At 38.1% G+C, this 72,089-nt stretch overlaps 1 protein-coding gene across 1 annotated transcript; it reads left to right on the top strand.

The window, feature by feature from the left end:
* The first annotated feature begins 38,995 nt into the window (after positions 1 to 38,995).
* CLDN16 (claudin 16) lies at positions 38,996 to 63,995 on the top strand. Its single transcript, XM_008266651.4, has 5 exons — positions 38,996 to 39,563; positions 55,055 to 55,157; positions 57,780 to 57,944; positions 61,409 to 61,600; positions 63,045 to 63,995. Exons 1-5 carry the CDS (start codon positions 39,393 to 39,395, stop codon positions 63,176 to 63,178), a joined length of 765 nt encoding a protein of 254 aa, XP_008264873.2. The 5' UTR covers positions 38,996 to 39,392; the 3' UTR covers positions 63,179 to 63,995.
* Positions 63,996 to 72,089: the final 8,094 nt, after the last annotated feature.

Below are 72,089 nucleotides of genomic sequence, written 5' to 3'. Positions count from 1 at the left end.
CTCTAGGGTATTAGTTATAATGTCTTCTATTTCATCTTTTATTTTATTTATTCTTCTTTCTTTTTTATCTTCAATTTTATTTATTGATTTAGAGATAACATTTTTAAATAATATTATGGTCAAAAGCTTAATGGCTCTACTAAATAAAGAAGTGAACATACAAAAAGTCAAAAAAACACCATAGTCCAATGGGAAAAATGACAAGGGCTAGAAACAATAGTCAAGTGAATTTTAAACAAAATCTATAAAATTAAAATAATGTATAATTCATGTCAATTTGACAAAGATTTAAAACAAAATTTAAGCAAACACTGTATTTGCAGCAAAACTAATACACATGGACTTTTTTTGGACATCTTTTAAAATTTATCTCCTACATATAAGAGAGAACATGCGGTATTTGTCTTTTTGTGTCTGTCTTATTTAATTCAAGATTATGCCCTCCAGTTCCATGCATTTTGCTGTAAATTATAAAATTTTATTCTTTTTTTATAGCTGATGATGTAACATTGTGTATTTATGCCATATTTTCTTTATCCATTCATCTGATGATGGACACCGTGGCTGATTCCATATTTTGGCTATTGTGAACAATGCTACCATAAATGTGGTGGATCAGGTCTTTCTTTGATACAATGAATTCATGCCTTTTGGGTATATAGCCAGTAGCAGCATTGTTGGATCATATAGCAAGTCTATTTCTAGCTTTTTAAAGAACTCTCCGTACTGTTTTCTTTTCCAGAGTGGCTGAACTAATTTACTTTCCCACCAACAGTGCATAAAAATTTTCCTTTCTCCACATCCTCACCAACATTTATTGTTCTCTGTCTTTTGGAAAATAGCCATTCTGAAAGAAGTGAGGTATGGTTTTGATTTGCATTTCCCTGATGGCTAGTGATATTGAGCATTTTTTCATATATTTGTTGGCTATTTCTATTTACTCTTTTGAAAATTATCGATTCAACTCCTTTGCCTATTTCTTAATTGTATTGTTGTTTTTGTTGTTGAGTTTTTGAGTTGTTGATATATTCTAGATAAAATCCTTTGTGGGATACATAGCATGAAAATATTTCCCCCCAATCTGTCAGGTGTTTCTTCACTGTATAAATTGTTTCCTTTGCAGAAGCTTTGGGTTTGATAAAATCCCATGTGACTAGCTCTGTGTTTGTTGCTTTAACTTTGAGGCTCATATCAGGAAATTGTTACATATATCAATGTCTTGAGTTGTTTTTTTCTATAATTTCTTCCAACAATTTCGTTTTCTCAGGCCTTAACATTGATCCATCCTGAATTGTTCTCTATATGGTGAGAGGTGGGAATATAATTTCATTCTACATGTATACATGTATACATTCATTTTTGCAAGAACCATTTATTGAAATAACTATACTTTCTCCAAAAGATCTGAGTGAGTTTTTGTTAAAAAAATCAGTTGGTTTTATGTATGTGGATTAACTTCTGGGATGTCTATTCTGTTACATACATTTACTTATGTGCTGGTTTTCAGGCCAGTAGCATGCTGGTTTTTTTGTTTGTTTGTTTGTTTGTTTGTTTGTTTGTTTGTTTTTGACAGGCAGGAAAGGCAGAGTGGACAGTGAGAGAGAGAGAGAAAGGTCTTCCTTTGCCGTTGGTTCACCCTCCAATGGCCACTGCGGCCGGCGCGCCGTGCTGATCCGAAGGCAGGAGCCAAGTGCTTCTCCTGGTCTGCCATGGGGTGCAGGGCCCAAGCACCTGGGCCATCCTCCACTGCAGAGAGCTGGCCTGGAAGAGGGGCAACCGGGACAAAATCCGGAGCTCCGACGGGGACTAGAACCCGGTGTGCCGGTGTCACAGGTAGAGGATTAACCAAGTGAGCGGCCGCGGCACCAGCCCATGCTGTTTTAATTACTACAGCTTTGCAGTACTCTTTGAAATCAAGTATTGGCCAGCGCCATGGCTCACTAGGCTAATCCTCCGCCTTGCAGTGCCGGCACGCCGGGTTCTAGTCCCGGTTGGGGCGCCGGATTCTGTCCCCGTTGCCCCTCTTCCAGACCAGCTCTCTGCTGTGGCCTGGGAGTGCAGTGGAGGATGGCCCAAGTGCTTGGGCCCTGCACCCCATGGAAGACCAGGATAAGGACCTGGCTCCTGCCATCGGATCAGCGCGGTGCCCCGGCCGCAGCGTGCCGGCCGTGGCGGCCATTGGAAGGTGAACCAATGGCAAAAGGAAGACCTTTCTCTCTGTCTCTCTCTCACTGTCCACTCTGCCTGTCAAAAAAAAAAAAAAAAAAAAAAAAAAAAAAAAAAAAAAAAAAAAAAGAGAGAGAGAAATCAAGTATTGTAATCCTTCTAGCTTGATTTTTTTTTTTTTTTTTGTGGATTCGCTTTGACTTTAATGAGTCTTTTTTGATTGCATATGCATTTTAGGATTCTTTTTCTTTTTAAAGGTGGTTTGTTTCATTTATTTAATAGGCAAAGTGGCAGAGAAAGGGAGCTCTTCCATCTGCTGGTTCACTTCCAAAATAGCCATGGCAGTTGACACTGGGTCAGGCTGAAAACAGTAGCCTAGAATCCTAACTGGGTCTCCCATATGGTGGCAAGGGCTCAAGTACTTGAGCCATCTTCTATTGCTTTCCCAGGCATGTTAGCAGGGAGCCAGATAAGAAGCTAAGTAGCCAGGACTCAAACCGGCATTCCTGCTACGGAATAGCAGAGTCAGAGTCACAGGCAACGGCTTAACCCACTGTGCTAATATTCTGCCATCTAAGATATTTTTCCCTAATTCTGTAAACAACTGCCACTGGTATTTTGATAGCAATGTGATTTTTTTAGGTAGTGCAGACATTTCAATAATATTAATTCTTTCAATCTATAAGCAAATAATAACTTCCATTTTTTGTTCTTGATGATTTCTTTCATCGATGTTTTTAAGATTTTCATTACAGTTATCTTTTTTATTTTATTTTTTTTATTTTTGACAGGCAGAGTGGACAGTGAGAGAGAGACGGACAGACAGAAAGGTCTTCCTTTTGCCGTTGGTTCACCCTCCAATGGTCACCGCGGCCAGCGCATCACGCTGATCCAAAACCAGGAGACAGGTGCTTCTCCTGGTCTTCCATGAGGGTGCAGGGCCCAAGGACTTGGGCCATCCTCCACTGCACTCCCGGGCCACAGCAGAGAGCTGGCCTGGAAGAGGGGCAACCGGGACAGAATCTGGTGCCCCAACTGGGACTAGAACCCGGTGTGCCGGCGCCTCAGGCAGAGGATAAACCTATTGAGCTGCAGCGCCGGCCTACAGTTATCTTTAACTTCTTTTGCTATATATTTTTCTCAATTATTTGTTTGTTTTTTGGTGACTACAATGAGTGTGATTTCTGTTTTGGTAAGTTCATTTTTGGTGTATAAAAATGCTACTGTGTTTTGTTTGCTGATTTTGTTACTTGCAATTTTACTTAATTGGTTATTTAATTAATCCCAATAGCCTTTTGGGGGAATATTTAGGTTATTCCATGTACGGCGTCATGGCATTTGCCATCATGGACATTTTAACTTCCCTGTTTCCAATTTTGAGGCCTTTTATTTCTTTCTACATCCCAGTTACTCTAGCTAATATTTACAATGCTGTAATGAATAAGAGTGGTAAAAGTGGGTGTTCTTGTTTTGTTCCAGATCTGAAGGGAAATGCTTTCAGCTTTTCCTACTCAAAATGATATCAAGTACTGGTTTATGATAGACAGTCTTCATAATTTTGAGGTATGCTCCTTCTATACCTAATTTGTGGAGGCTTTTTTTTATGAAGGAAATTTGCATCTTGTCAAATGCTGATTCTGCATCTAGTCAGATGATCACATGGACTTTGTCCTTCATTCTGTGTATGTGATTTATCAGATTTATTGTTTGTAAACATTGAACCACACTTGTATCCTGGGTGTAAATCCATGATGTATGATCCTTTTTTCTGTAGTGTTGGATATTTACTGTTACATTGTTGGGTACTTTTGCATCCATGTTCACCAGGATATTGGACTGTAGTTTTCGTTAGTGTGATGTCTTCATAAATATGGTTTGACAGAGTTCCAGCCTTTTTAATATTTTGAAATAATTTAAGAGTTAATGCCCACTTAAATATTTTGTAGAATTCAGCATAAAGCCATCAGGTCCTGGGATTTTCTTTGATGTAGACTTTTAATTACTACTTCAATCCCATTGCTTGTTTGGAATCAGCTTAGATTTTATATATATTCTCTTGATTTAATCTTGGTAAGTTACATGCCAATTTGTTGGCATATTACTGTTCAGAATAGTTTCTTATGATCTTTCATACTTCTGTGGTATTAATTGTACTCTCTAATTTTATATGTTTGTGTTTTGTTTTGTTTTGTATTTCTTGTTGGAGTCTGTAAAGTTTTGTTTATTTTATTTATCCTCCCCCAAACCTCAGGTTTTTGTCTTGTTGATCTGTATTTTTTTCATTTCAGTGTATTTTTGCTCGGATTCTTATTATTTCCCTCTTCCTATAATTTGAGGTTTCATTCGTTCTTGTTTTTTCTAAGTCCATGAGATGCATCACTTATCATTTGTTTGAGAGCCTTATACATTTATAATGGTCACACTTATTGCTGTAAACTCATGTCTTAATACTGCTTTCACTGTATTCCACAGGTTTTGATTTCAGTCTTTTTAAACATACTGAGACTTGAGTTTGTAGCTTAATATATGATTTGTATGACAAAATGTTCTATGTTCTGATGAAAAGAATGTATATTCTATAGCTATTGGGTGAAATATTCTGTAAATATCTGTTAGACCCATTTGTTCAATAATATTGTTTAACTCTGATGTTTCTTTGTTGATTTTCTGTCTGGATGATCTGTCCATTGATGACAGAGGGTTGTTGACATCACCCACTATTATTGTATTAGAATCTATCTCACAATTTAGGTCTAATAAAATCACTATATAAATATCTGTGTGGTCTTGTGTTAGATGTATATATATTTAGATGCATATATATTTATGATATTTATATATAGTGCTTCTCTTTGTTTCTGTTTACAGTTTATGTGCATTTTTAATTGTGAAGTAAGTTTCTTACAGGCAGCTTATCGTTCAGTCTTTGTTTTTTTTTTTTTTTGTTTTTTTTTGTTTTTTTTGTAATAGTCCATTCAGACAACCTGCATCTTTTGACTGGAAAATTTAATCCATTTACATTCAATGCTGGTATTGTTATGTAAGAACTAATCCCTATCATTTTTTTTTATTGGTTACTTATTAAAAGTGTGTTGTTACTGAATTTGGCAATTAATTTTTTTTTTTTTTACAGGCAGAGTTAGGCAGTGAGATAGAGAGAGACAGAGAGAAAGGTTTTCCTTTTTCCATTGGTTCACCCCCCAAGGTGGCCACTACGGCTGGTGCGTTGGAGCTGGAGCGCTGTGCCGATCCGAAGCCAGGAGCCAGGTGCTTCCTCCTGGTCTCCCATGCGGGTGCAGGGCCCAAGGACCTGGGCCATCCTCCTCTGCATTCCTGGGCTACAGCAGAGAGCTGGACTGGAAGAGGGGCAACCGGGACAGAATCTGGTGCCCCAACTGGGACTAGAACCCAGTGTGCTGGCACCGCAGGTGGAGGATTAGCCTAGTGAGCCATGGTGCAGGCAGGCAATGATTTTTCATGATGTTACTACCAATGTAGGACTCTATTCAAAATTTCTTATAAGGCTGCTCTGGTGGAAATTAATTTTCTGCTTTTGTTTGGGAAATAGTTTATTTCTCTTTCATTTCTAAAGCTAGTTTTCCTGGATAAGCTATTCTTGGCTGGAAGATTTTCTTTTTTTTCTCTTTCAAGATCTTCAGTGTGTCATCCCACCCTCTTCCAACCTGTAGGGTTGCTGCTAAGAAATCTGCTGTTGGTCTCATTGGTTTTCCTTTATATCTAATTTGGTATTTTATTTTACCATCTTTAAGATTCTCACCTTCTCAATAACTTTTGCAATTTGATTATAATGTACCTTAACGAATGCCTTTTTTTGAATGAATCTGTTTGGGGGTCCTTTGAGCTTCTTGTATCTGAATGCCTGTATCTCTTTCAAGACTTGGGATATTTTAAGCTATTATTTCATTTTGTAGATTCTCTCTGCCTTTTTCCTTCTCTTCTTCAGGAATCCCTACAATACAAATATTTGTTTACATATTGGTATCCCATATTTCAAGTATGTTTTCTACATTCTCTTAAATTACTTTCTATTTATATCTGCCTGACTCTATTATGTCAATAGTCTTATCCTCCAGATCAGATATTCTTTCCTCCCCTTGGTCTACTCTGCTATTGAAACTCTCAATCATATTTTTATTTTTATAATTGATGTTTTCAGTCCCCAGATTTCTGATTTTTAAAATGATTTCTATCTGCTTAGTGAAGTTTTTTTTTGTGATGGTATCTGTTTTTTCCTCATTTCTTTTGAACTATTTTTTCTGTATTCTCTTGTATCTCATTTAGTTTCCTTAGGATAATTATTTTGAACTTATTTCAGGCATTTCATATCTTTCCTTCAGTTCAGGATGTTTTTCTTGAGAATTATTATGTTCTTTTAGAAGTGCCATGCTTCACTGTTTCTTCATGTTTTCTGTTTTGCTACACTGATGTCTGCATGTCTAGTGTCAGAATCCCTTCTTCTTTGTGGATTACAGATTTCTGGAAAAAATACAGGGTGTCTTTTTGCTTGTGGGTTTGGGTTTGGTTCCAGGTGAGCCCACAAGTATAATCTCTGAGTGATTCCTTTAGCTTTAATCATTGTCAACAATGTCTGTAAGATGTCTAGTCTCTAGCAGTTCATGCAGGTAGAAGTATGATTGTGTAGCAGTTATGGGCGTGTGTATCTTCAGTTCCTGGAGAGTTGGCTGTCAGTCACACTAAGATTTGTGATAGCTGGAGCCACATTCTTGGTGCTGAGCACAGAGAAGGTTGTTGCTTTGTCTCACTGGGCAAGCCTGAGTGATGCTAGGACTTCTGGAACCGATAGCTACAGCTTTAGGACTGAGTGATGTGGTTGGACCTTTTACAGGTTCTGCTGGGAGAGTGTGGTTGGAGATCTTTTTAGCATTAAAAGCTCTAGTGCCAGAACTGGGGAATTTGAAGGGGAAACTGCTGTAGTCCTACAGTGTTACTCAAAGATATCCAGGGGATTTTACCCTGGTAGATGTGGCTCTGAAGAGGTGAAATGCAGGTGGGGTCTTCCCCAGGTCCCACAGGTTTGATTTTGGTAAGGCTGAGGAATCTAGTACTAAAGTCAAAGTCCTGGTGCTTCAGGATTTTGTGAAATCATTACTCAGGTCTCAGTGTGAGAGTCAATTATGTTAGGAATTATGAACTAGTTGTCACCACTCTGCATTAGAGAAATGAATATATAACTCTCCAGATATTACAAGTGAGTGTGAATTACTCCATCGATTATACCTTGGCCATCAACAGATCTGCAAGGCATAGGTGGAACTCTTCCCAGTTCTCACCCGCATGTAAGAGTGATGCTGGCATTTATGTCACAGACTCCCAGAACTGTGAGTAAGTAAGTATAGAGGTCTGATCCTCTTGGATTTTTTTAATTGACCATTTCTTGTACTAGCCCTAAGAAGCTGAGGGGAGCTTTCTTGAATCTTGCACAGTTGAGTAAGCATGGCTCTGAGGCTTATGACCTGAACTCTCATGGACATGGGGTATAGGGGTCCTGTCTCTGCCCTGGAAAGTGTCCTGTCTCTGCCGCTGTTTGCTTCTGGTAGCAGCAAGGCTGCCTGCTGGCCTTTGAGTCAGAACAGAGCTCAGCAGTGACTCTGGAGCCTGGCACTTTGTGGAGAGGGAGAAAATGTGTGTTCTTTTATGCAACAATGTAGCCATTCAGACCCCCCTCAGCTCTCTAGCCTGTACTAGAGGACTGTACGATTTTCCTAGTGAGGGTTGCTGGTCTGTATTGGTGGCAGGGGCTACTCTTTGTTATTCTTACCTTTTCCAGGCACGATGTCATCCCCAAGATGGAAGCCAGTAATGTAAAAGTTGTGGCAGCTGGTGGCAGCAGTGTATCTGTCTTCACTTTCTGCTGGCTTGTGGAGGCTCAGTGCTGTTCTGTCACTTCTTTACTAAAAATTTCCCTGAATCACTACCCTAGAAATAACGTCTTTCCTTTGATGGTCTTGTGTTTTTCTGTGACTCGGGTGAGTGCTGCTTTTAGCTATTCAAACGTCTTGGGTTCCTTCCATATGAACATTTTTTATGAATTAGTTAAAAATTTTTAAAAAATAGAGTACAATGAATGTAATCTGAAGTCCCAATCACTGCAGTTTGGTTTCTTTCCCATTTGTATTTCTTCCACAAATGAGAATTGATATAATTTACTTTGTGATTGGGGGAACTGTTTTCTTTTTGACTCAAATTCCTATTTTGTAAGTGATGGATATGACTCTGGAGTTTATGTCATAATGAGGGTCACTGAAAGGTACATAAAGATAAATTGGAAATAAATATACTTTATAAAGCAATTTTTATCTCACAGTATAAGACAGATATGCACTAATGCACTCATTTCCATAGTCAGCGACTTTTGAAGTAAAAATGCCACACAGGATTGAATACTTCGGTTCAAATAAAAATCTGTCTAATGCCTCCTGAATATAAATAACTGGATTGGCCAGATAGAGAAATCATTTTGTAAATTATCTACCACAGAGAACAGGTGGCCTGAAAACTAAAAGCACCTCTAAGGAGAAAGCAGCTGTAAGATGACAGCAAGTTGTGTGGAATTTTTCAGTGAGAGGACTGTTTATTCCCCAGGTGTAATAATTGGTTTTCATGTGGAACTTTTCCTGGAAAGCTCAACTATGGGTTCATTGCTTGAGATTTCAGTAAGGCAAAATTGTTACAGCAAATTGATGACGGTTTGACCAAGCTTATTGGCCTATCTAAATTGAAATTCAACAGACATCATTTTTTATTCAATCTGATTTGTACTCATGTTTCTTTCTTCCAATGGTCAATCTTGGAAGGACCCCTGTAGTTATGGGAATTGATAGTATAATTTAGGTAAATTTCCCTACATAAAAGTCTTTAGGGTCCTTCCTTTGGAAGTTATTAATAATATAAGACATCATTGGCTGGCGCCGTGGCTCAGTAGGCTAATCCTCCGCCTGCAGCGTGGGCACACTGGGTTCTAGACCCAGTTGGGGCGCCAGATTCTGTCCTGGTTGCCCCTCTTCCAGGCAGCTCTCTGCTGTGGCCCAGGAGTGCAGTGGAGGATGGCCCAAGTGCTTGGGCCCTGCACCCCATGGGAGACCAGGAGAAGCACCTGGCTCCTGCCTTGGGATCAGCACGGTGTGCCAGCCGCAGCACACCGGCTGCGGTGGCCATTGGAGGGTGAACCAACGGCAAAGGAAGACCTTTCTCTCTGTCTCTCTCTCTCCCTGTCCACTCTGCCTGTCAAAAAAAAAAAAAAAAAACCAATTTATTTTATTATAAAAATTTTATTTTTTTAATTTTAATTTTAATTAGTTTTTAACAGATTAAATGTGACTTGTAGATAAAATTCTAAGAACATAATGATATTCCTTCCTCCTTCCCTCTCTCCCTGCTCCACTCTCCTTTCCATCCTCTTTCCTTCTCCCTTTCTTTCCTTTGTTTAGTTTTGAGATAATGTTTTTTAAATTTACATTAGAGTAAATGGCCAAATACTTCACCTAATAAGAAGTTTAAGAATTAAAAAGCAAAAAGACCCTGGTTTTTGAAATACACAGGGACAGAGAGACAGGGTGGGAGAGGGAAAGACAGAGAGAAAGAGAGACAGAGAGAGAGAGACAGAGAGAGAGAGAAATTGTTTATTCTTCAATTTCAGCAACATCTGGGGCTGTGCCAGGCTGCAGTCAGAAGCCAGGAATTCAATCTGAGTCTCTCATTTGGGTGGCAAGGACCCAGACACTTGAAGTATCACCTGTTGCCTTCCAGAGTGAACAGAAACAAGAAGCTAGAATTGAGAGCAAAGCTGATTCTCAGCTCCAGGGACTCTAAAATGCAATGTGGGCACCTCAAACAGTGCCTTAACCACTGTGCCAGACACCTGCCCCTAATATTTTTAAACAATGCAATTTATCAAATTGTAGTGTTTCACTACTGCACCTCTGATATTTTTTTGTTTTCATGTATTTATTTACTCAGATTAGTAAATTATTACTGAAAAGAAACAGCTCAATGTTTAAATTCTTTATAAAATGTTCATTATGAATCTAGCATTTAAGCTTGGATTATCCTATTTAGTTTTTCATTAACCCACGTTGTTGAAGACTGTTTCCACTGGATGGAGACTAATAGATGTACTTTTTATTTAGCTGTTTAAAATTTTCATTTCTTTAATGTGTTCTGTTTTTATTAGACCTTGCATTATTTCTCATGAGAAATCAATCATTATTTACATCTCTGTTTTCCTTTACATTATGTATTTATTTATTTACTTATTGGTCTGTTGGTTTTTATTTTTTCTTTGTCTCTGGCTTCTTTTAAAATGATTGCTTTATTTTTGGGTTTTGGCAAAGAATTTAAGTGTATTTTTTATATTCTTCTTGGCTGAGTTTACTAGACTTGGATTTGTATATTGCTTTTATAAATCAAAGTTTAGCAAAACTTCTGAGCAATTATATTTAAAAAGTTTTCTCCTCAAATTTGTCTCTTATTTTCTTTTAAGACTCAATTTTAGTCATTTGATATTAATCTCCAGGACACTGCTTTTTTTCCCCCAAATGTACTTCTTTTTCTGATTCAGTTTAGGTGATTTTTAATGACTTTTCTTCTAGTTCAATGTTTTTTATCTTTTACTGACTGAATTGTTACTAAGCCAATTCAATAAATCTTTAAATTTCAGATGTTGTATTACTGAGTGTAGATTTTTTATTTGGTTCTTTTAGAACTTCTATTTCTCTCCTTAAAAGATCATCTGCTGACTCATTACAGTCATCCCTACCTGAAAACACTTTTACACAAAAATAATTATTATTTGAAAATATTTATCTGTTAATCCAATAAGTGCATCTGGCCACTTGTAGAAGTGCTTGTACAAACTTGTGATTATTGTTTATGTTTACATGTTTTTGCTTCACTGATTGCTTTTTTTATTATAATCCACATGTTACTAATAAAAGGACTGTAAAGGCCAAGTAAAATGTGGTTGGTTTCTTTTCTTTATTTGACAATTACAGATAAATACAGATCAATCAGGTTCCTGCAAGAGTTGAATTGGACTGACTACAGCCACAGACAGGTACTTTGTGATTAGCATCTATTTTATCTACTGGTTGTTTATTACTTCTTTCCTATTGGGTGTTCTCTGGTGGGCCTTTTAAAAGGAGTTAGTTATTTATTTGAAAGGGGAGGAAAGAATATGAATATGGGGGATTGATTTTCCATATGCTGACTTACTTTCCAAATGACCACAACAGCCAGGGCTGGGTCAGAGCCAGGAACTCCATCTGGGTCTCTCATGTAGGTGATAGGAATCAAAAACTTGTTTCATAATTTGCTACTTTTTCAAGTGCATTAGCAGGAAGCTGTATCAGAAGTGGGTCAGCCTGGACTCAGCCCAGCATTAAAAGGTGGAATGAAGGCATTGCAAATGTTAACTTATTCTACTGTTCCACAATGCAATGCCACTCCCTTGTATTGGGCATTAGCATGTGATTCAAAGTTCACAGTTTGTGGCCCAGCCTTATAGATCCATCCACATATTTGTTCTCAATACCTCATTTCCCCTACCACATCTAGTCTTCTATACTCTGTATCAACTATTTGCTGCTATCTTTGACTCTGTGTATGCCAATATACATTTCCCTTACCAAATAAGGTGAGGGATCAGTTATACTACTTGAATTATTACTAATGGAATTTTTCCTCACTGTTGCTTTTTAGTACTTCTCTGAATGAAGCCATAGTGTAGAATTGTTCTTTTTTTCTGGCTTGCAACATGTAAAAGGGAAACGTAACATACCTTATCCTTTTTACTCCTTCTTGAGACAGATATAAGGAAGACTTCATAGTAAGGTGAAGGAGATGAGCCAGTATGTTGTGCTGTGTGGTTTTGGAATCTGGGTCACTTATCTCTGTTGCTCTGGTCCCATTCACACCATACTGGATGTACGTCTTCTATCTAACAGCAAATTGCAATACACCTGTCAGATCTTATGACCCTGTGGTTCTGAGAAACTGTAGCTCAGAATGAGTTCATGATGATAACTCTGGCCAAATGGTATCTTATTGTCCTATGCAAAGATACTCAATCTCCACCAGGTCTCAGTAGTTTACTAGGAACTGTTTTTCAAGTGGTGTTTGCATTTCTGTTGCGGATTACATGAATGGCCTTGCTCTCTAGGGATTTATATTTGATTCTCCCTCTGGAACTTATCATACTTGTAGTGACATGAGAATCTGATTGGTTCAAGTGTTGAACGTGCTGTCATTATGGACTAGATCTACTGAATCCTTTATTATTCTGAGTCCACTTAAAACAGGCAGCAAGGAATTCAGCTAGTAAAGTCAAATAAATGTTTTCAAATATATAATATGTTGGCTCCAAAGAGGACTACTGAAAGTTGTGTTTTTTGAGGTGATGCCTCAGTGTGCCCCACATTGCAGAGTCCCTCAAAAGATCAGTGAGGTAGCAGCTAGTTCCAAATATTTTTAGGGTTTCTCTTTATTTTGCTTTTTCTCTCCTTTCTCTTCTTTAGTCAATAGGTTCTGGTCTTGAGTAATGGGTTAGGTCTGAAGAGTAGGATTTTACTTGGTTGGTTGCTCTTAGTCTCCTGTTTATCTGTGCTTAATTTGTTTTGGTTACATGAATGAAATAGCACTATTTTTGGTTGTCCATGTATCAGTGCCTCGGAAGACTGCTGTCTGTTAAATATCTTCATACATCTTCACCTCTCTCATATCTTCTGGCTGCCACTCTAAACTTTATAAAACTTGACAGTCAGAAAAGCAATGCTTTCTGGAACTCCTGGGTCCTAGGCCTGCTTTTATTGGCCAGACATCTGTGAGAGATGAGAGTTTTTTGTGTGCTGCCTCTGTTGTTTATTAAATTGTTCATTTACATTGATGTTATCATCTTCAGCTATTCATTTTATTTCTCCAAGTGTATCACACATTGCAACATCAAAGTAATCCTTTCCAACATTATGACATCTAGGTTAACCACCAATGAAAGTTCTAACAATGTCACCAACACAGAATGCCACTTACTACCAGTGACAGTCAGAAGGTGACCCAGCTTTAAAAATCTGATTTTTAAGACTGCCTCTTGATCAGTGGTCTTAAGTTTCCTGGGGAAAAAGGCACTGAAGTGGAGAAGAAAGCAGGAGATTTGATGAAGAGGACTCACGGGAGCACACCTATAAGAGGACAAAGAGGAAATACCAGACATCGTGAGAGAAGTTCACGTATAAGACAGTAACAAATTGGCCCCAGGCAATCCCATAGGAGCTCCGGATTTGGATTATCTTTCAAATTTGTTCCAAACTGGGACAGTGGACCATAACTTTGTTTCCCACATCCTGAGATGTGGCCTGTTTCTAATAGGGAGGGTAGCCTTCACTGAAAAGCTCCCTATAAAATACCAGTATCTGACAATGACCTAAGCTATATACTGCCAGGATCTAATACTCCTAGCATTCTGGGGACAGGGAGTGTCTCAGTCCTGTAGGGGGTTTTGGAGAGCATGCTGCAACTTCCACTACATTTGATGTGATGTGATCTGGGACCTCCAACACAGAATGTCTGAGAGTGACAAAGGAAATTAAATTTACAGCATCATAGGATATGAAAGTGTTCTCAAAAATGTAAACATTTGAAATATTAATTTCAGCACAAATTTTGGAAGAGTGGATAATTTTGAAGCTCTTTATTTTCGGTTATCTTTCATATCTTTCTTCCTCTAGAGTAGCTACATTAATCTGTAATTTTGAAAGAAAAAACTCTTTGCTTCTTTACTTTATGAAAGACAATACTGTCTTCTTTGATAATTACAAAAGTTTGTATTTGACAATAGATATAAAAATGCCTAGTAAGTTTTAAATATGATAGAAATCAAGATAACACATATCATTATTACTTCCATGAAACAATTTTCCTGTCCTGTGACACTTTGGAGGATTGATGCATTAGACTTGAAATTATGAGCATAAGCTATCTTGCCTCAGGAATTTACTCACATACTACACAAAACCCATCAAACAGAAATTTGTCCTATGAACCAATGACTGAATGCTATATCTCCAATGTGAATTTCTCCAGTGGATAGATTTTACATATGCATTCTGAATAAGCAAGGAGTATGAAATATATTAAGGTTATAAGGGTATCTTGGAGAAAACATTCACCAAATATATGAATTATTATCTGTCAAAGAGTATTTCACAGAAAACCAAGCTTGAAAAATATTTTATTTTGAAATGGATTTATTATCCAAAAAGAAATATGTTAATTTTGTTTCACTGACTGAATCAAATTGTGTAAACCTTTGAAATCCATTAGAATTAACAGATTATATTTTTATGTATTTCTTGCTCGATTTCATTTTTAAGACTCTTTGATGATTGTAGCAAGACTCAGAAACAATTACATTAATTAATATGAAACAAAATCTGGGTCCAGCATTGTGACACAATGTGTTAAGCAGTCACTTGGAATGCCAACATCCTATATCAGAGTGCCAATTAGAGTCCTTGCTGCTCTGCTCCCGATCCAGCTCCCTGTTAATGTGCCAGGGAAAAGCAGTGGAAGACGGCCCAAATACTTGGGTCCCTGCCATTCATGTGGGAGGGTCAGATGGAGTTCCAGGCTCCTGGCTTCTGCCCCAGCCCTGTGTTCTCTCTCTCTCTCTCTCTCTCTCTCTCTCTCTCTCTCTTTCTCTCCATACACACACACTCCCATTTCAATAAATAAAAATTGTTAAAAATATAGAATAGATACCTCCAATAAAGAATATCTATACTTCCAGGTATAGATACCTGTTGGTTACAATTCCAAAATCTTTACTCCACATTCTCATCCCAAAAGTTTTATGATACTTCGTGAATCATTTTATATCAGATTCTCTTGTAGTACTGTAGAAGCTGACCTGGCTCCTGGCTCTAGAGACATACACAAGTCTGTGACAGCCAGCTTCAAAATAGCTCCCAGTGATCTCTCTTCTTTTGGTATTCATAGCTGTGCAGTTCCCTCCCACATTTTACTGGGATTGTTCTGTGTGGCCAAAAGAATTCAGTAGAATTGATGACCTGTCATTTCTGAGATAAGGATGCAAAAAAGGCCACAGATTTTTTCTTGCTAATACTCTCTCTTTTTCTGCGCATTTCTAACCACTCCTGCCAAGGGAAGCCAGTTGTTATGTCTTGCGAGCACTCAGACAGCCTAGGAAAACTTCCTGTAACAGGGATCTGGAAATCACTGGAAATCAAAAAGCAATGAGGAACTGGGAAGCAAATCATCCGCCAGTAATACCCTCAGACAAGATGGTGGCACCAACCAATTGATTGACTGTAAACTCATGAGAGATCCCTATTCAAAACTGTGCAACTAAGTTGGTCTTGTGCTTCTGATCCATCTGTTTCTGTTCTATGAGGCAAAGTTTGGGGTAATTTGTTATACATCAATAGATGTTTAATACAATGGTTTAGATTCAGGAAATCAATGCTTTTGCATCCTCTTGCCATAGTGATTGGAAAGAAAATGGGCACTTGACCTAAGTTGGTCCACTTAGGCTTTCAGGACCTCTTGGGGAATTCTAGTACATTGACATTCCCCTGTGTCATGGACAGTGAAGTCTGTATTTGTCAATAAAAGACTGTCAGGATGCTGGGAGCCAGCTCAGGAAAGCTGTCATTCTGAAGAGGCTTATTTGAGGAACAGCCAGAACCCTGTATCTTTTCCTTTTGTAAACCAACCAACTCCTTTTATTATTTAAATTAGCTTTATTTGTTTTTTCTGTCAATTGATATACCAAATTCCAGTTATATATAGAGATTGGATCTTTAAATCTGAACAAATCTTTTAGTTCACTCTGTAATTTTGTAGTACAAAGAGCACTCATAAAATATTCCTGCTTTGCTGATCTCAAACAGGTAGAATTAATCTGATTAGCGCTTCTTTCCTTTGCTGTGGATTATATTGTCTTCAGTCATACTGTTGAATGATGTTTTTTGGGGAGCTGGGGAGGGGCAATTGCTCTGGTGCAACAGGTTCAGCCATGTCCTGCAGCACCTGCATCCCATATGGTCAGCGGTTCAAGTCCCTGCTGCTCCACTTCCAATCCAGCCCCCTGCTCCTGAAAAGGCAGCAGAAGATAGTCCAAGTTCCTAGGCTCCTGCACCCACACTGGAGAATCAGAGGAAGCTCCTGGTTCCTAGCTTTGGTGTGGCAGCCCTGGTCATTGTTGCCATTTGGGGAGTGAACAAGTGTTTGTAAGATCTTGCTCTCTTCTCTCCTTTTTTCTTACTGTAACTCTGCTTTTTAAAATAAATAAAAACAAAGCTTTGAAAAAAGTTTTTTTCAACATAATGCTGTAATTCATCTGATTTAGGTTATCTCTCTGATTATTAAATCCTTCTGTTACAGACAACTCTAATTTAGACTCCATTCTCTGATGACATCTGCCTATGAGGGGCCAGTCCTAAAGCCAGATCAGTTTTGCTGTCTCCTTGTACCTGACTATACTTTACTTTTATCTCTGTTGACTATCATGAAGGTTCCAGTCCCCACATATCCTTCAGCTGATTCACTCATCTAGCTGTAGTGAGGTTTAGCTAAAGTTCTATATAGATCCACTGTATTTGCTCAACAAGTATGTGTTGTATGTATGAAACTTTTTTTGTATCATGAGTTTTGTTAGGATTTATTTTAATTATTTGAAAGACAGAGTGTCAGAGAAAGAGAGGGAGTGACTGAGAGAGGAAGAAAACTTCCATCCACTGGTTCACTCCCCAAATGGCTTCAATGGTTGGGCTGGGCCAGGTCAAAGACAGGAGACAGGAGCTCCATCCAGGTCAACATGGGTGTCATGGACTCAAGTACTTGGGCCAGCCTCTGCTGTCTCCAGCTGTATGCATTAGCAGGATGCTAAATTGGAAGCAGAACAGCCAGAACTCAAACTGGCACTATAAAATGAGATGTCCCATAAGCAGTAATTGAACCAAATGCACTGCAACACCAGCCTCCATAATGAGTTCTTGGGGCTGGCATTGTGGCACAGCAGGTTAAGCAGTCTCTACTGGAGTACCAATATGAGTTCTGGCTGCCGTGCTTCCTACCCAGCTTCCTGCTAGTGCACCTGAGAAGGCAGTGGCAGGTAGCACAGGGCTGTGGAATCCTGCTACTCCTGTTGGAGACCAGGATAGAACTCCTGCTGCTGGCTTCAGCCTGGTCCAGACCTTATCTTTGTAGCCATTTAGAGAGTGAAGCAATGAATGAAAATCTCTCTGTGTGTCTGTCTCTCCTGCTTTCTCTGTTGTTCTACCTTTCAAATAAATACGTAAGTAAATCTTACAGTATATTTCACTTTGTGTTTCTATGGGGGTGCAAACTGTTGAAATCTTTACTTAATGCATACTAAACTGACCTTCTGGAAAAAAAAAGAAAAAAAAAAGAAATTATCAATTCCCAACTTGACTCTCACTGGGATTAAACATGACAATAGATCTGATCTGATTTCATTATCATTTAAAAAAATCATCTATTATTTTTCACTTTATGTTTCTGTGTGGGAGCAAACTGTTGAAATCTTTACTTAATGTATACTAAGCTGATCTTCTGTATATTAAGATAATCGAAAATGAATCTTGATGTGAATGGAAGGGGAGAGGGAGTGGGAAAGGGGAGGGTTGTGGGTGGGAGGGACGGTATGGGGGGGAAGCCATTGTAATCCATAAGTCGTACTTTGGAAATTTATATTCATTAAATAAAAGTTAAAAAAAATCTTTTTTTAAAAAATGAATGCTTTTTTAAGATTTTATTTATTTATTTGAGAGGTAGAGTTACAGACAGTGAGAAGAAGAGACAGAAAGAAAGGTCGTCTGTCCGCTGGTTCACTCCCCAAATGGCTGCAACAGCCAGAATTGAGCTGCTCTGAAGCCAGGAGCCAGGAGATTCTTCTGTGTCTCCTATGCAGATGCAGGGGCCCAACAACTTGGGCCATCTTCCACTGCTTCCCCAGGCCATAGCAGAGAGCTGAATCTGAAGAGGAGCAGCCAGGACTAGGACCAGCACCCATATGGGATGCCAGGGCCATAGGTGGAGGATTAACTTACTGTGCCACAGTGCAGGCCCCAGGAATGCTTCTTAAATTTAAAAAAAGTGTAATGAGTTCTAAGTATTTATAAGGGAGTATTAGGGACAAATTAGCATAATTTGATGGTTGGGTCATTTTTCTTTTGTAATAAATATTATTGTAGGAAAATAGAAATTCTAAATAGGCAAACTACTCCATCGATTAAAATAAATCTAGTAGAAGAAACTTTAAATTTTGACATAAATCATTATAGTCTTTTTCTAATAAAAACTATATATGGCTACTTTATAAAAACACACACTTAGAATTAATTATCTTTTATCATTTAAAATGTATCATGAATGTCTTTCCACTAAATATATAAATATGTTAATTTGTTTCAGTTTTATGTCATAATCATACTTTCATACATTTCTTTGTGTCTCTCTTTAGGGAAAACAGTGACTCAAGTTTATTATTATAAACAAAATCTTACGAAAGAGTGGCTGGAAAAATGACTAAACCAGCTTTAGGTTTGTTGAGACTTGTTTGTTGGAGGGAAGAACTAAATGTTATTTTCCCTTGCACAAATAAAAGCAGGTGTGGGTGGATGAAACCTGTGAAGTTTCCGTGAACTGAGTCAGAATTTGTACAGCATTTCAAGGATGATTTTTATATTCTGAGAAAGGCTGAGACACAGAGAGAATATTTGATTTTACTCTAAACAACTGGCATTCTTTTCTATCAAAGATATGCCAATGTGGTTGAACTGTCCTGAGGACTAAACAGACTCTTAGGAGACTTGGGTTCTCAGATTCAGGTCTGTCACTACAGTGATGCAACTTTGGAGGATCTCTTTTCCTTTCAGAAATCTCTTAGAGATATTGGAACTCTGCTACTTTGTAAGTCTTTAATATTGGGCCAAATGATGTGTTTTTCCTTTATAAAACATTTAAAATTAGATGGAGGTCTTTCTTCTCAATTATTTTAATTTAATCTTGAAAACATTCCTCCTTTATCTAAAAGAGAGGCAATAGAAATGTCCTTACTTTATGCTGCATTATTAGCTATCTACTTTTTGAACATTACATTGATTCAAATGAGCTAAATTAACAGCATTTTGCAAACTTATCTTAGTGAATAATTTTAGTGTCATGTATATTGTTTAACACCAATCACTAGAGCTAATAGTATCCATCATAATGGGTCTTAGCAGATATTTAGGACTTCTAGATATGGCTATGTAGGTGTGTGCTGTTCACGTGGTCTGTGATCTGATGATGAACTAAAATTGTGTACTGTGTAACCTGCAGAAATGTATGTCTTCACTGTAGGTACATATATACTTGAAGTTGTTAAACTTCTCTTACAGGTAACCAGATAGGTATAAATCATACATACATGAGGATTACATACATATATGAGGACCCATGAGGGTGATCTTTTAACCTATCTTTTGATGCCAGTAATGACTTTTCTGCTGCCTTGCCCTTCCAAATTCTAAACTTTGTGGGTCCAATGCTACGCCAAGCTTTAACACCAATTGTGTTTGTATTAGGAAGGATCTTAATTTACAGAGGAAATACAGTCAGGCTTTGATATTCTCAGTTTTCCCACATGAAATTGTGTTCCTGACTTTTTCTTGGTACCTAAATTGCTAATTTCCTGCTTCCAATGGAAAGTAGGTTCTACAAAAGTTAGGATTTTGTCTATTTTTTTCACTGATAAAAATCCCGAACTAGATCAAAATCTTGAATTCAGGTGTTCGTTAAATAATTAATGAAGCAATTAATTAATGAATATTTTCTATCAAATTAAACTGACAGCTGCAATTGTTCCCACTTCCAAATGTTTTTGCTTAGTCAACTGCCAAGTTCCTCGGAGTTTCTGCCATTCTTATTTCTGCTTGTTACCTAAAGAACAGACTGACACTTGAGCACATGTATCTGCAGTTTTAAGTGATTGAACTTCCACCTGGCTGAACTGCTGACTGTCCCTCACCGCTAGTCTTTTATTCCTGTGTTCTACTTCTTGAGCTATTTGCCCTACATCTGGAGATCATGGTCTATCCTCGAGCACCTGCTCCAATGTGAAATGTGTCCCATCATTAGGTCCTAGGTCCTGTCTCCTAATGTTTCTCAATCGCCACCTAGCTTATTTAGCAGTAAAACTACTGATCCTTCAAGCATGGTTAATGACAGATTTGCATGTTCACAGAATTTGGAGAGTTTGTTTTTCAACCCAACAGTTGAATAGCTTTGCAAAAAGAAAGATCACTATTAACTTCATCACCAGATCCTCTCAGCATGGACACCCAGCTTACTCATGTCACCTGAACCTGGGGAAAGTGACTATCCTTTTCCGATTCTTAGTTTCCTCAAAAGTAAAGTATAGCTAAACAAGTAGCATTTGTGGAAGTGCGTATATGGTCATTGGTACCTAGGGTTTATATCCAAATTAGCTTTCCTTCATTCTTTCCCTTATCGGGAAAGAAGAACCACTATTTATTGAAGGCCCTTCCCTAGGTACCTGGGTCTTCCTAATGCAAGTGACTTGTTCTGTCTGTGCTCCACTTCTCCTGGTCTGCCTCTTTGCCTTGCTTAGCTTCTGATTCCTCACTAGGGGCCCCAGCCTTCAACTCCTTACCTTACTCTTCATTTGGATATTTCTGCTTGCACCCCAATCCTTACTGTGCATGGGGACATCTGCTTGACTCTTCAAAGGGTAGCACCATTGTTATGTTCTGCTTGGCAATCCCTGACATAGCCAGCCAAACTCTGTCTGTCTCTCAAGTGTCCCTTGTTTGGCATGTGAGGTTTAGAAATTCCGATTTACAGTAAGACTATTATGAACTGAGAACTCCTTTCCCTACTTCTTCATGCTTTGAATATGATTCTAAAGCAGTTATATGTTTTTCCTAAAATAAACAGCATCTGATATGGGTTGAAGGCTGCATCTCCCAGGGACTTAGTTCATTGACTTACCCAGTCTGCTCCCTATTCCTCATTCATATCCCACTCTCATTCTCCAGGGTGTCACCAAACCTATTGGCTGGCAAGTTCTTCCTTCACATTATGATGATAGGAGTAAACAATTCCACTCATTATACAGGCCAAGGACATAGTATGATTTTATGAGTGGTTCGTTTCAAAAAATATGTTCTGTAATTCCTAATCTGCTTGAGGAATATTGACTTAATTCAGTTTTCTGGCATTAAATCTCCCAGAAAAAAACCATCTTTTTCTGAACTTCTTAAGTTTGACAAGATGGTATCCCTTAGCTATAATTGTAATAATAATTTATATTCATTAAATAATGTTATTGTGCTTGAAATAGGTTGTTTGTTTCTAGAGAACAGATTCTTAGACATTTATAATTATCCAATGTGAAGTACAGTGTTCAAGCAACATTTTTACTTCATGAAAAAATTCTTCAGAACTGTCAATGTTATAGAAAATGCAAATGTCAATGATGTATATTTGAAATTATCCAGAATGTAGTCATGCTTTAAAAATATATAAGACAGAATAGTAATGTTTGGAAGTCTACCGAGGGACCTGAGAGAACCTTACACATTTTCTTTGCAAAGAAAAAACTGATCTTACATGTTAGGGGACTTCTGATTCCCCCCTCTTCATTCTCTTTTGGAAGGAAGAAACTTCCCAGAGATTTAAACTTTAATCTTTCCTCTGGTTGCTAAAAGTATGAGCTACTTTGCTTCCAACTGTGTGTGTGTAGGGGTGTGTATGTGTGTGTGTGTGTGTGTGTGTGTATGTGTGTGTGATTTTACCTGGGGCACAGACAAAATTAATGTGTTAAAAATTAAATGTGCATGTTATCAACAGGTTGCACAAATTTATCTGGCACAGAAAAAAAAGTTCATAGTTTATGAGCAATGCTGTCTAAAGGAGTGTCAACCTGGCTGTGTATTTCCCTCTTGCTTTGCTCTTTCCAACACCTTCAAGCGCTCCATTTTTCATCAGCCTGCAGGATTGGACTTGTTGTTCTTGGCCATCTGTTTGGAAAACAATGGTATTGTGGTTGGACCTAATACATGTGACAGGTGGAGTTCAGCACATAAGATTTGAGGTTTCTTTGCTACATCCAGACACCTCCTTATCTAGCCAGGTCTAGGCACCTTATCAGTAGTCTTAATTCTTCAGTTCCCATTCATTTATTTTATATAAAAGAACAACAATACCAGTTTTTTAAAAAATAAACAGAAAAGAAAGTTTATTTAAAAAATCCTGAAGGCTATTAATATTTAAGAAAGATTTTAAAAGTTTTACATGTGGGGCCTGCACCACAGTATAGTAGGTTAATTCTCTGCCTGCGGCACCAGCATCCCACATGGGTGCCAGTTCTAGTACTGGCTTCTCCTCTTCCAATCCAGCTCTCTGCTATGGCCTGGGAAAGCAGTAGAAGATGGCCCAAGTTCTTGGGCCCCTGCACCCACATGGGAGACCAGGAAGAAGCACCTGGCTCCTGGCTTCAGATCAGCACAGCTCCAGCCATTCTGGCCATTTGGGGAGTGAACTAGCAGAAGGAAGACCTTTCTCTCTGTCTCTCCCTCTCACTGTTTGTAACTCCACCTTTCAAATAAATAAATAAATAAAATCTTTTAAAAAAGTTTTATATGCATAGTATGTGGATTTTTAATACATTTGCTCTAGTTTTAAACAATATTTTTAAGAATACAAGCATAGAGTATTTAGGTCTATTAGGATTTGAAATTTTTAACTAAACATAGAGGAGTGGGGAGCATCTGAATAAATGTACATACCATTAGACTTACATGTCCCTGAGATTTGTAGGTATACCATATTTCCTTATTAAAAAAAGAGATGTATGCTTACAAAACTTTTGAATGTACGTTTTATGTTATTGTTACATATTATCTTTCTGTTTCTGTCCTTCCTCTCCCCTGCCATTTTGATTTATTCGGAAGGGATATTTAAACTTTAGTTAGTAAGATGTACTTTAGGATAAATGGTAAGCAGCCCTACCTTTTCCTTTCATATATAATTCCTGAAGGTCATAGAAATAATGTTTGTTTAATAACTTACTGACAGAATTTTTGCAAATGTTAACTGACCAAGGGGATTTAGTCTATTTCATTTTGTTTTTCAGACTTGGCATTTAATTTTCCTCAGCCCCGAGCTGTTTGGAATGCCAGGGTTATGAGTAGCATCATGACAGATCTGAGTTGAGTCACTCTAGGGAAAACCATTGGGTATGCAAGAAATCAGCCAAAAGATCATATGATGGGAGTGAAAGGAAATACTTCAGCAATGACCAGGTTGTTTTATGTTGGTTCCCATTTAGAATTCAAAGATTTAGATATTCCTGCCTAAAGAGGATTGCAGGAGTTATTTGCTTTTATATCTTAAAATTTTATTAACTATAATTGTACATATTTATGGGCTACAAGGTAGCTTCTTAGCACATGTATATAATGTCTACCAATCAGATTAGGGCAATCAACTTTTCCCCTTCTTTGACTTTATGATTGGAGCTTTGGGGCTCTTTTCCTCCATTTATTCATAAAATACATAAAGGGTTATTGAGAGCTATAATCACCCTATTATGCTGTTTAAACCAAATAACTTAATCCTTCTATCGAACTCTGATTTGGTACCCATTATGAGTTTGAAGGACAGGTTGTGATGATACTACTTGAAATTATGGATATAAGTAAAATCAGCAATCCATTCATGTTTTTACTCATTGCTGTTTATCTATTTATTGGGCATCCACAGTTGATCCCAGTTTGTTCCCTTTCAGAGTCTTCCCCATACTAGTTTGGTCTCTATAAGTTAATGCAAAATATTTGTTCCTTAGGTTTTCTTTTTTCCATTTTTTGAAAGTTTAGCTTCTTTAACTAAGACATTACTTTCCTCTACTACCTTCTTTTTCTGATCCTTGACCATTTCTTCACCCATGTCTCAGCTTGGCTCTTCAACATTTTTATAAAAGATCCCTGATTATCCAAGTGACTCCAAATTAATTATCTCGGTTGTATGAATATCTTGACCTTAGTTCATCACATCTGCCCAGTAATTCCAGGGACCAAGTTATTTTGCCAAGCATCACAGTGATTCGATTCTTGTGTACTTTTTTTTTTACTTGCAGATTCTACTGGGCTTAGCTTGGAACTGAAGTGAAATGGTTGAGGCACAATTGTAAATAAATCCACTTCATACTGGCTTCAGAATAAATTATGCTGAAACCACAGATTATGGAATTGTTTGTTATTGTCAACAATCCTCTACCCAATTTGAGCATATAAGATTTTCCTTAGCTCACACGCATGAGTCCTATATTTCTATGATATGTTAAATGTCCCTAGTATCTTATTCTGAGACATTGAGTGGAAGATTAGAAATGGAATAATTTTAACAAAATGCTGCTTAACTAAAACAATAGATATGAGATATGTTGATTATTGATGAAGAAATGACAAAATTCAGAAAAAATAATTTTCTGACATTGGAAGCTTAAAATTAGGTGGGATAGATGCAAAATGCATAAATTGGAAGATTACAAAGTGTTTTAAGACAAAAATATGTCTTCAAAAAAGTTCAAAATAATGCATATTATTACAAATGTATACATGGGATTCATTTTTTGTACCAAAAATAAACTTACCTTATAATTCCATTTCCATGAACTTTTTGAAGTATCCTCATGTGTATCATAAAAAATATATAACAAATAGAGATTAGCTTTCTAATGGAAAAAGTTACCAGAAAATAAAGTGGTAGTTTTAGTCATATTATAGGCAGGGGAAATGTTTTTGGGAAAGAAGCTAATGATTTTTTTTTTTTTGACAGGCAGAGTGGACAGTCAGAGAGAGAGACAGAGAGAAAGGTCTTCCTTTGCCGTTGGTTCACCCTCCAATGGCTGCCGCGGCTGGCGCGCTGCGGCCGGTACACTGCACTGATCTGATGGCAGGAGCCAGGTGCTTATCCTGGTCTCCCATGGGGTACAGGGCCCAAGCACTTGGGCCATCCTCCACTGCACTCCCAGGCCACAGCAGAGAGCTGGCCTGGAAGAGGGGCAACCGGGACAGAATCCAGCGCCCGGACTGGGACTAGAACCTGATTTGCCGGCGCCACAAGGCGAAGGATTAGCCTAGGGAGCCATGGCGCTGGCCGAAGCTAATGATTTTCTAACCTCAGTTTTTGTTTACTCATCCAAAATTCATTACTGGATTAATGATTGTGTTACAGAAATTAGGGCACATCTCTGTCCACAAGGAACCCCCAATCTGCTGGAGATGAGAGATGTAGAAAATTATACCCTGTAAACTAATGTTAACCGGGTAGGGAGGGTTCAAAGGAGTTATGTAAGACAGTGATTCCTCAGAATCTCCAAAGAATTAATTTTAAGAAATTATTATGTCTAGAAGTCACATTATTATGTCTAGAATCTCTGTGGGCCCCTGATTTTTGACATCCATTTTCAGGACACTCTGATGATAGAGAAGGTTTTGAAATCCATGAGCTATGACATGATGAAATCTGAGTCTAGGAGGAGCCAGAGGTTGTGATTATGTATTGAGAATATGAAGAAAGGGGAAAGACAGGGATCTTCCATGTAAAGGGTTGAGACATTCTCAGATGTCAGAGAGGGTGTCACTATTCAAAGTAACTGCATGCATTTGAGAATGGTTGGAGAAACAGGTCATGTTGTGACAGATCTTGTGTCCTATGCTAAATGCCTGTTATGCTGATAATAATGGTTACCTTCAAAGGGTTAGTGGAGAGAAATATGAAGAAGGCTCTAAGGAGTTGTGATACTGTATTTGATCAACAAAGAAATGTTTTTTCACGCCATGTCCTGATTCCATCCTATTGAATAGTGGTGTTAGAGGGTCTTACATCTGGATCTTGATTTAGGACCTTAGTGAAAAAGGGTTTAAGTTATATAATAGGCAGAAAGAAAGGGATAGGCTTTTAAAATTTATTTTGTCTTGCTTTTTTTTTATTTACAAGGATGTTCAAATTTCATGGTTGAAACATTTCACTAAAATGGAGATGGTCACAGGTTAGTATTCTTCTATCACACGAGTTTACGCTCTTAGGCTCAATTTTGAGTTTTATTACTTTTAATTAGTTGCATCTCTGTAGGTAAGTTTAGTTTATTGGACCTTAGTTGGCCTTTAGTTAAAAATAAAACAAAATGTGGGTCGGTGCCGTGGCACAATAGGTTAATCCTCCACCTGCGACGCCAGCATACCACATGGGCATGGGTTCTAGTCCTGGCTGCTCCTCTTCTGATGCAGCTCTCTGCTATGGCTTGGAAAAGCAGTAGAAGATGATCCAAGTCCTTGGGCCCCTGAACCCACATGGGAGACCGGGAGGAAGCTCCTGGCTCCTGGCTTCGGATCGGTGCAGCTCTGGCTGTTGTGGCCATTTGGGGAGTGAACCAACGGACAGAAGACCTTTCTCTCTGTCTTCTCTCTCTCACTGTCTATACCTCTGTAAAATAAATTAAATAAATAAAAAATAAAAACTAATGATTTTGAAGTTTTCTGTCTCTTTAGATATGTATGTAAGTTATAGTTACTAATTTGTTTTATATGTATGTAATTCACAAGCATGATAAACTCTTATAGCTATACATCTTCTACTTATGGCTGTTTAGTCACAAATATATACAATGAAATTGAATTATTTAATCAATTGTTATGAACAAAGATGTGTGTGTAATGCTGAGGGTGAAAAGAGGAAGAGCAGGTGCCAGCTCTGCCCTTCTGAATTTTAGAGGCAGTGTAAAGAAGAGGAGATTTGGATCTTAGCTGTCTCATTGGCAGCTGTGTCACCCTTGGTAAACTTCTTTCCTTGAGTCTCAGTTTATTTTTAAAATAAGGTGAATGAAAACGATTATATCCCAAATCCTTCAGGTTTTAACTTCAGCTCTCCACTGATCTAATAGGAAAAGATATGGTGATAATGCAAGATAGATGTCCATATTTGATAGTAGTATTAGGATAATGTTCTCTGGAAGCAGTCAGATCTGGAATTTGATCCTGGATCCATTAATTATTAGTTGTAAAAAGTAGGATAAGTTCACCACCCTAATCATCTGTTTCCTCACCCATGAAATGTGTGTTTATAATGGTAACTATCATATAATTGTTGCTACAATAAGCAAAGAGTGAATATTAGTTGAAAGGGGAGACTCATAATGCAGTCCTAGAAAAATAACATTTGAAAAATCTTGCAGAGGGAGAAAGATCTCAACAGGTAGGGTTGGGAATCGAGAGAAAAGAGGGAAGAATGAGAGGGGGTGTTTGTAATGAGAGTAGAACTTGCATAGCATTTGCACACATACATAAAGCAGGACATAAAGTACAAGGGGACGTTCCACCTCTTATGTGTGATGCTTTCACATGGCTAGATTGAGTCTGCTTCACTGATAAGCTCACAGGAATAAAACAACTTACTTCATAGTTTCAGCAGAAAGATGCCATGGAATCAGGACGATAATGCAAGTATCCTGAGTGCCAAGCCTTGATGGTGAATGAGCGTCTTACATCTGAATTCTGATTCAAGACCTTCATTAGTCAGGGTTTTGGACTGGTAGGGGTGGAGTGGAAGCCGGTTCCTGAACAGTTTGAGTAGGCCTTGCTCTCACTGGGAAGAGTTCCATTTCCCTGACTCATCTACATCAGCTTTTATAGTTTCTGCTGGATGTTTGCCTGTGCTTCACTTTGGCCATGTTGGAACCAGAACTTGATTCCTCCAGCCCCTGGCTCTGTCGAGTTCAGATATGTTACTTAATAAATGGTCTTCATTTTCCTCATCTATAAAATGGTGACATGATGCCTTTCCAATTGCCTTTTAGTGAAAAGTAAAATGATAAACAGTCACACATCACTTAATGATGGTTATACATTCTCGGAAATGTATTAGGCAATTTATTTGTGTGAACATCGTAAAATGTACTTAAACACACCTTGATTGGCTAGCCTATGACACACATTGTCTCTATGGCATAGCCTATTGATTCTAGGCTATAAACCTATACAGCGAGATACTGTTCTGAATAATATGGTCATTTATGAAACAGTGAGAAGTATTGGTATACTCAAGCCTATCAAAACATTGAAGAGATACCATAAAATGTGCTATAAAAGATTTTAAAAATGGGGCACCTGTGTGGGACACTTACCATGAATGGAACTTGAAGGACCGAAGGTTACTCTGGGTGGGAAAATGAGTGAGTGGGAAGGTCAAGGGTGTCACTGTCCACTCTTGTAGGCTTTGTAAATACTGGACGCTTTGGTTGCTTCAAACTTATAAATAATATTTCATTTTCTCAGAGCAGGTATTTAGTCTAGTGGTTAAGGCACTAGTTCATAAACCTACATCCCATAACAGAGTGCCTGGGTTTTACTCCTAGGTCCATTTCCTGACTCCAGCTTCCTGCTAATACAGACCTAGGTAGGAATCTGTAATGGCTCAAGTGATTGGGTTCTTGTTAGACTTGGATTGAGTTTCTAGCTGCTGACTTTAATCCAGAGTCCCAGATACGTGGGCATTGGGAAGTGAAACAATGAATGAGAACTCTCACTTGCTGTCATTGTACCTGTATGTCTCTTACTCTCGGTTTCTCAAATAAACTGAGAACATCTTTAAATAAAATTTATTTTTCTTTCTTCAATAATAAATTGAATTCAAACTACTGTAACATTTTCACTTAATAAAATTGTTCTTAAATATTTTAATTCTTTTGTAATAATACCTTACTTAAAGCACAAATAAGTTATAGACTATAAGAAATTTTTATCTCCATTATAACACTGTATATTTTGTCTGATGTTGACTACATCACCACTATACACTGCATGAAAATAGATGAAAATGTCATGTGCTCTCATTAAATATGGTTAAAATGAGGAATAATAAAGAATTATTTCCATGAATTATCACATATCAGGGATATAGGTGTTTTACTCATTGGAGACATAGATAAAGAAATTTGCTTGAATATTTTGTTTTGATCTTCAATTATAAAGATTAACTATCTAAAGTTACGAAATTTATTGAAAAAAAATCAAAGTTCAACTCCCTTATTACCATATAGTACATTTGAAGAAAATATGAAATATGCCCTAAACTGAAATCAGAATTACTGTCCAGAATCTACTATTAAAATGTCATGTCTCTTGAACACAAATTTCATTCCAAATCAAGTGTACTGTTACAAGGTCATCTTAGAAGACTTTCTTTAGAATGCTCACAGTAGATGTGTTTACCTTGCAGAAAGATAATAAATATCTATTGAGAGCTTAAATATTCTTGAGCATCTTTTTCGGCTAGAATAATTTGCTTGCTGATTAACTTCTAGTACTTAGCACAATACCTGGCACATAGAAGTCATGTGTTAAGGGTCATAGCAGATAAAGCAACTGCTTGCAGTGCCGGCATCCCATATGGGCACCAGTTCTAGTCCCAGTTGCTCCACTTTCAATCCAGCTTTCTGCTATGTCCTGGGAAAACAGCAGGAGATAGTCCAAGTGCTTGGGCCCTTGCACCACATGGGAGACCTGGAAGAAGCTCCTGGCTCCTGGCTTTTGATCGGCACAGCTCTGGCCATTGTGGCCATCTGGTGAGTGAACCAGTGGATGGAAAACCTCTCTCTCTCTGCCTCTCCTTCTCTCTCTGTGTAACTCTGACTTTCAAATAAATAAATCTTTTAAAGAAAGAAGTCATGTGAAATTATTCATTCTCTCTCTCTATATATATATAGTATATATGCATATATATTAATTCTCTCTATATATGTATAAATGTATATACACAATTATATATATGTATATATAATATAATTATATATAAATATATGTGTGTGTGCATATATACATATATATACGGAATTCAATAAAGCTAGTCACACAATCCGCATTTCTGTAGGGCTTAAATTCCTACACAAACAAACAATCTCAACTTGTGGCTCTGAGAATGATGCAATCTCCTCATGTAATGTTGGATATTTACAAGTGCAAGTGAAATAAAGGATCCTTGCTCCTAACTTGTTTATAAGATGCTTGCCACAAACTCAGTTTGGTAAAGCTGTTTCTCTTCAGGAACACACTTTCCTTTCTTTGGTGCTTAGTGAACTCTTACCATTCAAAAACCAAATCAGCTATCATTTACTCTATGAAAATTTTTGTAATGATTTTGTAGAGATATTATTTCCTCATTTACACTCCTAAAATGTTTTGCATAAACATATATTTCAATACTACATATGTAAGTTGGTCCTCTCATTTGATGACACATTTTACAAATGGGATTTCATTGATCTATGGATATTAGATACCCATGAAATGGGTGTCAACTGATGACTGGAAAAAGAAATGTGGTATATGGGAGGTGTATCTTGGTATAACAATTTAAGCCTCCACTTGAGATATTACATCCCATACAGGAGTGCCTACTCTATGCTACCCATACTACTTCCTGCTAATGCGCCCGGGAAGAAGCAGATGATGGACAAGATATTTGGGTTCCCTCCACTCACATGGGAGACTCAGGTGGAGATGTCAGCTCCTGATTTCAGCCTGACCAAACCCTGGCTGTTGCAGACATTTGAGGAGTGAACCAGAAGATTTAAGATCTCTCTCTGTCTCCCTCTCTTTTTGTCTTCTCTCTGCCATCTTGTATCTTAATTAAATAAATAAAACCGGTTTTTTTAATGTGGTACATATACACAATGGGATATTATGGAGCCATAAAAATGAAAGGAACTTGACATCTGCAACAAAATGGATGGAACTAAAGGTAATTATGCCAAGTGAAATAAGCCACATATGTAAAGACAAATACTACACATTTTCTTTTATATTTGAAAGCTAGTATGTATATGTATATATAGCATAAAAATGTGTGGATGCTGTTTGTTATATAAATATTTATAAATGTTGTCATCACTGAATTATAATGCTTACATAATAATATACCTTTGTTTCTTCACTTTATTATTCTTGTCATGAACCCAACATATGTGACATTAATACACCTGCTTTCAGAAAAAACAGTATGTATGTGTGTATATATTTACATATGAAATGCATATGGAAAAATATTTATAACTGCTAAAGCTGTGTGTGCTCATTGAACTCTTTATGTTTTTTGTGTTATTTCAAATATTTTAAAATGGCAAAAATATCTGAAAACTAAATGTCAAACTCCAAGAGCTCTAAATAAAGGAAGCCATTGGAAGATGGGGTGGTGGTGTGGGGAGATACACAGCAAAGAAGAAGAGAAAGAGGAGGGACTGGTGCTGTGGTATAACAGGCTAAGCCTCTGCTTGTGGCCCAGCATCCCGTACGGGCGCAGGATTGTGTTCTGGTTGCTCCTCTTCTGATCCAGCTCCCTGGTAATGGCCTGGGAAAGAAGTGGAAGGTGGTCCAAAGGCTTGAATCCCTCCACCAATGTGGGAGACATGGAAGAATCTCCTGGCTCCTTGCTTTGGATTGGCCCAGCTCTAGCCACTGTGGCCATTTAGGGAGTGAACCAGTGGATGGAAGATGTGTCTTTCTGTCTCTTGGTCTCTCTTTCTCTCTTTATTTCTGTCTCTAAAATAAATAGATAAATCTTTTAAAAAAGAGAAAAAGAAGAAAGAGAGAGACCCCAAGGTGAAACACAGATTGTCTTTGAATTACAATGTGGACATTTCCAATAAACTTACCCTAAGCTGAAAATGCATCTAATACATTTACCCGACTGAACATTATAGTTTAGTTACAAAGTACACTGCAGAATGTTTATTGTTTCCCCTTGGGACCTCAGAGCTGACTGGGAGCTGCCACTGCCTAGTACTGCAATAGTATTTTACAACATATCACCAGCCTGGGGAAAAGCTCAAAATTCAACATTTGAAGTACATTTTCTACTGAATGTATAATTGCCTGTGCATCAGTGTAAGGATGAAAAATCATAAATTAAGGCATTGGAAGTTGCAGACATTCTATACAAATGTCTAGGACTTGCTTAAGTAGCTTCTTCACATCAGATTTGTAGGAGGTAACTCTGGTTTCAAGGTTAAGGGATAGGGTAGACAGGAGTTAAGTTTACAGGTAGCAGCATAGAAATATGCTACCTGACCTATCTGCTGCTTGAACACATCTAGCCTCTTGTCTGAAAGTGTCAGTGGCTTTCAATAAGCCTGTTAATTAATTCTTCTCTATCTGCAACTAAAGATCTTACACTAAAGTTACCATAACCTATTACTCCAACTTCATTTTGTTTTACTGACCTAAACTTGCCTTTATATAACTCTGGACATTCTGAGTCTCACTGATTCTCACCTTATGTTTTTGCCCTTTTGTCTTTAAGCCATTGACACATTATTTGTATCCCTCATGTCATGTATCATTACTGAATTGAATAAAATTCAAAGCTAATCTTCTGCTGTCTTAGTAGTGACCCTCTTTGTGTACTTGTCATTCCAGAGTAATTATATGGGAGTAGATGAGCTGAGTTAAGGTTACATCAATTAAGTTAACTGGACTGGAAAGGTGAGCATGACTGCAATGATAAAGACACATCCTTGCAGGCTTTCTCCTACTCTCTTCTGATTATTTCCGTGTTTCTTTGTCCAAAATGTATTAAGTATGCATTGAACATTCACATAGCCTTTGTTAGAGCCCAGAAAATATTACCCCACAGTTAAGGGCTCAGAAACAAAATTTCCTTCTGCTCTTCAGCACTCCTGTCTCCCTCCCCTCATTGTTCCTGGAGGAATGCCAAAGAAACTAGAGTAATTCTTCAACTCAGAGCGTAGAAACCAAAATTCTTATTCACCAGAGCCAACCATAAAAAATATTACTCCAATTTGCCGCTGCTTTCTGTCTAAGAGTTGGCCATTAAGGAATCTTCTGGGCCGGCGCCGCGGCTCACTAGGCTAATCCTCCGTCTGCGGCTCCAGCACTCGAGGTTCTAGTCCCAGTTGGGGTGCCAGATTCTGTCCCGGTTGCCCCTCTTCCAGTCCAGCTCTCTGCTGTGGCCCGGAAAAGCAGTGGAAGATGGCCCAAGTGCTTGGGCCCTGCACCAACATGGGAGATCAGGAGAAGCACCTGGCTCCTGGCTTTGGATCGGTGCAGTGCGCCGGCCGTGGCAGCCATTTGGGGGGTGAACCAACGGGAGGAAGACCTTTCTCTCTGTCTCTCTCTCTCTTACTGTCTAACTCTGCCTGTTTAAAAAAAAAAAAAAAAAGAAATCTTCTGACTTACTAGGTTTGAATGTTTATTATAAGACCCCCATTCCAGAAAGGGTCGCACTTCATTCCCAGAAGACAGGAAAGCTGCACGAAGAGGCAAAGAAGAATCTGAACAGATGGGACATGCTGGTTTTCCCCACTTCCTTAGTCTTCTATTATAAAATTATACTTTTCATCAAATCAGATTTATGCAAAGCTGTCAAACTTAAGCCTGATAATGGATGGTTCATGTTGGGTTTTGAGTCTTTAAAAACAAGGACTTTTATGTAGCAGAAAAGTCTAACCAAATAAATTTGTATTTTTTTTTCTGTTAATCTGTCTACTGGCAATTTATTTCAACAGACTTAACTGCTGGATCTTCTGAGGGTTTGATCTCTCCTATGCCTTCATAATTTAAAAAAAGGAGAGCTGGCATTGACTCCATAAGAGAATGTTTAAATATTTGGAGAGAAAACAAGGAGAAAGAAATGCAAAACAATGAGGGGAAAAATCAATAATAGTGAATTGTATGTGCTTGAGTCAATTGAAAAAACTTTAACTTGTAAGATTAAGCCTGATTCCTTTGGATTCATTTTACTTCCAATTTTATAATGAACCTAAGGATATATGTAGGAAGCTCAAAAGAAAATTTCATATCAGGATGGCTTCAAAGCTTATCTGCTGACTTAAAAGATACAAAACACTCACCTTTGACATCAAGTTTATTTCATCAGGGTTCATCCAAATCACCCTTGATGACTTAATTGTGTTGTACCATGAAGAACCTCTTGTTTATCTGGATAAAATAAATTACAGAATCACTAATGGCATATGCTTGTGGATGATCTTAAGGTATAATTTTTAAAAAAGATATTTATGTATTTTTGTTTTGTTTGAAAGCCAGAGAGACAGAGACAGATATAAACAGATCTTCCATTCACTGGTTCACTTCCCAAATGCCCGCAATGGATGGCGCTGCACCAGGGCTGAAGGAAGGAGCTGGAATAGCTTCTAGGTCTCACACATGGGTGATAGGGACCAAGTACTTGTGCCATCACTTGCTGCCTCCCAGGGTGTGCATTAACAAGAAGCTGATTCAGAAGCAGAGTATGCAGACTCAAACCAAGCACTCCAACATCAGATTTGGGGATCTCAGCAGTCAACTTAAGCCTCTTAGCCAAAGGCCCACCCCTGAAGTGTGAATTTTGGTGAATGATTCATGCAATCATGTCTCAGGTTTGGCTTAAGGAAAAATCAGGTTTCATGTATGATAAGAGACAAATTAAAAGCATATATTTTGAAGGACCAATGCTCTCTCAAGCATTCCCTAATCACAGAAGTCAATTATTCCTAACATGAACTGATTCATGAACCCCATAGGCCACATCTCCTCTAGGGGTGATCATGTCCCTATTTGAAACTCCAGTGTCAGAAACTCCATTAAAAACAGACCACTTCAGCCGGCGCCGCGGCTCAGTAGGCTAATCCTCCGCCTTGCGACGCCTGCAAACCGGGTTCTAGTCCCAGTCGGGGCGCCGGATTCTGTCCCGGTTGCTCCTCTTCCAGGCCAGCTCTCTGCTGTGGCCAGGGAGTGCAGTGGAGGATGGCCCAAGTGCTTGGGCCCTGCACCCCATGGGAGACCAGGAGAAGTACCTGGCTCCTGCCATCTGATCAGCGCGGAGCGCCGGCTGCAGCGCGCCGGCCGCGGCGGCCATTGGAGGGTGAACCAACGGCAAAGGAAGACCTTTCTCTCTGTCTCTCTCTCTCACTGTCCACTCTGCCTGTCAAAAAAATAAATTAAAAAAAAAAAAAAGACCACTTGCCTTGTAAGTATTTTAATTGAGGACTATTCTGCTTCTCTGTGTTTTACAATATTTTCTAATTGTGTTTTCTGAAGCCTCCTTTAAGGATTATAATTCTTCTTGCCTATCCTACTATCTAATCAGTCTCCATTTTATGTTTTGTTTGTTTGAAAGGCAGAGTTACAGAAAGAGGAAGAGAGAGAGAGAGAGGGAGAGAGAGAGATTTTTCTATCCACTGGTTCATAATCCAAATGGTCACAATGGTTATGACTAGGCCAGGCCAAAGCCAGAATTCAGGAGATTCTTCCTGGTCACCCACATGAGTACCAGGGAGCAAGCACTTGGGCCATGATCCACTGATTTCCCAGGCACAATCACAGGGTTCTTGATTATAAGTGGAGCAGCCAGACTCAATCAGTGCCCATATGGGAGGCTGGTGCTGTAGGTGGAGGCTTAACATGCCATGTGACAATGCCGGCCCCCAAAACTGATATTTTTGTGTAGATTTTTTCCAATGATGGCACTTAAAAAGCAATAAGTTGATTATTCATATGGTATGGTATAAATTAGTTTACTCTTTCTAAGGACTCACATTAGTATAATAAATATAGAAGGAACATTTTTTGTGACACTGATAGGATCAGAATTAATACAAAACATCAACTGAAAATGTAGCCTGCTTCCACCTGCAGACCAAAAGGACCAATTGCAGTATTTCTAGTTCTAAAATTATTTGCTTTCATAAACCAAAAGTCAGGGTAGTAGGCGGAACATACAATTCACCTGATCACCAGGGAGCTCTAAAATTTCACTCTAGAGTAGTTAAAATGCTGGGCGGCTGGGAGCATAATTGACCAGGTAGATTGAACAAGATGTTTTTCTCAGGGATCTTGGAGAACAAACAACTGCGGAGCTGCAGAGATGTTCAGGTTTTTACTGCCAGCCTAGCATTCATCCTGAGGGCCTCTGAGTGTTTCACACAAAGAAAAACCAGTAGCAGTACTTATTCTCTAAAATATATGTGCTATAAGGATTAGGTTTAATATATATTTGCTGAGAGTTTACCATACACCAGGCAGAATTTTAAACACTTAGGATTCATTGAACAAAACAAAGATGCCTCTCTTCATGGAGCTTAGACTACATAAATGGATGAAAATATTTTGCAAACTCCATTGAGCTACACACAATGTGATAATTGTAGCTAGTATTTACATTTAAATGAGTAGCTATGCATATTTCTAACCAATGTGCTTATATACTGTTACTGCAAGTAGTCTTGGAATGTAAGACTCTTGTGAGAGTTACTTGAACATAGCTTTTCACTTCTCACTTCTGGTCCATCCACTTTAGCATCAACTTCTCCAAGACTGGAACCAAGTCTTCCATCTTTTATTTTCCAAACTTAACATAGAACTGGAGTCAGAAGAGGCTGCCCGGAAATGTACGTTGGATGAAATGGAACTAAACCCTGATTGAATTGATTAAAGCTAAATAGTGGCATCTATAGCAAGGCAGAATGTGAAGAGATTTGTCTTTATGGACTTGTGATTTATTCTGCATCTATGCCCTCCATTCTCATAGCTCTCTGAAGAGTTACCTTTTCCTTAGAAATTCACTAAGTCCTCACTCATGAAATCCTTGCTTCTCAGTCTGCTTGAATCTACTTGCTTAGACCTATCATGCTATGGCTTTACCCTCATGGTAATTAAAATTTAAGCATGGCCACTTTTCATTATTCTCTAAAAGTAGTACACTTTAATTCAGGATCAGTTATTTAATTACCTGAATGATCTCTTACCCCCAACTACATTTAATGCCCAGTAAATATTGGAAAGTAAATATGTAAGTCACAGTGTAGCTCTTTCTTGCGGAAGAATCTCTGATTCCCAAACATGTGCATGCAAACATAAGTGAGGGTTTCCATGTGGGGATGTTCACCATTTTCTTTTCTTACTCCTCTGGATTGAGTTCTGATATTTGGTTTTGGAACTTGCCCTTGGTACTGGTAAAGGATGAATTGGCACATGGGCTTAATTCTAATAACCCCTTTCCTATAAGTTTGTCTTTGATCTACAGTAGCCTATGACTGAAAGTAGTGTGCTGGGTTTTATGCTAATTATTTTTCCTTGTTCTGAATTAATCTCAAAAGGCATAATCATCTCTCTCAAATTCCATATTTTATATAAAATACATAGGCTTTTGAATTCCTGTCCTAGACTCTTAATTCCCTGAATCCTGAATCTCTGGAACTGGAACTCCTGGGCCTGCGTATAGGACAAAGGGCCTTAGAGATTCCAGTGGACACCCAAGTTGAAGAACCACTGCCCTGGGGCACAGAGAGTAAGAAAAGTAAAATGTGAAAAATTTCTGGGTGGTAAGCTAATAGCTAGCTAAGTCCAGCCCAATTCCTGTAATGTGGCATGCACTTTTGGAATAAGTTTGCTATTCCAGATCAATAGAGCATGAGAATTCAGATTTTAGGGCCCAGGGAAAGAGTCACTTGTGACTCACCAAAATGGCATGTGTGTCCTATAGCTGTCTTACACCCTAAGTGATTGCATTTTTGAATGAGCATTTAAAATGAGCTATTTTTCCGATTATTTAATAAAGCATGTATAATAAGGCCCTGATAAGCACCCCACAAGCTAGTGATAACTACTGTTGATCTATCTATCCTTATCCATGGCAATAATTAGACTGACACACAAATGGGACTTTATATCCTGCTTTTAAATTTAAGTTTACATTTTGTAAATGTGAATAAAATGAGTTAAAATAAAAATAATGAAGCTTAGTCACAAGGTTTATTATTATGATATGTTCTTGAAGGTTATTTTATTAATACTGATTTTTGTTCTTTTAAAATTTTACCTTCAATACTACAAGGAAATCATTATTAAACAGAAATAAGCAATCCATTTGTGAACTCTTACTAAAATGATTATCTCAGCAACTGATTCTTCTGGAGTGATGACCTACTTCAATGCTTTTCCCTGATTCTTTCTCCTTCTCTTTTCCCTCCTCTCATTGTCTCTCTCTTGCATTAATAAATAACCACATCAAATACACTTTTACTTTCATCATCTAAAATTTTTATTTGAGAATTGAGAAGTCTACCTGTGCAACCTAAAAATAGTTGATCTCATGGAAGCATAAAGTAGAAGAGTTGCTACTAGGGGTTGGGATAGGTAGGAGAAGGAGGGATTAGGGAGAGAATGGACAATGAGTACAAGTTACAGAGAGTAGTCTAGTGATCTATTGTACAGTAGAGTGACAAGAATGAACAAAAATGTATTGCATATTTAAAAATAGCCAGAAGAGATGATTTTAAATGTTCTCATCATAAACGAAAGACAAATGAGGTAATGCATTGATAACTACGCAAATCATAAATACTCATGTATTTGTATTGAAATACCACACCATAGGCCATGCACACGATGATCACGTATCAATTTAAAAATTGAAGTATATTTTTAATGTACACTCATTCCCCACTCTGAAGTGCTAAAAGGTCAGTGGCCATGGCTGTGCCTGACGCCCAGGTGCTAGAAATCCTTCACGGGGCTGTTCTGCCCAAACACTTTGGAATGCAAACTCCCTTGAGCAAGCTCTTAGTTAGCATAGTTTCTCCAGTGGCCTGTCTGTCTAGAGGTAGTCAGTGAATATTGAAAGAGTCTTAACAATAAAATAGCACTCAGTCAACTATGTAGCCTTCTGAGGGGGAGGAAAATAGCTCACTTTCCCTGGAGGTCCTGTGAAAGATTAGTTTTCTGGCTCTGGCATGGAGTAAGCTCCCACCTCCTCAGCTCCATCTTGGCACTGACATGTGTCTCTGGTGACCATTATCTCCTGCTACTCCATGATCTGGGTGAGAAACCTTCCACACACCCCTTCTCCCCCATCCAAAACATATGCAGTCCTTCCACTGACCTGGCTTCTGATTGGAGGCCAGACGCTTCAGATAATGATCCCCAGGACCACTCTGTCGGTTACAGCCTGTTTGTATTATTCTTACTGCAATTCAAGACGCCCACAGTGGGGTGGGAAGAAAAGCAAGAACCCTGCATTTCCACATCCCCAGATATCAGAAACAGAAAACTGATAGTCTTCAAGCTCCCTGAATGGATCCAGGGCTGGCTGCCGTCCATATGTCTCTTCAGAACAGATTGCTAACCACCATGAGGGATCATCTTCAATACCTTGCCTGCTTCTTGGCCTTTTTCTCCACTGGGTTTTTGATTGCGGCCACCTGGACAGACTGTTGGATGGTGAATGCTGATGATTCCTTGGAGGTAAGAAGCCAGCAACTTCTTTTATCTAACCTAGTCAGTCCAAATTCCTCTAAGCTCTACTGCCATACTTAACACTCAGTATGTTTCACACCTAGGTTGAGAGATAACAAAGGCAACATGGAATGCCTTACTATTGACTGTGTCTGTAAGGTACATATTGCTATCCCATTTTACAAATAAGGATAACTTCACTGAACACTCCAGAATGGCCTCTTCCATTGCTGTATATATAACATTGAACAACATTCAAAGAACTTCCTTTCTCACAATAACAATATTTTATTTTAATATTGATGACGTAATTGAGAGTAGTATGGTAAGTTTTCTTAAAGACTGATAAAACTTTAAGACATTGAACAATCAAGCTCAAGGCATATAAAATACACCCAACAGATAGGTCCCAAGTAGAAGAAAACATTCCAAGGGAGTGGTGTCTTCCCAGTGCATCCTGATGTATAGTGACAGATATGGATTTAAGAAATAGGGTTAATCTTATGACTATAAAGTAAACTGAAAATAGATCTTTGTAAAAATAAAATAGGAATAGGAGAGGGAGGAGGAATAAGGGTGGAAGTGAGGGCAGGAGGGAGGGTAGGGGGAAAGAATCACTATGTTCCTAAATTTGTATATATGAAATGCATGTAGTTTGTATACCTTAAATAAAAGGTTTATATGTAAAAAAAAAAAAAAACCATTTGATACAAATGAGTTCCGCTTGAGAACTTACTGGTCATTCAGAGATGAATGAGTGGGTTCACATTTATTTTCATCACTGGGGAAGCTCATAAGAAAGTAATTTTGAAATTCAAAATCATTTCTTGAAATCATAGGAATCTGAGAGGAGGAACTGAGTTTAAAAGCAAATCTTCAGAATCAGCTGCTATTCATTAATGAGGCTTTAGAAAGCACAGGTAAGAAAAAGAAGCGGTGTACAAGGAACTTAAATAAAGACTACATAGCAACACAGTTTGCTCTTTTATGTTCCTAAAGGGAACAATTTACTCTAATATATGTGGTAATGTCACCTATATAAAGTCTAGGAAAGATACTTTAGAGCAAGCTTACATAATTTTCTTCTAATTTTATTTATTAGACTCTCAAGTTAGAAGTAGAAAAAGAAAGTAATGATCTTTCTATTTCGTTGTGTAGTATTCTTGCCATTCATTTTTCTTCTTGCCTTTAATTTTTCTCTGACTTCTGCATGACATTTCATGGATGGAGTTAAAAATACTTCTTTAGCCTTAGAAAATTATATTTCTAAAATTTGTGGTAGAATTGAAGTACTGTAAAGGATTTCTGCTTTAAAGTGAGTCCATTGATGCATTTTATCTCACTATGCATATGAGCAGTGAATAAAATAATGCCCTTTGTACAATATTCAGGGGAAAGTGAAGATAAAATATTCTGGCATCATTAGTTTGCCATTATCTAGAGTACTAGTAGCAGGTGATTAATTGAGAAATATGTTTGACTTGAGCATACTTAAAATTATGTTTCTAAAGATGTTAAAAATGTGCAAAACTCTATCTGAAGGCATTGTTAAAATATTTCCTGAAACAACTTGAAAGTCTTTCTGCTTAAGCTGACAGAATTGCTAACGTCACTTGGTAAGAAATACTGTTTTGGAAAGGGTCAAGACTTGCTGAGAGAGATTGGGAATCGAGGCATTTAAACTGTCTTCCTGCTTCCATTTCAGTACATCCAGCCAATTTGCCATCTGCTTGTGCAAGAACATATTTAGTTAAAATGAAGGGAATGAGCAATCCAGTTTTTTCACTTCAAGTAAATCTTAGCTAATTTTGGACAAGAGTTAATATTTCTTAGCTTCTTTCTTATTTCCCATACTTAAAATATTTTCCATAAATATTCCCCGAGATGCCTCCATGTTAAAAGAACCCCACAACCAGTAAAAATCCTTTCTTTCTCCACATGTTTCTTTGTCAATATTTTTAAGAAAATAGGGCTATATAATAACTTCTCCTCCAATTGGCCAATGATACGCCACTGTATTTTCCACCAATTTGAAGTTTCTGATATTCACTGACTCAATCATATTTCTTTCCCTCCTTTATTTATTCCCATAGGTTAATATTCACAGCTCAATTTAAACAACTGTTAAACACAAGTCAACACACCAAAAGTGTTAAAAGAATATCCCCAGAAATTCTAAATAAGAGGGCATAATGGATATGTAGATTGTTCATGGTTCAGGATGACACAGGTATGAGAGTTAAAAAGTGGATATATGGTTCATTTAAACATAAATATATATAATGGATACACCATATAGAAGATATCGTGCTAATCTTAGTAGGAGAGATAAATAATGGACCATGCCTTTCAGGAGTATACATTGAATGGAGGAAAAAAGAGATACACACAACACTATAATTTAGATATGTCAATTCAGATTTTCAGAAAGACATGAACAAAGTAATATTTGAACAGAGAAGACAGTGCGATCACTTTCTGTTAGGAACATTGAAGTAGGTTTCACTGAAGAAAAGTCATTTGAGCAAAGCTTTGACATGATACAAAGGCTTTTAAAAGGTAGGCATGGCAGCAGGGGACTTCTGTATAAGAGTGTATGTGGCTGAAGTAGAAGAGAAGAGAAACTCAGGGATTGTCAGAGTTAATGTGAGTAATACAAATCAAGAGTCAAAAAGAGCTCAAATATTCTTTTCTCTCACTATAGCATATCTGACTCTAAACGTGAAGTTGTTTGTATTAATTGCAAAAAATAAGAAGAGGGGCTGGCACTGTGGTGTAGTGGGTAAAGCCAATGCCTACAGTGCCAGATTCCCATAAAGGTGTTGGTTCCAGTCCTGGCTGCTCCACTTCCAATACAGCTGCCTGCTGATGCTCCTGGGAAAGCAATGGAAGATGGTGCAAGTGCTTGGGTCCCTGCACTCATGTGGGAGACTGAGATAAAACTCTTAGCTTTGGATCGGCCCAGCTCCAGCTGTTGCAGCCATTTGGGGACTGAACCAATAGATGGAAGACTTTTCTCTCTCTCTCTCTCTCTCTCTCTCTCTCTGCCTGCCTCTCTTTAACTCTACCTTTGAATAAATAAATAAATAAATATTTAAAAAATATTGAGAAGAAAGAAGTTATGCACAGAAGTGCGGTATGCACAGCCTTAATCAGTGACCTAAGGCCCTACGCCACTCTCCTGTTCTCATCATTGTTGAATCAGTTGTGTCTCCAGGAAAGACTTGTGTGGTGAAGAGAACTTGAGTTTTGAGTTTTTAAGACAGTTTCACTTCTTTTCAAAAAGATTTATTTATTTATTTGAAAAGTAGAGTTACACACACAGAGAGGTAGAGAGAGAGAGAGAGAGATCGAGAGAGAGAGATCTTCCATTTGTTTGTTTACTCCCCCAAATGGTGGCAATGACCAGAGCTGGGCTGGTCCAAAGCCAGGAACCAGGAGCTTCCCCATGATCTCCCACATGGGTGCAGGGGCCCAAGTACCCTGCTTCCTAAGGCACATCAGTAGGGAGCTAGAACAGAAGTGGAGCACCTGGACTCGGGCCGATGCCCATATGAGATGCCGGCATCACAGGTGGAGGCTTTAGCTGCTGTACCACAGTGCCGGCCCGCAGCTTCACATCTTAACCCATATTAACTGCCTCCACTGAGAAGCTACACCCCTTATCTTGGGCTTGGTTTCATCAGTTTTAAGATAAAGCAGAACTCAGTTGTTTCTATGATCCTTGTAGTCCTTACTTTCTTTAACATCAGATCTCTCTTTATGTTGACAATCCCAGAGAGGTGGTCAGTCACTGGGGGATCAATGATGTCTCCATCTTCCTCCAGAAACGTCACTGTGGAGTTTAGCCTGAATATTCTACATTTTGCTGTAGTTCATTTTTCCTCCACCTACCTTCCCTACATCCTTTTGTGTTTTTTTTTTATTTCTTTCTTTCCTTCCTTCCTTCTTTCTTTTTCTTCATCTTTTCTTCCTTCTTTTTTTAAATTAAAGATTTATTTATTGAAAGGCAGAGTTACAGAGAAACAGAGGGAAAGAAAGAGATGAGAGAGAAAAAGAGAGAGAGGTCTTCCATCTGTTGGTTTGCCCCCAAATGACTGCAATGGCCAGAGCTAAGCCAATCTGAAGCCAGGATCCAGGAGCTACCTCTGGGTCTCCCACACAGGTGCAGGGGCCCAAGGACTTGGGCCATCTTCTACTGCTTTTCCAGGCCACAGCAGAGAGCTGGATCATAAGTAGAGCAGCCGAGACTCAAGCAGGTGCCCATATGGGATGCAGCACTGCAGGCAGTGGCTTTACCAAATATGCCATAGCACCAGCTCCCCGCCTTCTCTGTATTACTGTCTTCCTTCCTTTTCTACACCTCTTTTTCCTTTTTACTCCGTTATCCTTCTACTTATCCATCATTTATTTATTTACTTTCTATCTTCCTTCATTTCATCAGCATTTCCTAAGAAATTTTATACACCTGGCACTGTAGTGAGTACAATTTTATGAACGTGAATGAGACCTGGAGTTTCCTTAGGTTTTTTCAAGCATAGTGGGGTAACACACATGTAAATTGATAGTCACAGTACAATGTGCCAAGTGCTCCAGTAGTAAATAACCCAGAGTGGACAGCTCACTCAGTTCTTTTTTTTTAAGATTTTATTTATTTATTTGAGAGGTAGAATTACAGACAGTGAGAGGGAGAGACAGAGAAAAAAGTCTTCCTTCAGTTGGTTCACTCCCCAGATGGCCACAATGGCCGGAGCTGCGCTGATCCGAAGTCAGGAGCCAGGTGCTTCTTCCCAGTCTCTCATGCGGGTGCAGGGACGCAAGCACCTGGGCCATTTTCTACTGCTTTCCCAGGCCATGGCAGAATCACTCAGTCTTAAGTAATCAGTGAAGTCTATTCTGAAAAAGAGATGCCATTATTAGAAATGGAAAGACAAGTGAAAGTTCCAGTATTCCTATCCATGGGAAATGCTATGCACAGTGATCCAGATACCAGAGCATGTCTGTGCCATACACATTTCAGTGTGGTAAGAGATAACACTGCAAAGAGCATACAAAGGCTCTGTGTATCAAATAGTGTCTAGACCCAGTGTGCTTCACCATAACCAAACACATATGTGCATTGTAGAGGTAGGTCATCCTGGTTACTACTGGTAGAGAATGGGTGGAAAGGGTAAAATGAAGCATGGGAAATAATTAGCAGACTTTTGTTACCAATGGGAGTGGGGAGGAATAATAATGATCTGAACTATGAAGATGACTAGCATGAAGAAATATGTAACAATATGAGGAAACTCTAAAGAATTAGAATTATTGAGATTGATAGTTGATTGCATCTGAGAAAGACAGTGATGAAGGGATAAGTCAAGACACAACCACTGTACCATTCTGGGATAATCGGAAACATGGTTGAATCACATACCTACGTTTAAATAGAGAAAATTAACGTACCTACAGAATTTCTCATGGAACAATATCACTGTCCCTTCCCACTATTATTTTTTTTTCTGGCTTAGCTTATTACACATCTGGAGGCAGAGACAAAATCCTTTATGGTGGCAAAATATACAAGTTAGACTTAACATCAGAGGGGAGCTGAAATTAAATCCTACCTTGTCAGGTGGTAGCTGTCTAAATTTAGGCAGACGTTAAAATGCTATAAGCCACATTTTCTCTTCTGTAAAGGGAGTATGATGGCATGTTCATCGTAAGTTTCTTGTAAGAATTAAATGAGCTTGTGCATCTGTAGCATTCACCACTGTCCCAGGAAAATACAAATAAGCCAATAAATGTTTGATATATTATTGTCTATTTGCAGTTCATTGTTGTGTTTTTGTTCTGGAGGAGATGACATTTTGTATAATGTTCACTGAGCTGACAGATATGAGATTTCAGTTCTATTCCTATTTTCGCTATTGATTCTCTGGAAGAAAATTCATTTACTTCTCTGAGCTCTGGTTTGCTCATTTATATACTTATGACTGTTTCCTTTTTGTGTGACTTCAGAAAAAAAGGCAGACAATAGAATCAAATAGCAAAAGTTGTTTATCAAATACCCACCTTTACCAAAGGAAACAAATTATGAAATAACCATGTTATATGCATACTAAGTACAAGATAATGTGACTCGTACTTTTACATACTGAAGTAGAAAAGTAGTTTCTTTACAAGGCTAGAAAGTTTTCTCTCAATTATCAGAAGGAAAAGGTGTCTTCAAAATATGATACTGTTTTCAGTTAGTCTTTTGTTAATTATTTACTGAGAATCTGCTGTACACCAAGCACTTCTGTGATCAAAGTTTTATTGCCTCAAAGAAAGGTTGTTCACACATGAATTTATTTCATCCCCATAATCATATTCTCTCCTGGGATTTCTGTTAGCATTAATGATGCTGCAATCCTTTCAGACATAAGTTCATATTAAAATTATTACATCCAATATGCACTATAATTATTTATATACTGCTTTTACTTTTCAATTGATTTCAAACTCTTTTGCAGATGCTTGAGGCTACAAATGTTCTCCTATTAAAATCCTGATTTTCTGCATCACCTAGCACTGACATCCACACAATAGAAAGCTATGAAACATTTGTTCACATGAACTGATGGAGCACTTATTAGGATACTTGGTATACTTGTCAAAAAATGAATATACGCGTGAAATATAGTGAAGAGATGATCTTTGGAAACCATACACCAAGCTCTAAATGAACATTACCGTTGTAAGGAAACAATCACCATTCTTTTAATTTTTAGATTTATTAATTTATTGAAAGTTAGAGTTACACAGAGAGAGAAGGAGAGGTAAAGAAAGAGAGAGAGAGAGAGAGAGAGAGAGAGAGAGAGGTTGGTCCTCCATCTGCTGGTTCATTCCCCATTTGGCTGCAATGGCAGGAGCTACACTGATCCGAAGCCAGGAGCCAAGAGCTCCTTCTGGGTCTCCCATATGGGTGCAGGGGCCCAAGGACTTGGGCCATCTTCTACTGCTTTCCCAGGCCACAGCAGAGAGCTGGATTGGAAGTGGAGCAACTGGGACTCAAACTGGTGCCCACAGGGGATGCTGGCACTACAGGCAGCAGCCTTACCTGCTACACCACAGAGCCAGCCCCAACAATTACTTTTTTTTTTCTTTGACAGGCAGAGTTAGACAGTGAGAGAGAGAGAGAGAGAGAGAAAGGTCTTCCTTCTGTTTGTTCACCCCCTAAATGGCCGCTACGGCCGGTGCTGAAATGATCTGAAGCCAGGAGCCAGGAACCAGGTGCTTCCTCCTGGTCTCCCATGCTGGTGCAGGTGCTCAAGCACTTGGGTCATCCTCCACTGCCTTCCCGGGCCACAGCAGAGAGCTGGACTGGAAGAGGAGCAACCAGGACTAGAACCTGGTGCCCAAATGGGATGCTGGCTCTGCAGGTGGAGGATTAAACAAGTGAACTACGGTGTAGGTCTCCCCCCACCACCCCAACAATCACTTTTCTAAAGCAAGAGCTTTTATCTTGCTATAAATTAAAAATTTTTCAATATATGTATTTTTCTCATCTTCTAATATGGGAATAAAATATAATACACCAGAAATGTCTAATGGGGTTGGCAAAGAATGTATTCTGGCCCAGATGTGACTCTTCCCCTCAATGTTTCCGAGAGATAAAGACGTGAAAAAAATTAACCTAAAAAATTAATATTTTAATTTTTTTTGCTCATTTGACAGGTAGAGTTAGACAGTGAGAGAGAGACAGAGAAAGGTCTTCTTTCCGTTGGTTCACCCCCTAAAGGCAGAGAGAGAGAGAGAGAGCGAGGTCCTCCATCTGCTGATTCACTCCCCATTTTGATGCAATGGCAGGAGCTGCATTGATCCGAAGCCAGGCGCCAGGAGCTCCTTCTGGGTCTCCCACGTGGGAGCAGGGGCCCAAGCATTTGACCCATCCTCCACTGCCTTCCCAGGCCACAGCAGAGAGCTGGACTGGAAGAGGAGCAGCTGGGACTAGAACCCAGTGCCCATATGGGATGCCGGCGCCACAGGCAGAGGATTAGCCAAGTGAGCCACGGCGCCGGCCCCAAAAATTAATATTTTAAAAGTATTCATTCAACATGCATTATAGTCTTTGTTCCTGGGCTGCAATTATTTCAAAATTGTGATGTTATTCTTTTGTAAGAAAAGTATTCTAATGTATATAACTTAAATAAATTATTCAAAAAATATTAGTGTTGAAATAGTCTGCATGTATAAATCAGATTATACAATCATGAAGACCACAATAATGATGGCTTACCAATTAAGTTTGCTTACCACACTTTATTATTCATACCTTTATCCCATACACAAATAGCCAGATAAAACTAAAACAAATATATGTTAGTAGTTATTTCATGGTTTTCTTTCAGATTTTATAAATATAGGACATAAAAAGAGTGAAAAAGTAACTAAATTATTTTAGGCTTGTTCCCTTATCTTTGTAAGGCCATGACTGGAAGGAAGGAAAGAAGGAAGGAAGGAAGGAAGGGAGGGAGGGAGGGAGGGAGGGAGAGAGGGAGGGAGGGAGGGAGAAAATAAAATACAAAATGAATAGTGAAAAATCCAATTTTAGTTGTTGGTATTGTGGCTCAGTGGGTAAACCACAGCCTGTTATGATGGCTCCCGACCTGAGTGCCAGTTCTAGTCCTGGTTGCTCCACTTCAGATCCAGTGGAATATGTTCCAAGGGCATGGAGCCCTGCTATTTGCATGGGAGACCAGGATAGAGTTCCAGGCTCCTGGCTAAAGGCTGGCCCAGCTTTTGCCACTGCAGCAATTTGGTAATGATATCAGCATATTGATGATCTTTCTCTCTTCCTGCCTCTCCCTGTCTCTGTCACTCTGACATTCAAATAAATATATCTTTTTTTTTTTTTTTTTTGACAGGCAGAGTGGACAGTCAGAGAGAGAGACAGAGAGAAAGGTCTTCCTTTGCCGTTGGTTCACCCTCCAATGGCCGCTGCGGCCGGTGCGCTGCGGCCGGCGCACCAGGCTGATCCGATGGCAGGAGCCAGGTGCTTCTCCTGGTCTCCCATGGGGTGCAGGACCCAAGCACTTGGGCCATCCTCCACTTCACTCCCTGGCCACAGCAGAGAGCTGGCCTGGAAGAGGGGCAACTGGGACAGAATCCGGTGACCCGACCGGGACTACAACCCAGTGTGCCGGCGCCGCAAGGCAGTGGATTAGCCTAGTGAGCCGCAGTGCCGGCCCTCAAATAAATATATCTTAAGAAAAATCCAAGTTTAAGAAATTCAATTACATTTTATATTAAAATTGAAAATATTTCAAATTTTAGAAGAAAAATATATTTATATCATGATGCTTTTGAAATTTAATATGTTAATAAATATATCTGGGGCTGGCTTGTTGTATAAAGAGTTAAGACACTGCCTGTGATGCTGGCATCTCATATGGGCACTGGTTCAATCCCAGCTGCTCCATTTCTGAACCAACTCCCTGATAATGCACCTGGGAAAGCAGCAGAAGAAAGCCCAAGTTCCTGGACCCCTGCAGGAGACTCAGAAGATGCTCCAGGCTCCTGGCTTTGTCCTCACACAGACCTGGCCATTGCAGCCATTTGGGGAGTGAACCAGAGGATGGAAGATCTCTTTTTCCCAACCTCTCTCTGTGTAACTCTGACTTTAAATAAATAAAAATAAATCTTAAAAAAAATCCAAGTAAGTACTAGATACAAGTTGCACATTTAATGTTAATATATTAGCATAATGATGGTAAAAGGTTTTGGAAGTTACACATTTTTATAATATGTGTTTACAAGATGATCTTTAAAATAATATAACTTACATGTTTTCTTTTGGTTTATGATTTATTCATCCCTATACATTCATAATATGATGAATATTGACAAGTAAAGGTGTTGTTTGATGGAGGTCAACCAATAATTCATACTTACTAAGTCTGCTGTGTAAAATTACTACATATATATATGTTTATACTATATATAATCTCCTATGTGACTAGAGAAAAGAAATCAATGACTGTCGCTCCCCCTCTTCGTGGAAGAAAGACACAGGACCCTGCGCTGTTCTTTTGTCTGCTCGGCCCTCCCCGGGTTTGCTGCTGGTTCTTCCCGGGTTGGCTACCATCCCTTCCACCTCCGTGGAAGGGCGGTTCCCCCTGCCACTTTCCCCACTTCCGCAGGGGAGCGGCACACCACCGGCCGGCTCTCTCGGGGGCTGCTCAGATGTTCCTCAGGTGTTCCTGATGCATGTTGTCTCTCTCCTCCTTTATAGTCCTCTTCCACCAATCCCAACTCTGCTACCCACACGCCGAGTACGCTGCTCTCCTCCAATCAGGAGCAGGATCAGCTCCTGCAGGTCATCACTCAAGTTGGCGAGAGGCAGCTGCGTAGAAGTTGTTACTCCCTTCTCAGCACCATGTTGTGGGAGAGCAGATGCATAGAATAAGTCTTAATTCCAGTAACAGTCTAGTTCGAGTTGCTCCCCACAAATGACAAGTTTTTTGATCATCTCCAACTCAAGTAGCTTTTTTACTTCATCTAATTCCTTAAAGATCCCTAACAAAGCAAAACAGGTGAGGTGGACATTTGGCTTAGCGTTTACTCTCTGTTTGGGAAGCCCAGATCCCATATCAGAGTACTTGGGTTCAAGTCCAGGCTCCACTGTCAATTTCAGCTTCCTGCTAATGTGCACCATGGGATGGGTGATGTCTCAAGTGCTTGGGTCCCTTACAATCACATGGAACACCCAGATTCAGTTTCAGTCTCCTGACTTTGACCTGATTCAGCCTTGGCTATCCCAGGCCTCTGTGGAATGAACCAGAGGTTGAAAGAGCTCTCTCTGTGTCTTTCTCTGTTTCTCTGCCTTCCAAATAAATAAACAGAATTTTAAAGATAAAACAGGTAATATTCTATGTTGTTGCTTGTATTTCAGGATGCATAAGAAAAGAAAAATTTGCAAAGACTAAGATGGAAGAGCTTTAATGCGAGGTGGCTACACAGTAAGAATAAGAAACCCAGGGTTAAAGTACTACTTATACCAGTCCACCTCAACTGGGAGGAGTATCATCAATTTGGTTTCCCTAAAAATCTCTAAGTGCTATCCTGCTGTTCTGCAGGGTGTATTAAACACTTCCTTGAGCCATTAGGGTAGACTGGGACTGAATGATAGCGTATCAGTGTAAACTTTCCAATTTATAAATAGTAGTACTTTGACTCCTGGCCTTAGCTGTGGTAGTGTATTAGGGCAAATTTAAATCACATATTAAACAACAATTGTGTATATAGCTTCAATAACCATTTTATACTTCAAAGTACAATTGAGAGTGAATATCTATGTATTAGAAAAATTGCAGAATTCTTCCCTCAAATCAACATCTATTGAGATCTTATCACATGCCAAGAAGGATTGACTTTACATTCCTTAAAGGCAATTCTATGCCTATCTTAGTAATTGCTGGATCCTTAGCATTTAATTAATGTGGTGACTAAAATGACAGGCATTCAATGAGTATAGCTTGAAAAATGTGAGACAGACAAGCACTAAATGATCATTCAAAAGACATGTAATACTATAAGTACTATAAACATGTGGACAAAATACTTTGGGATCTCAGGCTAGGAAGAGTTGAACTCTAGCTGCAGGCTCTGGGTGAAGCCTCATTGAAGAAGGAATACCTCTGAAGTGAGTGTTGAATGATTCCTAAAGCTTGACAGGTTGACAGCAAATGAAGTTGTATCCTCATTAGTATGTTTCAGGATTATAAAACTCAAATGCCTTCAGGAACTAGATAGCCAACTTATAGAAAGAGGCGGCCTGAGGAGGAACTGTGTGGAAACTAGTGAGCACAGTTCTGCCTGAATGAAAGCAGCCATATCGCTCTTGCTAATTGTTGATGGATGGGATTGAGGAATCCAGGTTGCCTGATTGACTAAGTCTCCAGAGAGGCCATAAATCTAGACTGTTCTGTAAAATCTTTACTTTTTAACTATCGTCAGATAATTAAAACTGGCTTTGTGTGTGTGACTTTTTACTTTGTTGTCATACCTTGGATGAATTGACTTCTCATTCCTTGCTTTCATCAACAATATTCTCCATTCCTTGTTTCCATCAACAACAAATGTTCACTGAAATAAAACACAAATTACTTTAACATTATTTTCTGTGCATATATAAGTTATATCATAAGAGGGGAGAGTTTGAAATCTCTATTTTGGGTGACCCATGAAATAAAAATTACCAGTTAATATTTTGCCTGTTTTCTACTTTTAAGAAAGGTTAAGTATAATATTTTAAGTGTATAAACCATATTTTATGATTTCCTTTTTAAGAAAGTTGCCTTAAAGCTTTCAAGAACCTACATTTGGCTGATTTTTAAAAAGTTCTTAAGAAGCCCTTTTACAACAGATGGATAAGTAGATGAAGACTATATATTATAGCAAAGAGGGCTTTCCTAAAAATGGTAAATAACATAAAATTTCTTAACCTTGTCTTTTGTGCACAAAGGCACCTTTAAGGGTGTCTCCCATAAGTGCTGTATTAACACAGAAGTTTTGTTAACTATAGCCACTATTCTCACGTACCTTAACTGAGTGTGAATACCAAGCAATCAAATAGTATGCCCCTGAGCATTAATACCTAATGAAATTGGATTCCTTGTTTCTTCTAATGAGCTCATTGCTTTTCTAAATATGGTCATTGTGGGTAAATGATCAATAACTTTGAAACTGACACTACGATTATTTTGGCAAGATAGAAATACTCGCATTAGTGTTAACTAGCAGTTTTTGCATATAATCTCAGACCACTTTCTAAATAATGTGATATATTTGGAAGGGCTGTAGTAGGCTAGTTAGCTTGTTGTGTGGCTGACTTCAATAGCAGGAAACTGTGGACAGTCACTGATTTTAGCCCAACGACTTGATAGCCACACACTTAGCTCAAGTTACAATAAACTGGATGGGCATGTTTCTGTTAACAGAGAGACCCAAGGGCAGAAGGCTATCAGAGGGTCTCTCCTGTTTTGATGTAGCAGTTCAATGCAATATGTCTCCACTTAGTTTCTTAGGGGTGTTGTAATAAAGGACCGAAACCAGTGGCTTAACACAAGAGAAATTTATTCCTTGCAGTTCCAGAGGCCAGGAATTTGAAATGGATGTGTTGGCAAGGCTGTGCTGCCTCTGAAGGATCTAGGGAAAGTTTTTTCCCTCACCTCTTTCAGCTTGCCATCCATGCTCGGGTGCTGCTTACTGTGGCTGCATGACCCCAATCCCTGCCTCCTTGACCACACTGCCTTCTTTTTGCATGTCTCTTTCTCTCTCCTTTGCGTGTCTCTTACATAGATAGCTGTCACTGATTTGAGCCCATCTGCATAATGTAAGATGATCTCCTCACTGAAGATTCTTAATTTAATTACTCTGCAAAAGACCTTTTTTCATTACAGTCATATTTACAGGCATATTTTTGAGGGTCACCAATCTGCTTTTCTCCATTTAATTATTTAGTTAGTAAAATTTGATGTAGCCACTATTTAGGTAGGTCATTGTGATGTTCCAGCACTATACTACTATTTCTTTCCATTTGTTGAGGAAACTGTTTATGTCATGTGTATTTATAATTTTTAAATATATGTATTCACCCTATCATGTTATCTCCTTTATACAGATCAGGAGGTCAAGGTTCAGGAGCAACAACATCTTGTCTCATTTAACACACAGCTAATAAGTGTGTCCATTTATATTGAAAGTGTATGTATATGAGATTCTCACATCCTTCTTTGAGAATTGATGTGTTAGATTTCATGAGATGGATTTTCTTTGTTAAATTTTTAGTCTCTGGGTTTCCCCAGATCAGACGGTTTTCCACACAGTTCAGAGCATTGCTTATGGATTTTACCATAAGAAAAGGACGTGCAAGAGAGGCTTTATGTAAGAATAGCCTTGGGATGAGATTCAAGCTGGAGCTTATTTTGCCCAAATATCCAACTTTGGAGTTTTTAGCCTGAAACAAAATTGTTTCTTTTCTTTCTTTCTCTTTTTTTTTTTTTTGGAAATTATTAGAAGTACACTGCCATGCTTAATAGCACACAGCGAGACTGCTGCCTTCAAGTCCTAACTCCTCCATTTATTAACTACACTTCCTCGAGGTTATTGTTTAATTTTCCTGTGCTTCCATTTCTTTATTTGTAAAATGAATGATAATAATGATATGTCAGAACATTCTTTAAGGAGTATATGAAATAATAAGCTTAAATATTGTCTATTTCATAGTATAGATTCAATACACAGTCATTCACTACTAGCAGTTAAACGTATTTTACATAAAAAGAGAGGTGCCACGTTCAAAACTGTGGTGGGCTTTCAGGCAGCAGAGATTTCCTTGGCACAAACCAGAGCTTCAATGCAGAGCTTGGACAGAGTTTCATATGGCCGTATTCCTTGATGTTATTTTCTTTTGCAAAACAGTGTTCTTTCCCCCTTGCTTTCCACTCCACACCAATTTAATCCCCTTTTTTGCATTCTTCTTCCTACACTGCTCTGCAAGTTATTCTTTGTTGGGGAAACTTTTTAAATTTTCCTTTTCCAAAGTAATTCTTAGTTATAGTTTACTAAACTATTCCCAGATTTCCAAGGTAATGTGAATCTGTAATTGAGTCAGAAGAAACTGAGTTCCATATGCATGAGCTCTGTCAAGAACACTTGAAGCTGTTTGCTATTGGCATGTTTACAATTTAAGAAACCTATTATTACTTACATTTTGTGGATAAAATATGGGAAACTTCGAGGCACTCATGGCTTTTAGCATCAAGTGGACACTTAGAGTCATCCCCACTTTATTTCTAAGTAAAAGTGGTTTACAGATGTCAAGTTATATTAAATTAATGTTTGGAATAATTTTTTTACATCTGTATCATAGTATAAACATTTGTAATATATCAGTGGCGCAGGGAGGGAAAGGATACTGGAGTGGAGTGGTCTTTATACTTCATCTATTGGTGTGTTTTCATTTATTGGCTTTATTGGCTAATTCTTTTAAATTTATGAACTCATATAAAATAGCAGCTTTCTTCATGCAACTCAGTATTCATGATGAAGACAAATAGACTCAAAATGTTAACAATTGTCATGCATTGTTGTGCATTTTTTTTTTTTTTTGATGAGTAAATTTCAGCACAGGGAAGTGAAAGATTGTCTCCAGGTTAAACTAGGAACCAATAATAGATATCTGAATATATTTAGTTCTGATTTTATCCCTCCTACCTGGAACTTAAACTTCTCTCTCTTCTACATCCACTCCCATAAGAAAGTGGATTCATTTCTTGCTCAGAAAGCCTTTAATTGTCAGAGCCTAAGGTAAAACATTCTAATATGCATTGTTGCTGAAAATGAAATTCTGATCATGCTAGTAAGCACTGTACTTTGCTGTTGAACACAACAGCTGAGTGCCCTCTTTGAGCCACAGGAACTGAAGTGCACCTGCCTGAGTTGTCTCACACAGTGTTTTCTCCAACCTCTAGGTGAGCACAAAATGCCGAGGCCTCTGGTGGGAGTGTGTCACAAATGCTTTTGATGGGATTCGCACCTGTGATGAGTATGATTCCATATATGCAGAACACCCCTGTACGTATGCCTTGAATCTCCCTTCTTGTCCAGAAAAAAAAAAAAAAGGAAAGAAAAGACAAACAGAAAATCAAAAACTGAGCTCAGCTTTCTAGTGTGTGTGTGTTTTTTTTTTTTTTTTTTGATAGTACTGTATTAAGTTTCTATCCAACTTAAAACGTTTCAATTAGAAATTGAGTTCATTTCTGAAATGGGATTTTAAAACTATTACTTCTTTATTTATTTATTTTTATTTTTATTTTTTTGACAGGCAGAGTGGACAGTGAGAGAGAGACAGAGAGAAAGGTCTTCCTTTGCCGTTGGTTCACCCTCCAATGGCCGCCACGGACGGCGCGCTGCGGCCGGCGCACTGCGCTGATCCAATGGCAGGAGCCAGGTACTTCTCCTGGTCTCCCATGGGGTGCAGGGCCCAAGTACTTGGGCTATCCTCCACTGCATTCCCTGGCCACAGCAGAGAGCTGGCCTGGAAGAGGGGCAACTGGGACAGAATCCGGTGCCCCGACCGGGACTAGAACCTGGTGTGCTGGCACCGCAAGGCGGAGGATTAGCTTAGTGAGCTGAGGTGCCGGCTGGATTTTCAAACTATTTTGCATACTTCTCTATACATTTGTAAATTTCTTGAGGTTAAACATATTCTCTCTTTCACCACTGATATCCTCAAAAGGTTCTGGCATACTGCCTCAGACAGAGTAGGACTATAGTAAAATCTTTTTGAGTTGAATTAATTTCTTTAAGGCATTGTGATTTTATGACTGGAATGGAAAAGTTAGATGAAAAGCATTTAAGGGACAACTTTAAGCTATGACTTAGATCAAATAGAAGGTTTACAGTCACTTCACCTGAGCGTTTCTAGGAAAGAAAGAGGTGGAGAGGGAGTAAGAGAGAGAGTAACAGACACAGTCAAATAGATAATCCAGGAAACTCACACCTATGGGGATCAGTGTATAAAAAAAAAATCACACATTGTTGGCAGTGTTAATGCTGGATCCTCATGTTCCTCACTTTCATCTTTAAATTATCATTGGGTGTTAGCAAGGCCCACGTTATCATGAATAAAGAGATATCTTAAGTTAAAAATCTTATTGATTGGTTCAACACTTCTCCATAGCATTTATTAACATTTTTAGAACATTGAACCGTGCCAAGAAACACTGGTCTCATTTATTAAAGCGAAGTGGTTTTAGTCTCTTTCAAAGCAAATGATGGGTGATGGCACCACATGGCAAGTTCTTTTCTCAAGATAAATGAAATGTAAACCCTTGGAATGTGGTTTTTCCTCTGGACAGCTTTTGCAAGCAAGGACAAACACAAAGAACAACACTCTCAAATTTCTTTAGCTGCTATTTAGGAGGTATATGCCTGAAACATTTTAAAATATAATCCATAAGGCCTTTGTTTTATATTTACTAATATAGGAACGAATATATACTCATATATATTGTTAAGATAATTATATGTATACATAGATATATATATACCATATTGACCCACTCGTAAGGCAGAAACTAATTTTATGTATTGATTTCCTTTTAGAAAAATCATAACTTTAAAAAAGTAAAACAAGGAAAATTTTCTGCATTTTGGCACACAAATTATTATCAAATAAGCCCTATGATTACCTCCACTACTGGGAAAAATTATTTAAAATGCAAGAAGACCCCATGTCATAATAAAAATAAAATATAGTTACTGTGCTGTGATTGGAATAAATTGTATTACTCCTATCCCTCAGCCAAGTATCACAAATAGCTTCCATTTCAAGTAGTCTTCCTCCATTCGTGCCATGATTTCCCTCTTTTTAAATCAGCATAACTGCCACTCAGAGTGCACGAAGATTTGACAGTTGGAAAAACCTCTCCTGCAGAAGCTGATGCTAGAGTTCCTCATCTACGCACCTGATCTTCTCTTTCCTGGACCTTCCACCATGTATTCTTGTTGAGCTGTAGCTTTAGAATATGCTAATTTGACAAATGCGAAGTTGAAGGATTCATACAGAATGTTGGCCAAGAAAGGTCACAATCTGAAAGACTGAAGGAGAACGTGACCTGACTTCTAGAGACAGTCTGCTTCGGAACGGCAGAAGCTAATTCTTCTAAAGAATTGCTGATGGCTCCATAAGCCCGAATTAATGAATTTTAAAAACTTTTATCTTGCTACCCTGGGCCAAATTTTAATTAATTACTATTTATTCTTGGAAAGAAAACTTTAATTGTAGTAATCATGTATTCATTCAGTACTCATTGGGTAATGTCTGCAGAATAGTTAATCCACCTTCAGCTCAGCATTCAGCTGTAATACTGGTGAACAATATTTTTTCCCAGAGCATGTGGAAAATGTAAAGCATGTATTAAACCCCTCACTATCTACTAGGATGTTACCTGTTATGATGCCAGAAAAACCAAGTACAAATGAATGCTTAACTTAATAATAATGTGAATAATATTGTGTTTTTAAATTTTTATGAAAAAAAATTAGGGATGCTCATAGCCAAGTTCATGCAAATTTACTATCTGATTTCTGCTGTCGCACCTATGTTGATGCATATAGCTGTCTGGTTTCTGAGGCACCTCCGAGAGTTTCCCTCCTCTGACTCTACTGTAACCACACCTCCTGGTCTTCCAGTGAAGCTGGTGGCAACCCGAGCATTGATGATTACTGCAGATATTCTAGCTGGATTTGGATTCATCAGCCTGATCCTTGGTCTTGACTGCATAAAATTCCTTCCTAATGAGCCATACATTAAAGCGCGCATCTGCTTTGTTGCTGGAACCACCATGCTAATAGCAGGTACTTGTCTGGGCTGGCAATAGCAATAGAGAAACTCACTTAGGAACATGAGGTGAAGGAAAAGGATGCTGTTCTGATTCAGTTTGTTTTAGCATCATGTGTAGTTTGCTTTTCTACATTGAATCCATGAAGAGTACATCCATCATGGGCCAGCATTGTGGAATAGCGGGTATTCCATATGGGCACTGGCTTGTTTCCTGGTTGCTCCACTTATGATTCAAGTCCCCGTTACTGGCCAGGGAAAAGCAAGTGAAGATGGTACAGGTGTTTGGGCCCCTACACCCATGTGGGAGACTCAAATGAAGCACCTGGTGGCCAGGCCATTTTGGCCACCTGGGGAGTGAATCAGCAGATAGAAAATCTTTCCCTACCCCTCCTCCTACCCCATAGCTCTGCTTTTCAAATAAATACATAAATCTTTTTATAAAAAATTAAAAATAACACATCTGTCAGACCTACCTGGCTTTAGAATACGACAATTAATCATATGTTAATATGCCAAATTAAGGTATGTGATATAATTTTAACTATTTACAAAATTATATAATGCTGTGGAGTTTTAAAATAGTTTCCTTTGTGATTATTCCTGATGTTAAATGAAAATGTAAACCCCAAGCTGCCACGTTTTTACCTTTATTCACACTGATCAATTATTTTTAGCCATGAGCTAAATTGTATCATACCCTGTGTTAGATTTTTATCGTGTGCAAACCCATTTGATCATTACATTAATATAAAAATAAAGAAATTATACCATTATCCAGCCTTAAGAAGCCAATAAAGAAATGAAGTTCTGAAGACTAATAAACCAAACATAACAAATAAAAAACCAAGTCTTTGCATGATGTTTATTAGTAAAAGTGATCTGCCTTCAATTTCAAAACTTAGTCTTCCTCTATCACAACATGATACCTTTGGGTCCTAATGCAAGTTGGGATGAAGGAATCAGAGCACAGGAAGACTGTGAAAGAAGGTGCACAGTCTCCATAGAGAAAGCCATTTTTGTACAGTTGGAATATAAGTTTGACAAACAAATATATGTGGTAATCTGACCAGGCAGTGCAGAGTAGTAAATGAATAAGTGATTTGGAAGTAAGAATCCTTTGTGATTTATATGTGTGATATCTTCATTCATGTCTTATTTCCTGATCTGCAAACTAGGGTGAAGTCAGAGCAATAATCTCTACCCTGAACTGCTCCTCTGAATAGAGCAAGCTCTTTGCATGGGGCATTACTTTTCACCCACTCAAAACTGGGACTCCCTGGTTTTTAAATATTTTACTTATTCATTTGAGAACCAGAGGGACACAATGAGTGAGAGAGATAAGGAGCTCCCCATCCACGGGTTCAGTTCCCAAGAGTCTGCAACTATTGGGGCTGAACTTGGTCAAAGCTGGAAATCAGGAACTCAGTCCAAGTCCCTGATAGGAGTGACAGGGGCCCAGCCATCTGAGCCATCACTTCTGCTTCGCAGTGTATGCACTAGCAGGAAACTGGAGTGAGAGCCAGAGGAAAGCTACAGCACCCTGGACGGCATGTAGGCATCTTAACTGCTAGGCCAAATGCCTACCCAAATCCTTGATTTTTTTTTTTTTTTTACAGAAATACTGAGTCAAGGATTTGATCCTCAGGTTTCTCATGTTGTGTTAAAGAAGTTAATTATTTTTAGGCAATTCTTCCTTCTCAGAACATCCATTCCCTTCCCTACTGATATAAAAAAGTCTGCATATACCAATGCATTTTATTTAACAAATTTAAACATTATGTAAAACTGTACAGCTCTTGCTCAAGAATACTTTTTGTAGCATCATATATACCTTATTTTTTTAAAAATGAAATAACAAAAAATGTAAAGAAAATCAAATCTTTGAAGAAAATCCCTGAGGAAATGACTGCAGAAGTGATAAATTAAATGGCCAAACATTCTGAACCCTGATTCAGAGTTAGCATGTTCTATACATACATGCTTAAATTCAGTAATCTGTTTCTAAGTTTCAAGAAATGAGTTTCCAATTTATACCTCTAGGAAACAGTATTATAGAAAAGATAAAGCAATTTATGCACTGTTTGCTATGGGATACATGCTTGTGATTTATTCCTTGCATTAAACAATTAGGGAGATGCAATTAAATATTAATTTAACTTGGTACCAGAGACTCCTTGGGGAAAATAGTATAAGTTTTTAGGTTTTTGAACTTACAGATTTTATTTTTTTAAAGATCTGTATTCAGCTACTTGAAAGGCAGGGTTACAGAGACAGAGGGAAAGACACAAATAAGGGGAGAGAGAGACAGAGTGGGAGAGAGAGAGAGAGTGATTTTCCATCTACTGGTTCATTACCCAAATAACCACAATGGCCAGGCTGAAGCCAGAAGCCTGGCACACCAGTGATTCTGGATCTCCCACTTGTGTGACAGAGGCCCAAGCACTTGGGTCATCTTCCACTGTCTTTCTAGGCACATTAGCAGGCAGCTGGATCAGAAGTGGAGCAGCCAGGACTTGAACCAGGGTTCATATGGGATGCATGTATGACAGGCGTAGCCTTAACCCACTAAACCACAATGCCAACCCAAATTTCAGAAACTTCTTTGTAACATAGTCTTTTGTCCCCCAATTCATTTTCTTTCTTACATGTAGGCCCTCACGTATAATTTACTCTATCAAAGTAAGGGAACCCAAGTGACATTATTTTAAAGTATTCTAGCATCAGAGAGTCTAAACTGTGGCAATTAAACTTTACTTAAAAAGGATGTTATTTCTTTATTCATTATTATATGGTGTTGGGATGGCAGATAAGGATTCATTTAAAAATAAACAAAATTTTTATGTCAGTTATTTGTTTTGATGCCAGCACACTAAAATTAATGATGTTAAAACTACAATTTCCGTATGGGTGCTGAGTTGTGCACTTTTAACAATGGATCTTAAAAGTGACAGGACATCATTAATGATGCACATTTGCAATCTAAAAATTCAGTTTAGAAAGAACCTGTACTCTATTATTTGTGTTGGGTTGTCCTTATTTTTTCTGCTGTTTTTGTATTCTCTTTTGTCTAACACTAAAGTAGCAGTGGAAAGATAGGAAAATTAAAGAAAACCATTGTAATAACTAAGTGTACACAAACAGTTAAGAACTGAATTATTTCAATATTATATATTTCTCTTTGTATAAATTCAGATAAAATTTGGAAGAGACACAATATGTGTATATACACACACATATTATATATACATATATACATATACACAGATACACACATAAGTATACTCAAGTGCATTCACACACACACACACACACACACACACACAGGATATACAATATGAGATACAGGGATTGTCCAAAATTTGAGTTGTCCCTGAATCCACAGCATCACCGTTACCTCTCTGAATGTCTGTATTGAGTAGGAAGCAGACATCTTTGGATTTATGCTTCATGTTATCGTAGCCTCTTTCCTTCCTTTCAGGTGTCCCAGGAATCATTGGCTCTCTGTGGTATGCTGTTGATGTTTACGTAGAACGTTCTTCTCTGATTTTACATAATGTATTTCTTGGCATCCAATATAAATTTGGTTGGTCCTGTTGGCTTGCAATGGCTGGGTCTCTGGGTTGCTTTTTAGCTGGAGGTTCTCTCACCTGCTGCTTATACCTCTTTAAAGGTAAGAGCAAAATAAAATAGCACACTACCTTCCCTCTAATGTCTATTGTTTCCAAAACACTAAAAGCACACCTCAACAGGCCAAAATAATATTGTCATGAAATTCCTACTTATTACTATAAAATATTTTCAATTGTAGAGGACGAAATGATTTACAATACAGTACTCAAAACGTTTTCCCTAATCAATGGTATATCAGTTGAAAAAAGAAAATTTAAGCCGTACTTTGGAAATTTATATTCATTAAATAAAAGTTAAAAAAAAAAAAGAAAATTTAAACCTACAACAATGACCAATATTCAAACATATAATGGCTATTTTGATATATTATCATACATATAACTTCACTCAATCAAGTAAATTTATATTTAGAGTTAAATGGGCAAATGAACTGAGAGATAGACAAATATTTGTTGTGAAAGAATAAAATGGCTACCAGAGGCTAGGAGGAGTAGGAAAAATTTGATAAACAGATACTAAGTTATAAATACATGGGAGAAATATGTTCCAGTAGCCTTTTGCACAGTAGGGCAGTTTTTGATATTGTCAATGTATTGTATGGTTTTAAAAAGCTAGAAGAAGGGGCTGGTGCTGTGGCGCAGTAGGTTAATCCTCTACCTGCAGTGCCAGCATCCCATATGGGTGCCAGTTCTAGTCCTCCACTTCCAGTCTAGCTCTCTGCTATGGCCTGGAAAAGCAGTAGAAGATGGCCCAAGTGCTCAGGGCCCTGCACCTTCATGGGAGACCAGGAAGAAACACCTGGCTCCTGGCTTTGGATCGGTGCAGCTCCGGCCATTGCGGCCATTTGGGGAGTGAATCAATGGAAGGAAGACCTTTCTCTCTGATCTCCCTCTAACTGTCTGTAACTCTAACTCTCAAATGAAATAAATAAAATCTTAAAAAAAAAGCTATAAGAAAGTACTTTAAAGTTTTCACCAAAAAGAAGTGATAAATATTTGAGGAAATAGATATGTGTACCCTGATTTGAACATTATGCAATCTATATATGCATAGATGATCACAGAGTACACCACAAATTGACATAATTTTTATACATTAATTATAAATAACTGTTAAAAATTAAGAAGTCATTGAAGTGAAAGACAATTACAAAAAAGAATCTAGTGTATTATTTTGCTTTCCTAAAAATATCACTTGATAAACTAAGACAATTCTTCTCCTCATCAGAAAAAAAAAAAAAAAAAAAGGAAATCACTGGACTGAATATTGCATCTGAAAATAACTTTTAGGATGAAATTTTCAGGTTTTATTCTTGAATTATCCTTCATTTCTTATTTGTTTCCTATATAAATATATAAGAATTTTATATACTTAATTCTTTTGGGGAAGAACATATAAAATGGCATAGAATTAATTTTTTCATTTTCTGGTATTTACTGAGTCATACATGTTTTTATATCTTTGTGTTTATCTCTGTCAAACAGATGTTGGACCTGAGAGAAACTATCCTTATTCCATGAGGAAGCTCTATTCAACTACTGGTGTTTCCATGGCCAAGTCATATGTGGCCCCTCGGACAGAGACTGCCAAAATGTATGCTATAGACACTAGAGTATGAAATACCTCATAAATCTGTGTCTATGTTATTAAATTAAACAATCAGAACATTCAATAAAGCAGTAGCTCAATCTAGGCCTAGTTATTTAGATTTTACATTCAACTAAATTAGTTGCTAGCTTAATCAAAATGTTGCTTCCACTATTATTTCCCCTTATATTTTTATTTTTACTCATTATTTCTACTCCCCACACACTTTGCCCATATTTTAAAATAGGTTGCCTGCGTGTAGAAGTATTTTCTAGTGATTATATATATATATATTTTTTTCTATTACAGATTATGTCATGAAAATGACACTTTAACATTAATCAGCAATTTTCAAAGAAGTCCAGATTTTCAAGTTTTTAAGAATTGGCAAATTCTTACATTTCTCATGGCTTTGGATTCAATTTTTGTATTTTCAATAAGCAAATGAATTACTTGACAACTTTGAGGGAGGTTTTTCTTCCAAATTTACAGGAATATATCCAAGCCTACTATTGCCTTGATTATGTTAGAACAGAAAATATAATAGCCTCCTGCCTAGTCATCAGTGAGAGCCAAACATAGTCCTTTCTCCACACTCTGAATGTCAAAGGAAAATGCTCAATTAATACTTGAGTCTCTGATGATTTTCTACCTCATTAAGACCTTAAGAGTTCTGCATATTATTTCACCACCACCCAAACCTGGCCCACATACTCTAAAATTATTAAACTAGAGCCATAATAACTCAATCAATGAGTTCACTCATTTATTGATCCAAATATACTTCATGAATTCACCATAATAGGATTTAGCAATTCAGCTAACTATTTCCCACTAGATCATCAGTACCCAGAAAAATAATTACAAAATTTAACTAATGTACACTGATGAAAAGAAATAAAATTTCACAATTCTATTGAATAAATTGATTTTTCTCATAAGATGTATTCTTTTTAAAAATGGAATTATATACACATTTAAGAAATTCAGTGATGATTGCCAACAGGATTTTATTCATGTTCATAATGTAATCATCTTAAATTTTTTAAATAATAGCTTTGTGCCAGATAATAAAATTTAATTTCCAGTTGTCTGATCTTTATAATTCATGTAACTAACAATACATTTGCAAAACTTTAAAGTACTATCAACTGGACAAGAAATTAGTTGTTTGAAAAAAATGGAAAGTAAGTTGTGATTTTGAAAACCCCAAAAGATGTGTTTCAAGTTAAATTATTTTTAATTTAGAATGTTGAAAGTCATAGGAAAATGAGTTGGAATTCCAGTGCATATTAATGTTGAGAATGTTGTTCATGACTTCATATAGCATCTTTTTGGCAAAATTTCAATTTAACCTTAGAGTTAAGAGCAATTGAATCATCATTATTTTGTGAGTATTAACTGTGATTGACACATTAACATTTAAAAGTATTTGTAGATTATCTGTACTAATTATATACAGATTATTCTATGTATGTAAAAACTTGTACTTTTTTCCATCTTGGTTTTTTATTTTTATTTTTTCCCATCTTTATTTCATGTTACATTGTTTACCATATCTTAGTAATTCTACGTATCTTGAAATCTTGGAGGAAGGTAGGGAAAAATTAATTATAGTTCACTAGATTTTAAAGATGTAAAAGTTTCCCCCATAAAGATTTTATTTGTATGAGAGAATACTTCAGAGACTTAGGATAATTGATAAGTATAACTATTTTGATTTTTTCTTAATTAAAACTTTTTTATATATTCTGAAAAGAATACTGATATTCGTTGTGAAATTTCTTTGAAATATGTATTCCTTAGCCATTATAATTAAATGAAGAGTCTCAAAAATGCATATAAATAATACACTTGGTATAGCAATTATTGTACAACAAAAGAAGTATTAAATGGTTAGGAAATAATAATTGGTGTGGTGGCTCCACATGCCAAGTAAGAAAACAAAATATAAGGTAAAATATATATGTGTAGGTTATTAGGTTGAAACATTAAAATATTTCGTTAAATTCTGGATTCTGTGATTTATTCATGTTTATTTACTACAATAAGTCAAAACAAAGCTTATAAAAGTGGACAATGCTATTTACTGCTCTCTTTATTGCATACTTACTTACCCAACATCATGTTTTTGAACTGAAATTGGCTTTTTGCTATGTGGGATCATCAAAGTTTATGGAAAATACATATCATGAGAAAACTATACATGGATTTCAGATTCTTAAAAGATTGCACCACATTGCAACACCCTGCACAAGTCTTTAAATGTTTTTATTAGTTTATTTATTGCAGAACAGGGAGATGGAGAAACAGCAAGCTCCCCTCCATTCATTTACTCCCTCCCCCAGATGCCTACAATAGCTCTGGGGCTGGCCAGGCCAAAACATGCAGCTCAGAATTCAATCTAGCTCTTCCATGTTGGGGGCAGGTACCCCAGATACTTGAGTGATTCCTGCTGTCTCCCATGGTGCACGTTGCAGGAAATTGGAATCAGGAGCAGAGCTGTTGATATGCAGTGATTTGTAAACACATTTTATTTTTTCATTTAATAATTTCTACATTTTGGTAGTGATACAATTTTATCATATATAATACTTAGTCCACATTTAAATTTTCTTAAGTATTTCTGAATATCCTATCCAGATACCTTGTTCAATCAAGGATCTCTATTTCATTTGGTTGTTAAGTCCCTTATAAGATGCTGCACTTTCCCCCCATTGTCTCTGTCTTGTTACATATAAAAACAAATAATCTGAACCAGTGTACCTACAGTTTGTCCCATTAATAAAGTTTGTTAAAAATTTAACATACAAGGATAATCATCTGGTCTACCCTTTATCTTAAGTATGCCTGCATTCCACATTGGTGTACCTGAGTTAGATTCCTGGCTACGACTCTTGGCTGCAGCTTCTTACTAACAGAGACTCTGGGAAGAAGTAGTGATGGCTTAGGTAACTGAGTTCCTACTACCCACGTTGGAGACATGGATTCAGTTTCCAGCTCCCAGCTTCCACTTGCGCCCAGCCCTGACTGTAGCATTTTGGGAGTGAATCAGAAGATGGAGCACGCGTGCTCTCTCTCTCTTTTTCTCTGTGTATGTGCATGTGTGTCTTTCTGTGTGTCTGTCTGCCTCTCAAATACTTTTTAAAAATATCTAAATTAACAGAATAAAAATTTAAATGATAAACACCTTCCTTATCCACCCCCTTCGACTCCACACCCCTATTCTTCTCCCAGGAGGTATACCCATCTCTAATTTCTTGTATCATTTCAGAAAAACAAGTGGGAGATAGAAATCCTTTCAAAATATATATATATATATATATATATATATATATATATCACACTGTCATTATAATCTTCCTTTTAAAAATAAAATCAGTAACTAAATACTTGACATTTTCCATGTCACTTAGCTTTTTTTTAATTTTATTTATTTGAAAGAGTTACAGAGAGGGATAGAGACAGAGAGAGATCTTCCATCCGCTGGTTTACTCCCCAGATGACCGCAACAGTCAGAGCTGTGCAGATCCAAAGGCAGGATCCAGGAGCTTCTTCTGGGTCTCCCATGCAGGTGCAGGGACCCAAGGACTTGGGCTGTCTTCTACTGCTATCCCAGGCCACAGCAGAGATGCTGGATGGAAAGAGGAGCAGCCAGGACAAGAACTGGTACCCACATGGGATGCCAGCACTTCAGGCCAGGGCATTAACCCACTGCACCACAGTGCAGGGCCCTGTCACTTAGCTCTTTTAATGGCTACAAAGTTCATTATACCATTATTTATATTTGCTTTTGTTTTCTAAAGCTGTGAAATGCGAAGAATAATAAAAGAATAATAAAATAATAATAATAAAAGGTGGAAGTCAGAAGGTAAGCTCTTCAAATTTTATGATAGAAACTAACTAAGCTAATTTATTTAATATAGCAGAAATTGAAGCAATCAATAAATCTTTCTGAAAGCAGGTAAAAGAAAGATAGGAGTCGGCGCCGCGGCTCACTAGGCTAATCCTCTGCCTTGCAGCGCCAGCACACCAGGTTCTAGTCCCAGTCGGGGCGCCAGATTCTGTCCCGGTTGCCCCTCTTCCAGGCCAGCACTCTGCTGTGGCCAGGGAGTGCAGTGGAGGATGGCCCAAGTACTTGGGCCCTGCCCCATGGGAGACCAGGATAAGTACCTGGCTCCTGCCATCGGATCAGCACAGTGCGCCGGCCTCAGCGCACCGGCCTTGGCGGCCATTGGAGGGTGAACCAACGGCAAAAGGAAGACCTTTCTCTCTGTGTCTCTCTCTCACTGTCCACTCTGCCTGTAAAAAAAAAATTTTAATTAATTAATTAATTTAAAAAAAAAGAAAGATAGGAAACCAAAAAAAAAGCATTATTGGGGTCTAAAAACGGAAGAACTAAAAATATAAGGAAACTTTATCACATGAAGTTAAGTTAATGATTCACTAATGGATGTTTTGAGTATATGCCAATTTCTTTTGCCTTCACAATGGAATAAAAATATGTCAATAAAATGATAATGAATAAGCAAATAAATGCACCTATCTGTATGCATGTATCTGTTTATAGGAACGTATATTTGCATAGCAAAATGCTCTCCCCTAAAGCCCTGCACAATTCCTCCTAGACGTGTATGCCTCAGAACTCCTCATTTTCATAGACTCAGCCTTGTTAGTGCCCATCTATTATTACCTTTGTGTAATCCCTAGTGGGCTGCCCCTCACATTTAGCAGAATATCAAAATATTCCTTTCAACTGCATATTCTTCTTAAGTTAAAAATCAATGCTTCCATTTCCAAAGAGAGCACCTCTGCAATGTTTTGGGACTCTTAATAATTGACATCTCATGCCTTATCCAAACTCCAGTCTATGAGCACAAATGCAATTTGTTAGCTACATCACAAGTGGGTATATTTCAACAGATATCAAGTAAGAATGCAATTGCCCACTGATTATTTCTAATAAATCCCTAGGTTTCTTATTTTGTATCTGTCAATACACTTCAAGAAAAAATAATAGCTCCAACCCTTCTAAAGCAAAACAGTGATAAGTCCATAGTTTGTAGCTAAGACTTAATACATTCACCTGGACTTGGATGCATAAAACAGAGAATAATTTTAGTTGACACATGACTTCATTTTTATGGTCTGTTTTCCTATCTGATGGAGAAAAATACCCTGAGTATTTATTAAACATAAATGTATCATGTAGCACTATACTAATTAATAGAGAAAGATAATTTTCCAATGAAAGAATCTTCCACAATAGACAGATTTTAAAAAATTAAGCAACCTACATTAATTCATAATTTTAGTGATTCTTGTCATTGTAAAAATTTAAAAAAATAAGAAAAGAAAGAGGAAGGAGGAAGGGGGCATGGGCAGGAGGGAGTAGAGGGTGTGAAGTATCACATTCTTAAATCTGTATATATGAAATGCATGAAATTTGTTCACCTTACATAAATAAAAATAAAAAAGTATTTCAGTACTTCTGAGTGATATTAGTTTTCACTCTAATAATATAAAAACCTGGCATCTTTATTGATATTCATTATTTCCTTCATGAGGCAAATAGTAAGTGTGGACTGACATATTTTTAGAGGAAAAATTACTACTTTTCTGAATACACAAATAGAAATTACATTTTATTTATTACTACACTATTCATTTTGTAAGAGGTCACTACTATTTATTTCATTTTCCCAAAACTCTATTTAGTTAAATAACATAAAAATGATACTATTTTGCCAGGATCTAATTTAAATAGAAAAATGCCTATAGGGAGTTATTTTATACAGAAATCATAAAACATAATCAATTTAAATTAAAACTTTTCTTTGGAATGTACAGTCTATTCCTTTCTTTGTTCTTATTTTTTAAACAATCATTCTCTGTCGAGAAAGGGGTCTTATAGCCAACACATTTTCATTGTCTCATTTTCTCTCACACAATTCTGAAGTATTTCACATTGCACCTTAAATGTAATGTTCTGGGTGAGTTTCATTTCATTGTCCACATGAATGCTATTCAGTCCTATCCTAGTTCTATTTCATTTCCGTGGAAGATATTGAATTTTAAAGTTGTCTTTTATAAAAGTTGTGCTTCTAACACAAATGAAACAAAGCTGGAACTACAAAACTGAAAATTAGAGGACATGTAGCCAGGTAAAAAAGAAATAGGTGAGAACTATAGGGTTAGTGTTGTCGATATTACATACCTTGTGGCCACTGTATGCACAAATTAGGCTGCTTTTGCAGGCAACTCAAACTCAAGGTCTCAATCAAAAAAGGTGAAGTATATTTCATATTTTCTAGATTCCTCTGATGGCAGGCATCTCACCTGACATTCAGCTTCATTGTGAGCAATAAGAGCTAAAGTACCAAATTTTCTATGCTTCTGTAGTCTGTCAAAAATCTAGTGTCAATAGTAACAAACCTCATGGGTTCATTTAGCCATTAAATCAAATCTAGCTAATGGGTTGGAATCAAAGGTAGACTTCTCCGCCCTCTGGTGGATGCTCTAAGAAAGACCCACAATTTACAACAGGAAAAACTTGGGCAACCATCTCTCCACAGAGACAATAATGGGAACAGGCTAGCACACTCCAAGTCACATTCATGAGAGCCATAGAAACCAAGTGGGAGACCACGGTGCCCCATCTCGTTAAAAAGCATATGAAACGTCACAAGAAAGCAAGAAGGAAAAAGTTGCTATGTGAAGCCTCACCCTGCTCCAAGGAGTGTGGTTTAGAGAAACACCCGCTTCGGAGAAGAAAAATAATCCTGGTGGAAGCTCATTATGAAAGATTTCAGTTGAATGGAGCCCTCTAACCCCAGACCCCATGCTCAAACCTGTGAAGTGAATATTTGAAGCATCTAAGCCTATGTGGTCCTTGCCACTCCTAATCCTTTGCTGAAATGAAACTCCAGTCTTATGGAAAAATCAGGAGAAGGAGCTTAGTGCTGTATGTTGGAGCTCAGAGCCAGGCCTACTGTGCTGAAATACGTCACCTGATGGTGCCCAAAGACAACTACCATCCAGTCGGTGCTCATAGACCAAGCCTCTAGACTTGAATAGCATCAGGCAGATGCTCCCAAAGATGAGACTTGCCTTGGTGTATGTCGCTGCCAGTCTCCGGTGGGCCAGGTGAACCCCACATGGACTTTGTAGGGATCTGCGACTGCAGGAACCAGGTATGAACAACCTAGGGCCAGTCTGGATGGACAGAGGGCTGCCTTAATCTCGATTCTCCAATTTTCGGCAGAGAGCAAGAGGCCATGGGACCATCAGTTGGGACTCAAGTCTGGGCTGGTGAAGCTGACACTAGGAAGATCCTAACAGGATTCTGACACAAGGCAAATGAATACAGACAGGGTCTCTGAACCTGCCCCAGCGTCAAGCAGAGACCTGCACCTTGGTGAGATAGACTTGCTTTGGCAGTATCACCGTTAGTCTAGTATTCCCTCCTTCAACCTTTGACAGAAAGTGAGGAATCACAGGACTCTTTTGGGACTGAGCACTAGTCCGATAAAACTCAGCAATGAGTAGATTCTAACAGTCCCTATACCCAAGTCAGTGCCTGCAGATAACATCTGGACATGCTCCTGTGCCTATTAGCATTCCTTGGTCCCAACCAACCAGTCATTTATTCCAGCCAGCATCATCAGTGGCTGATAATTGCAGATAGACCCTAGGACAGTTAGCTTCGGTGCTACCTCCAGCTAGCTCTTGTGTTGGTGGGTTGAGGACTCCTGCGTGATCTCACACTGCGGTATTTGTGGACACAGAACAAAGAGTTTGAACCTATCACAGGCCCAGAAATGACTTGTATGTTGGAATATACCTTTTTAGGCACTTCCCCAGTTCATATTGCACAACATATTAATTGAAGGCTTGGGAAAAATTTGAATTTGGGGAGTATCATGACTGAATCACTGAAAACATATCAATGGTGGAGCTGTACAGTACAGAACATATTCAGATAATTCTAATGTTAAAACATAGTATACAAACCATTTATACCTTTGCTGTGAAGACTTAAAATATGATGATCACTATGTAAAAATGTTCAGAGACAGGAGATGGCATTGGCACACAGCAGATTAAGTCTCCTCTTACAATGCCAGCATCCCATATTAGAGTGTTGGTTTAAGGCCCAGATTCTCTGTTTCTGATCCAGCTTCCTGGTTAAGACCTCGGGAAGTCAGCAGAAGATAGTCCAAGTGCTTGGGTTCCTGGCACCCATGTGGGAGGTGAGGATTAATTTCCTGGCTCCTGACTTTGGAGGCCTCGCCCAGCATGGCTTTTGTGGACATTTGGGGAAAGAGCAGAGGGAAGATATCTCTCTCTCTCTTTCTCTCTCTCTCTCTTTCTCTCTCGCGCGCGTGCACACACAAACACACACACACACACACACACACACCCCCTGCCTTTCAAACAAATAAATACATCTTTAAGAAAATATGATATGGGGCCGGTGCCGTGGCTCACTTGGTTAATCCTCTGCTTGGGCACCGTCATCCCATATGGGCGCCGGATTCTAGTCCCAGTTGTTCCACTTCCAGTCCAGCTCTCTGCTGTGGCCCAGGAGGGCAGTGGAGGGTGGCCCAAGTGCTTGGGCCCCTGACCCGCATGAGAGACCAGGAGGAAGCACCTGGCTCCTGGCTTTGGATTGGCGCAGTGCCTGCCGTAGCGGCCATTTGGGGAATGATCCAACAGAAGGAAGACCTTTCTCTCTGTCTCTCTCTCTCTCTCACTGTCTATAACTCTACCTGTCAAATAAAAAAAAAAAAGGAAAAAATAGAAAATATGATAAAATATTCAGAGGTGGATAATATTGAAAGAAGTCAAATATAAGATAAAAAATTCAAAATGTGGGCTGGTGCTACAGCTCACTTGGCTAATATTCTGCCTGTGGCGCCGGCACCCCGGGGTTCTAGTCC

Source organism: Oryctolagus cuniculus, chromosome 4 (genome assembly GCF_964237555.1).
Source record: "Oryctolagus cuniculus chromosome 4, mOryCun1.1, whole genome shotgun sequence".
Classification (NCBI taxonomy): domain Eukaryota; kingdom Metazoa; phylum Chordata; class Mammalia; order Lagomorpha; family Leporidae; genus Oryctolagus; species Oryctolagus cuniculus.
The sequence above is the reverse complement of the archived record's forward strand: the minus strand, read 5'-3'. Positions and strand labels throughout refer to the sequence as shown.

Excerpts from the sequence above, each read along its gene's own strand:
- CLDN16 (XM_008266651.4), top strand. The coding sequence starts at position 39,393 with ATGGATCCAGGGCTGGCTGCCGTCCATATGTCTCTTCAGAACAGATTG. Across the intron at positions 39,564-55,054 it reads ATGCTGATGATTCCTTGGAG|GTGAGCACAAAATGCCGAGG; the intron begins GTAAGAAGCCAG and ends TCCAACCTCTAG. Across the intron at positions 57,945-61,408 it reads AACCACCATGCTAATAGCAG|GTGTCCCAGGAATCATTGGC; the intron begins GTACTTGTCTGG and ends CCTTCCTTTCAG.